At 38.2% G+C, this 72,089-nt stretch overlaps 2 protein-coding genes and 1 long non-coding RNA gene across 8 annotated transcripts in view; all 3 read right to left on the bottom strand.

The window, feature by feature from the left end:
* The window catches only part of LOC107787342 (uncharacterized), a 16,562-nt gene extending 4,104 nt beyond the window's left edge, over positions 1-12,458 (bottom strand). Inside the window, exons 1-3 of one of the 5 annotated variants that reach the window (XM_016608897.2) lie at positions 12,159-12,458; positions 581-623; positions 1-136 (exon numbers count right to left, since the gene is read on the bottom strand). The exon at positions 1-136 is cut by the window's left edge and continues 20 nt beyond it. In XM_016608897.2, coding sequence (XP_016464383.1) covers positions 1-100 — 100 coding nt within the window. In that variant the 5' untranslated portion in view covers positions 101-136; positions 581-623; positions 12,159-12,458. The other 4 variants (XM_075229830.1, XM_016608898.2, XM_075229829.1 and 1 more) reach the window with 4 other exon arrangements.
* A 6,697-nt stretch (positions 12,459-19,155) lies between these two features.
* LOC142168775 (uncharacterized) lies at positions 19,156-35,937 on the bottom strand. Of its 2 annotated transcripts, XR_012698827.1 has the most exons (4): positions 35,707-35,937; positions 20,211-20,280; positions 20,078-20,124; positions 19,156-19,393 (listed from the first exon to the last, which is right to left on the bottom strand). It is a non-coding gene; the product is annotated as an uncharacterized LOC142168775 (long non-coding RNA). The 2 variants fall into 2 exon arrangements; XR_012698826.1 differs by having other exon boundaries at positions 20,078-20,280.
* LOC142168774 (uncharacterized) lies at positions 31,627-35,695 on the bottom strand. Its single transcript, XM_075229828.1, has 2 exons — positions 32,282-35,695; positions 31,627-32,215 (listed from the first exon to the last, which is right to left on the bottom strand). The coding sequence occupies exons 1-2, from the start codon at positions 32,456-32,458 to the stop codon at positions 31,688-31,690; spliced, it is 705 nt and encodes a 234-aa protein (XP_075085929.1). The 5' UTR covers positions 32,459-35,695; the 3' UTR covers positions 31,627-31,687.
* Positions 35,938-72,089: the final 36,152 nt, after the last annotated feature.

The following is a 72,089-nucleotide window of genomic DNA, read 5'->3' as shown; positions in this document are numbered from 1 at the left end:
CATCAAGAATATCTTTAACAGACCATTTGAAGATCAAATCAATGAATTCATCTTTAGGCCATTCTCTCTTCCTCTTCTCCATAGAAGAACTCCCTCCCATCCTAATAAGAAATCACTCAAATCTTCTCAAACAAACCTGAAACACACATTTAAAGAGAAAAATAAAACCCCACATGAATATTACTGTCAAAACTGCTACATGCAAACCATACACACAAAACAAAATAGCCCGATATATAAAGTATCATGTATTCATGCAACATCGGGAAGGACCGCAACTCAAGGAAGTGGCGTAGATAACCTACCCTATGCAATAATTAGTACAATGACGTACATAGGAATTTTCTTAAACGGCCTCAATATTTGAGGAAGTGAACAAATGAATAAATTACTTTAACGGTAATCAGTGTCATTTTTTATATTTAACTATATCTAACAGGAAAAAAACTCCACATGAATGTTAGTGTCAAAAGGTCAGCCTGACGTACAAAATGTGATATAGACAATCTATACTAACCAGTCTACTGGTTGCTTTTATAGCTCCAATCAGTGACATATAGTTTGCACGTAGATAACATACCGTTATTCCAAGGCTCCCGTTCGCGGACCGTACACATAGATCACTGAAAATAAAAGAAGCAAATTTCTTCGTCATGAATTGAAGCGGAAAAAAACAGAAATAACAATATAGGAGAAGAGAAATCAATCTCAAGAATATGTACCAGTAAAAATGACTATCAAAGAAGAGATATATACTCCAAAGGAATGATAAAACTTTCTTTTCTTTAGCTTTCTTTGTATACTTGGTACTCCAACTTAACTCTCTTGCTTTCTTAACAGCAAAGGAAAAGCAAACCACAGCAATCCTCCCTTTCTAAAAGCAAAAGGAAAAAAGGAACTAGTCTAGTCTAGAGTAAAAGGACACTAGTTCTTGGAATACGAAAGGGTCGGTCTTTTCATTTTCCTGTAGGTCTACTCCCTTTCTAAAAATAAAAAATTGTATTCCCTTAATCTCGTATTATCATTCGGTGTTACTAAAAATAGTTGTCTAAAATTATTTGTCATTTTAAATGTTCAAAATAAAGTTAATTTTTTTTTTTAATTTTACCCTTAGTAATAATTGTTCTTGTAGATGGAGATAACATATAAATAGAATAAATATTTAATAAAAAAATATTTTATTTTAAGACATAAATAAGGATAAAATAGTCTAATTATTTTTCTATTTAATATTTCTTAAGGGGTGTGTAAAAGATAAACATGACAAATAATTTAAAACAGAGAGAGTACTAATTTACTCTTTGTTCTCATTTATGTGATGCAATTTGAATTTTAAAATTTAAATAAGTTTTTCTATCGTAATTTCTTATATGACTTTTAAATGTTTAAAGTTGTTAATTATTAGGAGTATAATTTAAAATAGTTTCTTATATAATTTTTAAATATATAATTATTTTTTAAAAAATTAAAAAGATTTATATTCAAATTTACGGATAAAATTAAAAAATTTAACTTTTGAAATTCGAGTACACATAAATTAGGAGATAGCGTTTTGAGTAACTTGCGTCCACTTTTCTTTAACCATTTTCCACGATAATATTCGTTTGATATTTTAGGTTTTTCTTATCATAACTATTTTAACATTTGGTTTCAAAAATAGTATATTTGAGTTATGGTATGAAATCATTTAGAATAAGATGAATAGTGAAAATAACTTGCTCGTTCTTTAGGGTTTACGTATAATTAATTCACACACCCCAAGTGTTCTTTTAGAGTGCGACCCTTTTTCGAACTCTGCGTAAATACAAAATAAGGTGCACCAGGCTGCCCTCTAAATACCATTCAAGTACTCCTATTATTTACGACCACAGTTTATACATGTCGACCGTGGCATGTAAGAAGGATGGCCTCACTTGAGAGCCCGTTTGGACATAAGAAAAATTTTGCTTTTTTTTTGAAGCTTTTTACTTTTTTACGAAATGAATGTTTGGCCATAATTTTTAAATTTTCACTTGAAGATGGATTTTTGAATTTTTCAACAATTTGAAGAACTCCAAAAAGCTATATTTCAAAATTTTCACTCATATCATTCACAAAACTTCAAAAACAACCCAAAATTATATTCATATCCAAACACAACTCTAGTTTTCAAATACCATTTTCTCTTGAAAAACAAATTCACTTTTTTTCGGATTTTTACAATTCTTATGTCCAAACGCCCAATAAGTCTCACAAGCTAACTTTACCTGTATCTGTCCATCATATCATATGAAAAATACTTATTGCGTCTCACTTTTTGCGTTATACTTTTATTTTTAGCCACATAAAAAATAGCTTATAGCCACATAATTTTTTATGACTTGTTTAGACCCAATTTCGAATTACTTTTTTTTTTAAAACTTTGTTTCTAATCAAACACAACTTCATAAATTAGGACTGAACAACAAATAAAATTTTTCTTGTGTTAATTTATGTGATATACGTTTTCCTTATTAGTCTTTAAAAAAAATGAATGACAATTTTTTATATTTAAAAATAATTTAACTATAACTTTTTATTTTACGTACTTTATCATTAGAAACAATTTATAACCACATAAATTAAAAATCATATAAAAAATTTTAGCCTTTAAATTTTTAAGACCATAAATTTTATAAATCTTTCTTTTTTCTTAAGTTTTATGCTGAATTAAACTACATTTTATTTAAATAAAAAGGGAGAAAGTGAGTGGAACAAGGCTGCCATATGTAAACTGTTATGGAATTTAACTCAAAAAAATGACAAGTTATGGGTACAGTGGATTCATATTTACTATGGGAAAGGCAGAGATATAAGACATATTGAGCCCAAACAAGCTTCAGGACTGGTGAAAAAGATATTGAAGGCAAAGCAATACATGTTAGATGCTGGTGTTAACATGACAGAGATATTTGAGAAGGAGTACATAACCATCAATAGCATACACAAGCAGTTAAGAAGTGAACAACAGAAGATGCCTTGGAGGAAACTGGTATGCAATAATGGTGAAATGCCAAAATGGACTTTTATTCTATATTTGGCTATCCTAGGCAAGCTGAATACAAGAGACACACTAGCAAGATGGGGTGACTAATGAGCTATTGTGTCCTCTGTGCAATATAGAAGAGGAAAGCATTGAGCACCTATTTTTCAAATGCACTTTTGCAGCATCAATGTGGAGGAAACTACTGCAATGGATGGGTATCAATAGGCAAGCTATGAAGTGGTGTCATGAAGTAGAATGGGCATACAACAATGCAAAAGACAGATCAGCAAATGTGCTGAGATATACAGAATGGCTCTAGCGGGTTGTGTCTACTATGTGTGGCAGGAGAGAAACCACAAAATTTTCAGAGCTCAGCAAAAGCAAGCAGGGATAATGATAAAGCAAATTATACAAATGATACATGGAAGGGGCTATATGATGCCAAGACTAAGAAGAATGCTTGAAGAGTTAAACTTCTATCCATGAGCAAAATATGAAGTACTGGCAGTTCATACAATTGATACAAAATGGACTGATAGTCACTAGGTAGTATAGGGAGTTTTTTGGTGATACTAAGGCCTAGGAAGATGTCCAGACTTGGTAATTTTTGTTTGAGCCGTAACTTTCGCGCTTTGGTAATAAAATATGATAATTACCAAAAAAAAATTAAAAAAAATAAAAATAAAGGAGAAAATAGTAACATGAAGAAAGAAGTTACATCGATTCTAGCAAACAAAAAAAAAGAATCATAGTATCGAGCCTATGATCACAGGCTATACATAACGTGGCAGGTAACAATCATAGTATCGTTTTGGGTTAATACATCAACCCCTTCAACTTTTTATGCACAAACCATAGTAGCTTTTGGGGTTAATTAAATCTGTTTTAACACCCTACCTATGTAAAATATTTGAAAATTATCCAACGGAGCAAAATTATGCGAGAGAATTTTAACAAAAATATAAAACAAGTAGGCACAACATTTTCAGGAAAGTATCTTTAGGATAGTAATTACGTTACACCGTGCAAAAGGCTATTTGGTTCGTTGTGTTAAAAATTATTCTTATTATAACGTATATTTCAAAAGAATTTTATTTTATTAGCAAAATAAACTGGTTATTACATCAAGAATTATTTTGTTATTTAATTATTTAGTCCATGTATTACTAATTATCGGATCCTTATTTTATATTTTATCTCGCATAAAATAATAGATAAATCTCGCATAATTTATACTGATATTTGTAATACAAAAATAAGAATTAAAATCAAACAATAATGTTCATATGCATCTGACTCATCTTGAACAAGTTTTGTAATTAGGCATATTAGTAGCTATAATTGTTTAACTACATCAAAACATGTGGCGTTTTCTGAGACCTACTGATGAAAATGTCATATTTGAAACTAAACAATTATCTGCCTAATGCCACGGATTAATGAATACTTCCTCGTTCTTTTTGTTTACATATATGCAAATATGTTGTTACCAGAATCTGCGTTTTAAAACGTAATGCTGTCGTCTAGCCAGTAGCCCCATGAATGTTTTTTTTTTTTTTTGTTGGGAAAATGACATTGTCTAGCCGCTCTCAAAATAATAGTTGAAAAAAATATATTTTTTGTATATATATATACATTTTGTGTGTTATATACAAAAAATAAATAAATTTTATACACTTTTCAGCTAATGAATATAAATAATTTCTAGCGCAAGCTAAAAGTAAAAAAAAACTCATGTTTTTATGCCAGGCTTTCCACGTTCACGGCCTTAGAAAATGCAGTCACATTCTTTCACTCTTGTGTTCTTTTGAAATTTGATCAACTGAAAGAGCCATAAGTATTCAGAAATAGCCTTTCTACTTTCACAAGATAGATGTAAAGTCTGCATATACATTATTCTTCCTAAATCCCACACTGTTAGAATATACCGGGTATATTGTTGTTGAAAGAACCATAAGTGTCCAAACAAATCTAGAAAATACTTCCGGAGCATGGAAACATGAAACAATAGGTGAACTTCCGATAAGCTGGGTGGCAATGCAAGTCTCAGAAAAAAAAGATCACTTTTCTATGCATATCGTCTCAGAAGGTCACTGAATTAGATTTCTCAAACTTTCGATGATCAAATACCTACTTTACCCTCTAAATTATCAACATTTATCTTCTTCTTTTTTTTTTTATAACTTTTTAATGTTATAATATTTTTCTCTTTTAGTCAGTATTATGAACTTACCTATATACGATAAATCATATTTAAAGTAAAAGAGTAAAAAATATTTTTCTAGGATATATAATATTAAAATAATAAAATAATTGAGCACAGTCTTATTTCTTTACTCTCTCTCACACAATCATTTCTCTTCGAGCTTGCTTCACTCATCAATGGTAGACGTAAGGTAAATTAAAATTTAACACATACAAGAATTCACGAAGACGACTTGAAAAATCTAAAAAGTCTAACAAAATTAGTAACATATAATTTAGAGATTTTTTACAAAATTAACTAATAATATACATATAAATTATACATGAATTATATGACACAAATTATTTTTAGTTTAAATGGTTGGACGAGCAGCTATTTAGGTTAATTCTTCTATAAATTATGATTTATGAACATAAACCATGTTAAGTAACTGAATGCACCAATGAAGATAGAAGCTCGAGAGAGAAGGAAATAAAAATTTGATGTTTCATTTATTTCAACTAACTGAAGAGAGGAATACAGTGTTTGACATATAAACAACTAACCGACTAACACACTTTAACTTTCAGTTGTCACCACATAATTGGACAACTAGCTAACTAACTAATTATCAACTAACTACCTACTTAATACCCTCCCTCAAGCTGATGGTTTGAAAATATCTTTCAACCCAAGCTTGGATATCAAGTGATCATGTTGTAGTTTTCCCAAACTCTTAGTGAGAAGATCATCAGCCTGATGCTCTTTTGTAGAGATATGATGAGTTTTGACAGCCTCCTATATGATATTTTCATGTACCAAGTGGCAGTCAATGTCGATATGTTTAGTCATCTCATGAAATATTGGGTTAGTTGCAATTTGGATAACAACTTTGCTATCACAGAAAAGATCTACTAGCATATTTACAATAACTCCTAGCTCTTTGAAAAGTCCTGTTAGCCAAGTTATCTCAGCAACTGTAGAGGTTATGCTTCTAAATTCAGCCTCAACAGAACTCCTTGCAATTGTATCTTGTTTCTTAGATTTTCATGAGATCAAGGCATTGTCAAATTTCATTAGATAGCATGTTACTGATTTTCTGGTCTGTAGGCATCCTCCCCAGTCAGAATCACAGTAGGCTTCAAGCTTACCTGACCCTTCTGATGACATCAGTAGACCAAGACCTAGAGAGGTTCACAACCCTTAAGGCAACTTCCCAATGAGACAGCTTAGGCTTGTGCATGAATTGACTAAGTACTTGTTTCACAAATGTTATATTTATCCTAGTCATTGTAAGATATATAGTAGTATCCCTACCAATCTTTGATATAAGCCTATATCATCAAACAACTTGTTTTCCGAGTCAGGCAAATTTATAGTAGTGTCATACTCAATTGAAGTGGGTTTCAAATTTGTTTCTAGAGGTGTTCCAGCAGGTTTAGCACATGCAAGCCCTATTTCAGAGATCAGCTCCAGGGCATATTTTCTTTGGCTCATGACAATTCCATTCTTGGACCTTGCAAATTATATCCCCAGAAAGAACTTAAGTTCTCCTAAGTCTTTCATTTTGAACCTAAGTTTCAGGCCATTCCTTGTCTGAGTGATCAGGTCTGGACTGCTAACACTAATAATCTAATCATCCACATAAACTAACACAACAACATGCTCATCGTGTATATTCTTTGTAAATAGAGAGTAATCAAAATGGATTTGAGTAAAGCCTAAATGCAACAAGGCATCAGTCAGTTTCCTATAACATTGCCTAGGTACTTGTTTTAGGCCATACAATGATTTATGGAGTTTGCAAACCTTGTGAGACCCTTCCTGGCTCCCAAACCCCTAAGGAACATCCATGTACACCTCTTCTAGAAGCTCCCCATGCAGAAATGCATTGTGCACATCTATTTGGAAGAGATGCCAATTCTTAGTTGCTGCAACTGCAATCACAGATCTGACAGTCACCAGTTTGGCCATAGGAGAGAAAGTTTCAGTGTAGTCAAGTCTTTTGACTATAACCTTAATCCACTAATCTGGCTTTGTATCTTTCAACATCTCCTGAGGATGTGTACTTAACTTAAACACTTATTTACATCCAATGGGCACCTTGCCAGCAGGTAGCTCCATCATAGTCCGTGTGTGATTGTCTTCTAAAGATGAAATTACTTTCATGGATACAATCCACTTGGGACACTTCAGCTTCAGCATACGACTGAGGCTCCACAACTACAGAATAGGAGTCCGACGCATTCTCATAGGACTTAGACACATTTGCATATCTGACATGTGCAGAGAGAGGGTTGGAGCAATTTGCTTTACCTTTTGGTTTTGTGACGTAGTCTTTCAACGAGATGGGAGGTTTACTAGGACTTCCAGATCTTCTATGAGATGAGGATTCTTTCATAGGATCAACAACAATTGTAGGCTAATCAGTCTAGATCATGAGTAGGCTCAGCCACTATATCTGACTCAAGCTCAGCAACCGCTGGAGTGTTTTGATCTAGGTTGTTATGATCTATGACAGGAATAGGTAAAATGGTTTCAGCAAATGAAAGAGCAAGGAGTATATCTGATTGTATTGGTCAAATGTGAATTGAGGAACCCCTTCAATTAATCCCTGACCACCCTGACTAGTAGAAGTGAGACTATTTAGCTGAGTGTTTCCTGCAAAATTGGCTACTGCCTCAAACCCTCCATTACTTGAACCAGTGCTAGTCTGAACCCTTGGGTATTGAGATGCATTGTCAGGTCTAGGCTTTCTTTGAGGTCTGCAGGATAATCATGAATTTTATAGCAAGTGCCTTTTGTGTGACCCTTGTAGTTACAGTAGTCACAAAACAGATTGTTCTTCTTAGACTTATAGTTGGTGGCAGACTGAGAATTCCTTTTCCACTGAACATAGTTACACCTCACTTACTTTAGATGTTTGAGTGAAATTACTCTCTTCTGCCACAATCATAGAATAAGCCTTGTTTATAGTTGGAGTGGGGGCTCATCACCTTAATTTGGTTACTAGATTGAGAGTAGGTCCCATTTAAGTCCATCAGAAATTGCAACAACATGTGAGTTCCAAAGTGCTCTGCATATCTCTTCGATTCTTCACATCCACAACCAGGACAAGGCATGAGTGCATCAAACTCTGCCCAGAGTTCCTTCAGTTTTGAGAAATAAATTGATATAGATGAAATGCCCTGAAATAGAGTAGAAAATTTGCCTATGTAAAAACAAAATTCTAGACCCATTGACTTTATCGAAACTCTCTCTGAGATCAGCCCACACTTTCTGAGCACTAGATGCATACACCATGCCACTTAGCAATTCACTACTAACAAAGTTCATGATCCATGACAGAACTATGGCATTACATTTTTTCCACAGTTCATATAAAGAATGAGGAAACTTCTCCTTAGTGTATCTACCATCAACAAGCCCTAACTTGCTCTTTCCAAGTAAACTAACTCGCATAGAGCTACTCCATAAAGTATAATTCTCATGTCCAGTCAACTTAATTGAAATAAGAGAGTTACCTGGAGTATCATATGATTGAAGAAATAATGGATAATGTTGATCAATGATTATAGGAGTTGTAGAAACTTCTAGAGACACTGTGTTCAAATTAGTTGTGTATGAACCTCTATTTGAGCTATTTTCTTTGATTGCCATTAATGAACAGATTAAACTCAGTTAATTGATCTACGAGAAACAGAGATTCTACTGTTCTAAGACAATTCAAATCCTAACTCGGATAAATTGAAAACACGCAGAGATTAGTGGATAATTCAGTTGTATCAATTGTGAAATTAACTCGGTTGAGTTGAGATTTGAGAGATCGGTATAGCTTGGATCAATTACGTAGGCTCTGATACCATGTTAAGTAACTAAATTCACCATTGAAGCAGAGAAGCTCGGGAGAGAAGGAAATGAAAATTGTCTATTTCATTCATTTCAACTAACTGAAGAGATGAATACAATGTCTAATATATAAACAATAATCAACTAACACGCTTTAACTTATATCTGTCACCATATAATTGGACAGCTAGCTAACTAACTACCTACTTAACAAATCAGAAAAGAGAAAATTCCATAACCAAATTCGTCCCTCCCCACCGGAACACTTGATGTCCTCACTTTATTAAGGAGTATAACATGTGTTAGTAAACAGGAACTAAATCAAATGGATAAAGAAAAATGATGTTGACCTAGAAGAAAACACAAATAGAGATAGGTCAACTGATTAATAGATATACTTGTCAAGCGACATAGACACAGGTACATAAGGAATCACATCATCACCTCCTTCTTGCTCTTTAGCTTTTTCTGAAATTGGAACAAGAACTTGAATAGGAAAACAAATAGACACACTCGCAAGTAAACCCATCTCGAAACCAACGAGTTGCCTAAGCCACTAATCATACCGCTAATAAAATTAAGTCGGTCAATACTGAGACAACTCATAAAAGTCGTTTCAGGGGCTGAGCGTACCTTCCGCCCAGGAACAAGAAATGAAGCTATTAAGTGAACAAGAATTCGTTGGTATAAGCACCCCAATAAGATATCAAAATTTAGACCACAACCGCTAAACGCTCTTTAAAGTCGAGCATCATATGTTCACGGGAAAGGAAGGAATATCGAAACAGGAGGATAAAAAAAAGGAATAATTTTGGAGATATTTGCTCACATTTTACTTCATAACACTAAGTTTTTCTGTGGTTTACAATTATTTTTACCTTCCTTATTTTAATTTCTTATAGTAATTCTATTAACCTATTTATTACTAATGTAAAATATTTATGATAATATTTCCATCTTACATTTTAAGCATTATTTTGTAGCTTATATAATATGTTCTTGTTCTATAATGTAAACTTTGATATAAAGGTGGATGATAAAGTATATCTTATGGGTTTATTCCACTAGTACTTTGGCTCAGACATTGTATATGTCTTAGAAAAATATTTAAATACTTTTGAATCCAATAAATCAAATTGGGTATGGTAAAATTCCAAACTCCAACTCCTGAAATTAAACCTGGAATCCGCATATGCTTTGGTACATATTTTATTATTCCAAGTATTTTGAGTAATGTTTCATTTTTGGAATTTTTACCTCCTATACTATATATGAAACTTTATTACCCTCCATAATCAAGTTTTAACTTAATAACATAGGCATATACAATTTACCAATTATATACAAATTAGTATCAATGAGTATCCTTTTATATTAAGAATTGAATATGGAATCAGTTATTTCTCTCTCTCCGTCTTTCGCTCCTCCTATGTTCTTTCCCCAATTTTTCTTTCTGCATTTCTATGCTTTTTATCCTTTCTCTCTCTATTAGCAATTTTCCTTCATGTTGCATAATTGGTGTTCGAATTGAAATTATCAATCAATAAATTTTGAATGTGTTTGAATCTCCACCATTGACCATCATTAAAAAGTTTCGAAACTTTGAGTTCGAATTTGGGTTTTCAAAAACTATTATTTGTTTGGATTGAGTATTGTTACAAACAATTAGAAATATTCTTTGAAGCTTATACCTCAAATTTGAAGTTGTTTGTTGTATGCAAATTATATTTAAATTATACTCTGCTGTAATTATATATATAATTTTTTGAATATTGTGTGAAAGTTAAAAAATAGTTGGAGAGTGTATGAATCGTTGTATAAAATTTGTATTTAAGTTATCAATACTATATTTTTACATAAAGTTATTGATATGTATCTGTCACACCTCCTTTTTCCGAAGAATATGGAGTTTTTCAATTAAAGTGACATTATTCGAAATGAGATTATTTATTTAATTAGAGTCGCCACTTGGAATAACTATTATGGTGTCTCAAGTTACCGGTTTATTTTAAAATCCCAAATCGAAGAAATTGACTCTATTTATGGTCCATGAACACAGAAGATCGGGTAATGAATTCTGTTAACCCGAGAGAAGGTGTGAGACACTCCCGAATTCCGTGATTTTAGCACGGTCGCTTTACAATTACACCTGGCTTAATTATATGAATCATTACACGTTTAAAACATTTTATGCATTACCGCTTCTATACTGATTTTAATTGAATATTTAACTGCTTTTTAGTATTTATGGAGTTATTTCTTGAACAAGTTACGATGTCGTACACTTGTCATTTTGGTACACATTCAAATTGTACCACGTGAAACGTACCCGCGATTTACAACATATTTATTATTATTATTATTATTATTATTATTATTATTATTATTATTATTATTATTATTATTATTATTATTATTATTATTTGAAGTTATGGTCAAGTTGCGTGAAACACGCACTTGAATTGGGGTTTACGTATCATGACTATGCCACAAGAACCGTACTCATAATCACGATGATTTATTAATCGCGCCTAAAACAACTAGCGCGTGTTCATTTCCTAAAACTAATTTAAGATTGTTGTAGAGGTCATGGTTTATGGACATGGGTTTATTGAAATAAATAAGCTTATTGCTTTCGAAATGATTGTTTACGTATATTACTAATTCATTTGATAAAATGCATGAATATTTAGATAAATTAACAGGAGATGTAAAAATACTATATATTTCATGTGCTTACCTAACTAAACAATGCCTACTCCTTTAAGCCAACAACGAAAGGGAAAGAACCAAGAAAACGAAGTCTCCAGTACTTCATTAAACTCATTCAAATCAAAGTGGGCAAAATAGAAAATGCCAAAAACAGTGAAGATGGACAACTAAACATGGCATACTAATACAACAATTTTGAACTAATTTAAAACAAAATAAAATAAGGGAAACGTGATTTCAAATTAGAAAAAAAAAGAAACTTACGATTACTAACGGAATTAAATCAGTAAGAGAAATAAATGATTAACTCAACATCACAAACACGAGGAACTCACTTCACTGTTCAACCATTCATCAAATCAAAGTCATATATTAACATGCTTAAAAGTAACAATGGAGAAAATGCACCTCAAAGTTGAATCTGGACATTAAATGTTTTATAGCTCTGAAATTCAAAAGCGAACACGACTATGAATATTGAACATGAAGAAGGCAACTGTTGGAAGTTGTTTTACGGCTGAACAGGGTGACGTTTTGGGGCTGATTTGGAAGCTTTATGTGGTGGTATTAATGGAGTTTTGGTGGTGGATCTGTTAGCTTGAGAAAGAAGAAACGGACGAGTAAAGGGAAAAATTCCTGAAGCTAATGCCTTACCCTTTCTCTCGTCACTCTATCTATTTTATTTTTTTTATCTCTGTTTCTCTTCCCTCTTTTGTGAGGTACGTGTCTTTGTTATTATAGAAGAATAGAACTCCGACCAGATTAATGGGGTTGGAGAACAAGAAAAGAATATTAAAAATGTGTGGTCCCTCAAAAGAAAAATGCAACAATTAACATCAAAAGGAATCAAATTCCGTTATGGATGAAATGATTTTGAGGGAGAATATGGAGGAATATCAATTTAGGAAGTGGGACCCACAAAAAAAGAATAACAGATTTAAGGAAGAACAAAATATAGGAATCGGAACCGGGTTCATTTGGAGTCAAAACACTGAAATATGTTAAATAAAAAATTGGGCATCATTTTATATATAACGCGATTATTTATCATTATATTTGAACTTAAAATGAGTGGGAGGGTATAACACGCTATACTTATATAAAAAAGCGTGTCATCTCCTTTCCCCACCAAACAATCGGTCCTCCCCTCCATTTTTAAAGGAAAAAAAACTCAGTGGAGCCCATCCGTCCACAAAAAATATATCTTGTCCATATTGTAGCAAGCTAACACCGGATCTAAGGCATTATCATGTAGTGTTTACTCGTTTCGGCCCCTAAATCATCAAATCTTCACCTTTCAAAAAATTGTAAATCGAGGTATTCAGACTTTTTTTTTTATTTTTTATCAAAACTCATGTATAAAAAATACGTATTAGTTATTTTTTTACTGTTGTCTATGTTTTTTTATGATTGTTTTGTGATTCATTAATTTGTTATTTTTATCTAGATTAGATTTTTTGTGTGCTAAATAATTAGTGAAATATAGTAATTGTTATTTTATGAATAATTAATGTTATTAGATGTTATAAAAAATATTTATTAGTTGTTTTTAATGTGGTATATGTATTTTCGTGGTTTTTTTATGATTAAATTAATTTGTTATTTTTTATCCAGATTAGATTATTTATCGTGTAATTATTTTTTAACCGTATTTTATTATTGTACATATATTAATATGTGACTTTATTATTGTTTAGTGCCCTTTAGTGTTATGTTGTGCTCGTAATTTTAATGTAGTGCATGTAATTGTAATGTAGTGGCCTTTAGCGTAGTTAATTGTTATAACGACCCGACTTGTCATTTTAAGAATTTATGCCTCGTTAAGCGACTTAAGGTTTCGAACAGCTTCGTAATATGTATTATGTCCCGCGTGTGTTGTCGAGTTTGGTTTTCGGAAGATTCAGAATTTAATTTAAAGAACAATTCTAATTTTTGAAGCTTAAATGGAAAGAGTTGACCAGAGAGTTGACTTTTGAGTAAACGACTCCGGAATGAAATTTTGATGATTCCAATAGCTCCGTATGATAATTTTGGACTTAGTAGCGTGTCCGAATTTTTTTTTGAAAGTCCGTAGTGAAATTTTGCTTGAAATAGCGAAAGTTGAAATTTTGGGAAGTTTGACCGGGGAGTTGACTTTTTAATATCGGAGTCGGAATCCAGTTCTGAAATTTTTTATAGATCTGTTATGTCATTTATGACTTGTGTGCAAAATTTGAGGTCAATCAGAATTGATTTGATACATTTCGGCGCAAAATATAGAAGTTGAAAGATTTGAAAACTCATAATTCGATTTGATGCACAATTTGTAATTTTGGCATTGTTTGGCATGGTTTGAAGCCTCAACTAAATTTGTATTGTCTTTTGGGACATGTTGGCATATTTGGTTAAGGTCCCAAGGGCCTCGGGTGGATTTCAGAAGGTTAACGGAATGGATTTCGGACAAAATGAGCTGCTAGAATTTTTCTGATGCATAAGCTGTTTTTGGACAGCAACTGGTACAATCGTAGAGTCGACTTTGGAAGCTTATATCTCAAAATTTATAAAGAATCTGAAAATTTTTAAAACATGAAAGTTGTAGCCCTTTGATTCAAGTTCCAGAAAGTTAAACCATTCATAATTTGGACATTTGTACAGAAAGTTATGATCGACTGAATAAAGGTTGGTAAAGCAGTTTCGCCAGAAATTTCTGATGCGTGGAGCCGACTTTGAAATCTTATATCTAGAAATCTATAAGAAATCCGAAAAGTATCAAAACATGAAAGTTGTAGCACTTTGATTTTAGTTTCCAGAAAGTTAAATCATTCATCATTTTGACATTTGTACAGAAAGTTATGGTCAACTGAATGAAGGCTGGTAAAGCAGTTTCGCTAGAAATTTCTGGTTGGAAAGTTGAAGTAGGTCGCAATTTAAAGATGCGACCTACCTTGGCAGAAGCTATATTTTGGAGTTTCGGCCATTTTAACATATTTGGAGCTATGGAGCTCGGATTGAGGCAATATTTTGGTGATTTTCACCATATGAATTGGGGTAAGTGTTCTATATCCAAAAGTGATTATATTTCATAGATTTATGGTTATATTCATCATTTATTTCGTATTTAAATGGAAGAAATCAAGATTTTTGCAAAACTTTTCAAGAACGAAAATTTTAGATTTGGAGGTCGAGTTGTTATCGGAATTTGATAAAATTGGTATGGGTGAACCCGTAATTGAATGGTTTATCGGATTTTGTGAGTATCGTCGGATTCTGAGACGTGGGCCCCACAGGCAATTTTTGAGTGAAATTTCGGATTTTGTTGGAAAATTAGTATTTTCATATGGAATTAATTCCTATAATTAGAATTCACTGAATTGAATTAATTTGGTTAGATTTGAGTTATCCGGAGGTCATTTCAAGCAAGAAGACTATTTTGGAATATCAGCATAACTTCAAAAAGGTAAGTATCTTGCCTAACCTTGAGTGGGGGAATTACCCCTTAGGCATTGAGTCTTATGTGAAAATTGTGTAATTGAAACCATGTACGCGAGGTGACGAGTACATACTTGGCTTATATGTACAAATTACATTGATTGAAATTCGTAGACGCCCTTATGTATTAAATTGGAAGATTATTGGCACTTATTAAATCCTTTAATTGTCTTACCTAAATCCTTGTTTTGTTGGATTTATTTTTATATGATGATTTGGTATGATTGCCACCTTGATTTTTATATGAAATATTATTTTATTGAGTTGTTCATTCTCGGATATATTTGTTAAGATTTTGTGCACATTATAGCTCTGGTCGAGCCATGGGCTCCTTATTGTGGAAAAACTTATATTTGAAAGATTTATACTTGAAGTACTTACATTGGAAAGACGTATATTTAAGGGACTTGATTGATTAGTTGTATTTGTGTTCCTTATTCGTTTGAGCAATATTTATGGTGTTCTTGTTGCCTTGTTGTTTACATCATTTATTTATTCTTGTTGCCATCATTGCCATTTGTTTCTATTGTTATTATTATAATTATTATTATTATTATTATTATTATTATTATTATTATTATTATTATTATTATTATTATTATTATTATTATTATTATTATTATTATTATTATTATTATTATTATTATATACTGCTACACTGCACATGTTAATTGATTAGTGAGTGTCTTGACTGTACCTCGTCACTACTCCACCGAGGATAGTCTTGATACTTACTGGGTACCGACCGTGGTGTACTCATATTACACTTATGCACTTTTTGTGCAGAGCCAGGTATTGGAGATATCAGACTCAGGCATAGTTAGTGTGTTGATCACATGGATTCAAGGTAGAGCTGCTTGGTTGTCGCAGTCCCTTGGAGTCTTTCCATTTTATTGTACTGTTAATTATTATTCAAACAATATTGTATATTCAATCCTTGAGATCATTCCGTAAATTCAGTTAGAGTTCGTGACTCAGTATTACCAGTTTTGGGATATTTTTTTTTAAATTATTTCCGTTGTTGGTTTCGACACGTGTATTAAATTATATCTTTATATAAAAAAAAAGGGATTGAATTTTAATTGTAATCGGCTTACCTAGTCTTAGAGACTAAGTGTCATCACGACGCATGTGGTGGAATTTTGGGTCATTACAATTGTAGTGCCCTTTAGCTTAGTATCTTAGTAGTTATTGAAATTAATTATTTAATTATATGTTAACCCCAAAAATATCTGAAAAATATGATAGTTCAAACACAGTCTCTCTCGAATTTTAGTTAACAAATGTAAGAAAATAACATAACAAATAACAATATTTGTCGAACTAAGTATTTTTATATGAGTAGTTATTAATTATATCACGTATAGTTATGAAAATTAATTATATCCTTCGCTAGTTTGGTCGACCGCAGCTTGTACCTATTCCGCCCGCTTGTCTTAGGACACATTACCGGCGGGATGATCGCTCCAAGGCTGACCAGACATACTTGGACTCGCTAGAGGCCCAGATTGAGATTTGGGACTAGAAGTATAACCTGATTCCGTCACCCCCTCCACTTGAGTGTACGGATAACGAGCATGAGTATATGAGCTGGAATCGCAGTGTTACCCGAAATCTCGTCGGGAATCTCGTTCATCGCACTGATGGTCGGTACATTCCATACGCCGGGAGGCATGAGGCACTGGTATGTTATTTGTTATACTTACTTATAATATTAAATTATCCTTCCTTAATTAATATTTGACATGTTATGCAGGCTATTGGCTTAGATCAGTTCTACCAGTTGGGACTGCAGATGCAGCAGCATACCGGCGAGGGAGCGATAACTTTGCATGAGTATGGCCGACATGTTACAGATTTGGATGCCCAGACATTGAGGCGTGCCCGAGATGATGAGCGATTAGGATACGAGGTTTCTTATATGCCGCCAGAGGAGTACCATCATGGGCCACCGGTAGAGCCTGAAAGTGATAGACGTAGCAGGCGTGGCCAGAGAGGAAGGGTGATCCACGAGGTCGTGGTGGTCGCCGAGGACGGGGTCCCCAACAAGGGGGCGTTGAGGCACCCGTGGAGGATATTAAAGATGATGAGCCGGGTGACCACCCTGAGCCACACGATGTTCCTCATGATATGCCTTCATTCAGCATTCAGATCTCGCTAGGGACTTCGCAGTTGACCCAGTCAGCTCTATTGTTGATCGCGGGCATGCCCATTACGCAGGAGTGGGATCAGTATTTTCCTGATCCCCCAGAGCCATCGACGGTTGCTGAGGATCGTCCAACACGAGACGTGCATAGTGGGCGACGACTCAGTTAGGGATCATCATCGAGGGATGTTGAGGATCTAGCACATACTTCATCTACTCCAGTGCACCTTGATGTCCGACAGAGCATTGTGGCGCTACTCAGGCGCAAGTTTGTTTGTATTACTATTATTTTTATTTGTTTTTTATCATTGATTAGTCAGTAATATCTAAAGCGTTTTTATTTTGTTTTAAAGACATCGGCATCGCCCGTCACGGAGGCTACACTGCGCGATACTGAGATGCCGGAGACAGATGATCTAATTTAGGAGCTCGTTGAGACCATGGTATGACCATTAATCTTTTTTCGTAACACGTACGTTAGTAATTATTATTTCATATAGTAAAATATCTTATTATTTTGTAGGTTACTGCCGGCCCGACGACCGCTTCTACCGAGTCTGCCAGTCTTACCGACAATCATGCGGCAGCGCATCCTCCAATAAAGAGGAGACATGATGAGGATGATCCTGATAGCGTAGCCGGACGGGATGGGATACGCCTCAGGCCAACCAATGCTTTAAAGCATGCATGTTGTGGGACACATTGATATTTATTATTATTTGTATATATGCATTAAATATATAGTAGCAACATTATTTATGTTTTACATAATTTGCGAATGTGTTTTTATTTCTCGAGATATTTAGTAGTTTAATAGTACAAAAAAAAATGACAGATTAACATAGAATTTAAATTCGCTACGAATTAAAGATAATATATGATACGTACAACATAAAAATAAAATACTACACTCAACGCATCAATGTGTTTGTTTAGTCACTATCGCCCATTATTCTGTGCTTCAACCACTTAAATTTCTCCTCCAACCTATTTTTTTCTTCTTCTGCCTCTTTTAGTTTCTCCTGCAATGCCGCAAGTTGTTCTTGTAGCTTCACGATCTGGAATTCGTATTCACCGGTCAGATTCCAAATGTTTAGCAAACATGATTTGTCGTATTCCTGATTAATGGGTTCATCATACCATTCATCAAAACCACATTTCTTTTCGTCCTACCAATGAGAAAATAACGCAAGACTATTAATTAACATGTTATATAAAAAGTATTAACAATCATTTCTTCCAAGAATAATAACTTCCAACTCGTTTACACATCCAACATCTGCGCCCCAATTGCAATTTGACTAACATGGCTTCAAAATCGCACGTTTGCCACAGTAACACCTTGGTACGTAATTTCGTCCAAACATGTCGTAATGCTCGAAAATGGAAAATTATTGGAAAGTTTTTGTTTTCAATTCGTTACAACGCAAATAATAACTAAAATGCGTGAGGTTTTTATAGGCAGCTAAGAGTGATTTTAGGTTACATAACGCATATTGGTGCGACGCTATGTTTCGCGTGATAATGATTCTTTCGGGTACAAGTGGGTCTAGCTTTGTCAGTACGTCAACTTTTTCAGGTCAACAGCTTTTTCAGGCCGACATCTTTTCAGGTCAGCAGCTTTTTCAAGCCGACAACTGTCACGACCCAAAATTTTCTACCGACGGGACCGTGATGGTGCCTAACATTTCACTTGCCAGGCGAGACAATGTTAGAGAATCCTTAAACCAATTCCTTATTTCCATTCAGTAAATAACAATAATTAACTAAAATAAAATAAAATAAGTGCGGAATTTTATAAAACTGTATTAATTACTACCACCCGGATCTGGAGTCACAATTCACGAGCATTCTAGAATTTACTACGAGTAATAGTCTGAAAAAAATATAATTGTTTGAATGAAAGAAAACAGTAGGACATAAAAGATAGACGGGGACTTCAAGGTCTGTGAACGCCGATAGATCTACCTTGAGTCTCCGGACAGCGGACCAGTAGCAAATATCGATCAACCTGAGCCGGTATCAAAATCTGCACAGAAAGTGCAAAGTGCAGCATCAGTACAACCAACCCCATGTACTGGTAAGTGTCGAGCCTAACCTCGGTGAAGTAGTGACGAGGCTAGGACAAGACACCCACATATAACCTGAACAGTATAATCATGCTAGTGGCAACAACAGTAAATAAAGAAATAACGCAAAAATAATGGGAAGGGAACATACAGTGGGGGAATACAACATAAAGAGTGAGAATAATGAAAAGACAGAATTAAACAAAAAATCCGTAAACGAATTGAGCAATTAAAACAGCAAAGGAAAACTGCACGGCATCACCCTTCGTGCTTTTACTCTCAATCTCACCAAATAAATAAATAGAACGGCACGACATCAGCCTTCCTGCTTTTAAACCTCTCATAATATACACGGCATCACCCTTCGTGCTTTACACTCTTCCGCACAATATAAATAATGCATGCACGACATCATCCTTCGTGCTTTACACACCTTCTCACAAATCACAGAATCAATAACAACGGATAGATAAGGGTATCACAAAGAAACCAGTATTTTTCCCATAATCAATAGCACAATGTAATCTCAACCTCGAATCAATATTCGAAAGTTACCAAATATGAGTCACCCAACATTTCAAATAACCCGCTAAGCATGGATAGTAGGATTTAAGGTTAAAAAATAAACAAGAATAGAATTTTACTCGCATGCTATGACTCCACAACGACGCATAGATGCTCGTCCCCTCACCTATACATCACATTTAACAACCAATCACGTAGCAAATGAACACATAATACATATTCCATCAAGCCAAAGTTAGACACGACACTTACCTCGCTCCGAAGGCCACTTAATTCTCAATCACCGCTTTTCCTTTGGAATTCACCTCTAAATCACTCGTATCTATTAAAAAATGATTCAATAATATCAAATATTGCTAAAGGAATCAATTATATTTCATAAATTAAATTTCCCAAACTTTCCTCCAAAAAGTCAAAAAAAAATCGATCCCGGGCCCGCTTGGTCAAAACCCGAGGTTCGGACCAAAATCCTTTTACCCATTTACCCCCGAACCCAAATATGTAATTAGTTTTGGAATCCGACCTCAAGTCGAGGTCTAAATCCCCAAATTCCCGAAATCCCTAGTTTCTACCCTAACCCCTAATTCTATCATTAATACTCTAGATTTTAGGTTGAATTCTAGTAAAATGAAGTAAAAGATTGAAAGAAACAAGTTAGGGAACACTTACCTATGATTTCGGGAAGAAAATGTCTTTGAAAAATCGTCTTAGGCCTCCTATCCTTTTGAAAACGAGAAGAAAAATGGCTGGAGTCCGAATTAAATAAACTCACTGCCCAGCGACCTTCGCACCTGCGGTGCTTTGGTCGCACCTGCGCATCCGCATGTGCGGACAGTATGTGCGCTTCTGCGAAAAAGGACTGGGCCAACTGGGGCCGCACCTGCGGACAGGGTTCCGCTTCTGCGGTCCCGCTCCTGCGGAGAAAAGTCTGCATCCGCGAAAAAATGAAGTCCAGGCCTGGGTCGCAACTACGGGGCTATCGCTCGCACCTGCGACCAAAGGCTCGCAGGTGCGGGCACACCAGATTTGGTGCACCAGCAGCCTTGTTGAGGCTTGAACTCAACTCGCGCATTGCCCGAATGGCACCCGAGCCCTCGGGGCTCCAAACCAAACATGCATGCAAGTCTAAAATTATCATACGGACTTGCTCGCATGATCAAATATCTAAAACAACACCTAGAACTACGAATTTAGTACCAAATCAAATGAAATTCTCAACTGGACGTCCGAATCACGCCAAATCAACTCCGTTTCTCACCAAATTTCACAGACAGGTCTTAAATATCATAATGAACCTGTACCGGGCTCCGAAATTAAAATACGGACCCGATACTAACAGTGCCAAATATCAATCAATTCTTAAAAATAAATAATTTCCAAACTTTTAATTTTCATCAAAAAATCATAACTCAAGCTAGGGACTTCCAAATTCGATTCCGGGCATACGCCCAGGTCCCATAATTCGATACAGACCTACTGGGACCGTTAAAGTATGGATCGGGACCCGTTTACCAAAAATATTGATCGAAGTCAACTAAAATTAACTTTTATGGCAAAAATTCTTATTTTCATTAGTTTTCAACATAAACGCTTTTCGAAGACCTGCCCGGACTGCGCAAGCAAATCAAAGAGGGTAAAAATGAAATTTTTAAGGCTTAAGAGCACATATTCGAGTTCTAAAACATAAGATGACCTTTTGGGTCATCACAATAACTTTTCAGGTCAGCGGCTTTTTCAGGCCGACAACTTTTTTAGGTCGACATGACAAAACACATAGCGCATATTGGTGAGGCGCTATATTTCATGTGATAATTATTCTTTCGGGTACAAGTGGGTCCAATTTCTTCAGCACGACAGCTTTTCAGGTCAGCAGCCTTTTCAGGTCGACAACTTTTTTAGGTCGACATGACAAGACACATAGCGCATATTTGTGAGGTGTTATGTTTCGCGTTCATACAGGTCGACATGTAGCTTAGTTCTTCTTAAGTTGAACCAAAAGATCAATACTCAAATACCATTTGAAGAACCAGAATATCATCCAATTCAAAAATGCCACTAACATTTAATAAGTGATTTACGAAGAGGCAAAAAGGTAAAGGTAGTTCAAAAGATCCAAATGGAACACATCATAACACAATCGATCTCTACCTTGAAAACAATATGCTAGGTTGCTATACCGATTTGGTTGATGACAAGTGGTATGATGTTCTACATCCCTAGGAAAATAAGTCTATCAATATATACACTGATCTAAAAGTTACAGGGTGTCGCGCCCTATTTTCTCGCGAAAGCGGGTTTCGACATGTGACAACTCTTTTAAAATGAGTATTAAAAGAGAAGAGTCGCCACCTAACGATTTTTAAGATGCGTTAGGACACCTATTTGTGAATAACTCTGTTTGACTAGTCAACGTCACCAAAGATCGGGTAAGGGCTCAAATTACCTCGAAGAGAAGGTGTTAGGCACTCTTCGAGGTCCACAACTGTGGGTCCTGGCAGAATTTTATGCTATGTGAGATTATTGGGTTAAACTAAGTTGTAGGTTGCTGAGTTGTGAACTAATCCTAAGTGGTCAAAGCAATTAATTAAAACTAGTAATGGAAAAAATATAAGAATTGTAAATCGTAAAAAAGCCTACTTAATTACATAAAAGGGGACCTAAATTTTTAAGTTTGATCGATCAACTCCCGTGCAAAGTCTGCTAAGACTTTTATAGCCAAAAGTGCAATGGCTATTCAGAAAATTTGTGTATCATGTCCGCTACCCTCATTACTATCTTTAAGTTGTTAACTTAAGAGCGTAGTAATTAATTCTAAACCGCATCTTAATAAATAAAAAATAAAATAACTACCCGTCCCTTCCTATAGTCCAAGAGGCTTTGGACACTATTTTAAAGGGATGGTTCTAGACTTAAGAAAAATCTCAGGTTTCTATTTCTATCCTTATTAGCGTCACATAAAAGGAGCACATTGGGACTTAAACAAGTAACACATAAGACAATAAGGGCTCATGTTAGCCCCGAATTAGTCAAGTGAAATAGACTCTTAAGAAATGCGATTCCTTATTTAATATTCAAAGATGCATAACAGTCAACTTAAACATAGCATATGGGTATGTGCACGAGTAGTAAAATGAGATAAATCAAAGCTTATTCCGAGAAATAGTCCAGACCATTTAAATTGGAGGTACTGATCATTGAGATGAAACTAGAGTATCGTGCGTAGACATTAAAAGGAAAAAGAAACAGTTGCCAAAATCCCAAAGATGTATTCAAGCTGGATAAAAAAATTACTTCATTTCAAAAAAATAAGCAAATGATAATGATAATAATAATAGTGATAATAAAGTTTACCAACATAAATAGGTTTTGCTCGTCTTCTACAAGTAGAAAAGTTTAAGCCCTCGAGATTCTTATTTGAAAGCTAGTAAAGTCAAAATAATTTCTTTTACTAAAAATCGAGTACCAAAGTGACTCATCGTCGGCATCAAGCAAATAACATATGACAAATTGATCACAGTTAGTCATACCCTATAAACATGATATCTAAGAGTTGAGATTAAAAACTAAGCCAAAGCATATTGCTAGAACAATAAAGAGGAAGGCAGGAACTAAACAACTAAGACGAGATAACAGTTAGAGCATACAGTTTGCCCTTTCTCACATTACCTCCTTTTTATTGTTACAAAATCTTTATAAAGTTATTAAACAACCACAAATAGATATAGACTAATTAAAAGGAACTTCAGACACTAAAGGGCAGTCATGTATCCTTGAACCATCCAATTCCCGTGCGACTCCGATATTGGCCTAATACTCGAATTAGACCTCTTGTAATCTCAAAATAACCAGAATGCACAAAGGACATATATGTCACTTTTTTGGAGGCAAATTTACATGAAAATCTATCACATAACGGATTTAAGCCTCTTACTTTACGAAATAATTACCTTGTTAATCATACAAGCAGCGATGTCTAATTATCAAATTCTGCATATCAATTAAAATTAAGAATGCTACCCGATGCTCGAATATAATACATTAAGCAACTCTCTAGTTTTATCAAAATAATAGGTTTCAACCGCTTTAGCAATTCTCAGTCCTGCGATCATGCTTTCTAGTATGGATAGGGATCACAGAACTCGAGCAAAACACATAGACAAGAAGAGGAAGAACTGACCTACACGCTTCCTAGCAGAATGCTTTACACATTCGGGCAACTCAAACATGAATAAACTTGTGTATAGTCAAAACCGATCCTCAGTCATAAAGACCGGTCGAGACGACGGCGTTTCGATCAAAGGATATCTACATAATGAGCTTGGTCGAATTCCGAAGTAGGGACGTCGAGCTTCGAGCCAATAGACAGATCAACGACAAGACTCAGTATCATTATCGAGCCCATATCCAAATCGAACTACGAGATAATTCGTAGTTCATCGAAGATGCCTAGACCGACAAACACTCGCCCCGAATATCGATGCTCCAAGGAAGAATCGAGCTCGAACCAAGACCGGGGGCTCGATCTAATACCGAGCTCGAGCCAGTATCAAGCTCGGAGACAAGAGTCGTTACAACCGCACCAAGGGAGAGAATCTTGGCAAGAACTGAGGAAGAGAAAAATCATCATGGGTCCTCCACTATATGCATTATTTTATTATGTTGTTATAGATAAAGCAATGACCCTCTATTATAAAAGGGAGCATCCTTGTAAGCTAAAGGGACACGGCAGTAAACACATCCTTTTCTCAGATACATTGAGTTTTCTTTATGCTTGTTTCATCTCAACTTATTCAATTTACCAGTATTGTTATTTTTGTATCAAAGAAACTTGCGTATCCTTAGAACTATACCTAAATTTAACGTTATCCGATTTTTCGGGTAAATAGTTTGGCGCCCACCGTGGGGATAAGGGTAACAGTGATTGTTTGATATAAATCTACAGTACACTTCAGCTTACAACTTCAAGTCAGCAATGGCCCTACCTATCGACCTTGAAGCCGGCCTTCAAGATGAAACCAACAACTTGGCGCCCGGGGCCGGAAGGTTACCTGACGATGGCAACGACGCTCGAATCGAAAAACCCGAAATTCGAGCCGAAGTACCATTGGATGTCAATTCACAAATAGCTCTGGAGGTGAATCAGCGTTCCGAACCGGAAAGAAGCATTCAAGGCGGTGCTCGACTCGTAGCCCGAGACACCCACAGCATGGGGAAAATCGGGGTTAGCTTGCGTATGATTTTCGAAATGCTACAAGCCCAACAAGCAGCGATAGCTCAGTTGTAGAGCCAAACTCATATACAAAGCTGGCCGAACTCCAATCCACTTCTTCGAGAAGTCACCCCCAGAACGGAGCCCGCCATAGTGAAATCAAACGAGCAAGAATCGGAGACCGCTCCTGAAATTGCTAAATTGCTCGAGGAACTCACAAAACGAGTCGAAGCCAACGACAAGAAAGTGGAAACGTATAATGCTAGGGTCGATCAAATCCCGGGGGCTCCGCCAATGATAAAAGGGCTTGATTCGAAAAAATTCATACAAAAGCCATTTCCCTCGAGCGCGGCCCCAAAACCAATCCCCAAAAAATTCCGTATGCCAGAAATTCCCAAATATAACGGTACGACCGATCCTAACGAACATGTCACCTCCTGCACATGTGCCATCAAAGGCAACGATTTGGAAGACGATGAGATCGAATCCGTGTTGTTGAAAAAGTTTGGAGAGACCCTCGCAAAGGGAGCAATGATCTGGTATCACAACTTACCACCAAATTCTATCGATTCTTTTGCCATGTTAGAAGATTCGTTCATAAAAGCACATGTTGGTGCCATAAAAGTTGCAACAAGGAAATCAGACCTCTTCAAAGTAAAACAAAGGGGTAACTAAATGCTGAGAGAATTCGTATCCCGATTTCAAATGGAACGTATGGATTTGCCACCGATCACGGATGATTGGGCCGTACAAGCTTTCACCCAAGGGTTGAACGATCGAAGTTCGACAGCATCACATCGGCTGAAAAATAATTTGATCGAGTACCTAGCAATAACTTGGGTAGATGTACACAACCGTTATCAATCAAAAATTAGGGTCGAGGACGATCAATTGGGAGCTCCGTATGGACCCGTGCATCAGAACCACACAACCACTAAAATCCAGAGGGAAATCAACAGAGAACCAAGGTCGAACAGAGACCGATATCAACCGTACGTCACAGATCGGGCGAACAATAGTTCAGCACTTGATACAGTTCAGAACAGTCAAAAGACTGATAGAGGGCAAAATTCTCGGGGACTTATGAGCAAGAGCGGCTTTGATAAATATGCCGATCCTATAGAAGTTCCTCGATTATCGGAATATAACTTCAACATTTATGCATTTGCCGTCGTGTCGGCTATCGGACGTATCAAAGACGCCAGGTGGCCTCGACCCATGCAGACCGATCCTGCCCAAAGGAATCCCAATCAAATGTGCGAATATCATAGCACCCATGGCCACAGAACAGAAGATTGTAGGCAATTAAGAGAGGAAGTAGCCCACTTATTTAACAAAGGGCACCTTCGAGAATTTCTGAGTGATAGGGCAAGGAATCATTTCAAGAATAAGGACTTCGGCAAGCAAAACGAGCTAGAAGAACCGCAACACGTCATTCACATGATCGTCGGCAACGTCGATACCCCTCAGGGACCAGTGCTTAAACGCACTAAAACATCGATTGTGAGGGAAAAACGATCTCGAACTCAAGATTACACACCCATAGGGACTTTGTCTTTCAATGATGAAGATGCAGAGGGAGTCATCCAACCCCATAACGATGCACTGGTAATATCCGTACTCATGAATAAAACTAAGATTAAGCGTATGTTAATTGATCCAGGTAGCTCGGCCAATGTCATCAGATCGAGGGTCATAGAACAGCTCGGCCTGCAAAACAGGCCGTACCCGCCACTCTGGTTCTAAACGAATTCAATATGGCATGTGAAACCACCAAAGGCGAGATAATCCTACCAATAAACATGGCCGGAACCATCCAGGAAACAAAGTTTCACGTGATCGAAGGCAATATGAGATATAACGCCCTTTTCGGAAGGCCGTGGATCCACAACATGAGAGTTGTACCTTCGACCCTACACCAGGTCCTCAAATTCCCAACATCGAGAGGTGCCAAAATAGTGTATGGAGAACAACCGGCCGCAAAAGAAATGTTCACCGTCGAGGAAGCAAAATCAATATCTTCGTCTTCACTGATAAAAGGAACGGGTTCAGAAGGAGATACAATCGAAGAACAGAACGCCAAATAGCAATCACAGACATCGGCTTCGACCCAGCCAGGTAAGCAGAACATCGAAGAAGATGATGATCAATGGATCCCTCGATCCTTCGTGACCCCTGATGATTCTGATGCCACTAAATCAACAATTGAGGAACTAGAGCAAATCATACTAATCGAACACTGGCCCGAACGAAAGGTATACCTGGGAATGGGTTTGAGCCCCTGACTCAGGAAGAAACTCATTCAATTTTTTATCGATAACATCGACTGTTTTGCCTGGTCCCATTTAGATATAACAGGGATACCACCGGACATAACGACGCATCGGCTGAGCTTGGACCCTAGGTTCAGACCGATGAAGCAAAAAAGAAGACCCCAATCAGAGGTAAAGCACGCATTCATAAAGGATGAGGTAACCAAACTTCTCAAAATAGGGTCCATTCGAGAGGTGAAATACCCCGAATGGTTAGCCAATGGGGTTGTAATGCCTAAAAAAGGGAACAAACTTAGAATGTGTGTGGACTATAAGGACTTGAACAAAGCATGCCCTAAAGATTCCTTTCCACATCCCAACATCGATCGCATGATCGATGCCACGACCGGCCACGAGATCTTCACCTTTCTCGGTGCCTATTCCGGGTATAATCAAATTCAAATGAACCCGGAGGACCAGAAAAAGACTTCATTTGTGACCAGATATGGAACATATTGTTATAATGTAATGCCCTTCAGGCTAAAAAAATGCAGGAGCCACTTATCAATGCTTAGTAAATAAAATGTTCGAAGAACACATATGTGAATCGATGGAAGTCTATATTGATGACATGTTAGTTAAGTCCCTGCGTGCGGAGGACCATTTGGCCCATTTGCAGGAAACGTTTGAGATTCTGAGGAAATACAACATGAAGCTCAACCCCGAAATATGTGCTTTCGGGGTCGGTTCAGGCAAGTTCCTTGGCTTCATGATGTCAAATCGGGGAATCGAGATTAATCCCGACAAAATCAAGGCCATCGAGGACATCACCATCGTGGACAATGTGAAAGTCATACAAAGGTTAACAGGAAGAATTGCAGCCTTAGGCCGATTAATTTCAAGATCATCAGATCGAAGTCACAAATTTTTCTCTCTACTCAAAATGAAGAATGACTTCGCTTGGACACCGGAATGCCAACAAGCATTACAGGAATTGACACGATATCTATTGAGCCCACCACTGCTTCACACTCCTAAAACCAACGAAAAACTTTACTTGTACTTGGCAGTATCAGAAGTCGCCGTAAGCAGTGTCCTGGTTCGAGAAGAGCAAGGTACGCAATTTCCCGGTTATTACGTAAGTCGGACCTTAGGAGAAGCGGAAACTAGGTATCCTCACTTAGAAAAATTGGCACTTACGCTAATAAGTGCCTCTAGAAAGTTAAGACCGTATTTTAAATGTCACCCCATAAGCGTATTGACCACCTGCCCACTTCGTAATATTTTACATAGGCCCGAACTATCACGCCGATTGGCCAAATGGGCTATCGAACTCAGTGGGTACGATATCGAATATCAACCCCGTACGGCAATCAAGTCTCAAATTTTAGTAGACTTTGTGGCCGACTTCACGCCAACCTCGTACCCGAAGCCGAAAAAGAACTCCTGTTAAAATGAGGTATATCGTCGGGGGTATGGATCCTTTTTATGGACGGGGCTTCGAACAAAAAGGGGTCCGGGCTAGGCATAGTTTTGAAACCCCCCACGGGCAACATTATTAGGCAAGCTATTAAAACTATCAGGTTAACTAACAACGAGGCCGAGTATGAAGCCATGATTGCTGGTCTCGAGCTAGCTAGAAACTTGGGAGCAGAGGTCATTGAGGCTAATTGTGACTCTTTGCTGATGTTGAGTCAAGTAAACAAAACCTTCGAATTCCGGGAAAGTAGAATGCAAAGGTATTTGGACAAACTGCTTATCACTTTGCACCATTTCAAACAATGGACTCTACGGCATGTTCCGCGAGAACGGAATAATGAGGCCGATGCGCTTGCAAATTTGGGATCGTCGGTCGAGGTAGATGATTTGAACTCGGGGACTGTCGTTCAACTTTCAAGATCGGTAATAGAAGATGGGCACGCCGAGATAAATTCTACTAGATTAACCTGGGATTGGAGAAACAAGTATATTGAATACTTAAAAAACCGAAAGCTCCCACCAGACCATAAAGATTCCAGGACCCTACGGACTAAAGCTGCTCGATTTACGTTGGCCATAGACGGAACACTATATCAAAGGACATTCGATGGACCGATGGCAGTATGCTTGGGTCCGGGAGATACCAAGTACATCCTACGGGAAGTACACGAGGGAACTTGTGGGAATCACTCTGGTGCCGACGCATTAGTTCGAAAAGTGATCAGAGCGGGGTATTATTGGATTGATATGGGCAAAGATATGAAAGAATTTGTTCGTAAATATGATAAATGTCAAAGGTTTGCACTGATGATCCATCAACCCGGAGAGTAACTTCACTCGGTCCTATCCCCATGGCCGTTCATAAAATGGGGAATGGACATCGTCGACCCTCTGCCATCGACCCCAGGTAAAGCCAAATTCATTTTATTTATGACTGACTATTTTTCTAAATGGGTTGAAGCACATGCGTTCGAGAAAATAAGGGAGAAAGAAGTTATAGACTTCATTTGGGATCATATCATATGCCGATTTGGGATACCCGCCGAAATAGTATGCGATAATGGGAAGCAATTCGTTGGCAGCAAAGTCACAAAATTCTTCGAAGATCACAAAATAAGAAGGATACTATCAACACCATACCCCCCAGTGGGAACGGACAGGCCGAATCAACAAACAAGACTATTCTTCAAAACCTGAAGAAGAGGTTGAACGACGCTAAGGGAAAATGGAGAGAAATTCTGCCCGAAGTCCTTTGGGCATACCGGACAACATCAAAATCTAGTACGGGGGCGACCCCATTCTCCTTAGTATATGGTTCCGAAGCATTGATACCAATCGAAGTCGGTGAACCTAGTCCCAGATTTCGATTCATGACGGAAGAATCAAATAACGAGGCTATGAACACCAGCCTTGAATTATCGGACGAAGGATGAGAAACTGCCTTCATCCGATTGGCCGCCCAAAAGCAATGAATCGAAAGGTATTATAATCGAAGAACTAAGCTTCGCCATTTCAAGCCCGGGGACTTAGTGTTAAGAAAAGTCACCGTCAATACCCGGAACCCAAACGAAGGAAAATTAGGACCGAACTGGGAAGGACCATATCAGGTGCTCGAGAACGTCGGAAAGGGATCATACATGCTCGGCATCATAGACGGCAAACAGTTATCAAGCAGTTGGAATGTATCACATCTAAAACGGTACTACTGCTAAGGTACAACCTTTCAATATTCATTTAACTGACCCCTGCAGAAGTCCGAACAAGAACTGAGGTGGATCTTTCGCCTAAAGGCACGTGTTGCACTCTTTTCCCCTTAGACCGGTTTTATCCCAAATGGGTTTTTCGGCAAGGTTTTTTTAATGAGGCAATCATCGATCGTGATGCACTTTTAACAGTATCCGAGGCCTCTTTCCAATCGACCTCGAATACCGAGGGGGCATCAGGCCCTCAAATACATCAAGTTCAGATGCAAGAAAGTCATTTTACAACAATAGTGTTCCAACAGGAAAAATTGTAAGAGCCAAAATAGTCAAAACGAACCATGCTCATGTAGATTGGCCCGAACATAGGCGCAAAACATGACCACATGTACTGTGACTTGAGATTTATTGTGCAACCAGAATTAAGATTCACTCGACTATTAAGACTACAGGCTACTTTTATTACGAGTTCGAGCAAGCACTCACTCGACCATTACGCCTAAGGGCTATATTATTTCGAGTTCGAAAGTTCGAAACATTCACTCAACTATTAAGCCTACGGGCTACTTTTACTACGAGTTCGAGCAAGCACTCACTCGACCATTAAAGCCTACGGGCTACTTTTACTACGAGTTCGAGCAAGCACTCACTCGACTATTAAGCCTACGGGCTACTTTTATTACGAACTCGAGCAAGCACTCACTCGACCATTACGCCTACGGGCTACATTATTTCGAGTTCGAAAGTTTGAAACATTTACTCGACTATTAAGCCTACGGGCTACTTTTATTACGAGTTCGAGCAAGCACTCACTCGACCATTACGCCTACGGATTATGTTTCTTCAAAGTTTGAATCATCAACTCAACTAGCAAACCTAAGGGCTACATCACTTCAAATCTGATCGATCAGAGAGACTACGAGATCAACATTTGATTAAAGGTCTTCACAAAACAAAAACAAGTCGACCTTGTTATATATATATATACAAAGTTGCCTGTATGATTGCCTACATGATTAATTTACAAACATGAAGAATTAGAAACTAAGCTTCCTGGTCACCCACTGGAGCATTCACTCTACTGTCGAGCTATTCCCCATCCTCGGATCCGCTTTTGCTACCATCGTCATCATCATCATTAGAAGCCAAGGCTTCAGCTTCCGCTTCGAGCTCTTTTGCCTTTTTTATCTCTTCAGTAAGGTCGAAACCTCGAGCGTGTATCTCCTCGAGGGTCTCCCTCCGAGAGCTACACTTAGCAAGTTCGGCAACCCAATGAGCTCGAGCATCGACAGTATTCGCCGCCTTTCGGGACTCCATCTGAGCAACCTCTGCATCAACCCGATATACAGCAATGGACTTATCCGCCAAAACTTTCGATGACTCAACCTCTGCCTTAGCCTCAGCAAGCCGTGTTTCAAGCTCATCGATCTTCTTAGCTTGAACCGAACCCTTTAGCTTGATGCTTAGAAATTGAACGTCGGCCGATAATAATTTTGTTGAGATGGTTTCTTTTTCCGCAGCCAAGCGATCGATAGTCTCCTTCCACCGATTGCATTCAGCTCGGATTTGATCAACTTCTTCTCGAAGTAACCCGATCTTTTCGATCTTTTGCTGCAACTGAGACAACGAAGGGTTAACTTCCACAGTTGAGTCAGACCCATACTTTAACAGAACGAGGCTCACCTGCTTGTCAAGTTCGACCTTTTCTTCACGAACCTTAATCAAATCCGCTTGGAGATCTTTTATAGCCTCGTCCTTTTGGCTGCAAAGAAGCCGCAGGGCGTCTCTCTCACTTGAGACCTTCCGGAGCTCGGCCTCACACTGGCTAAGATCGACTCGAAACCTACTAATGGCCTGCATAGTAAGAAACACAAGTCAAGAATAAAAAAAATAAAAAAATAAAAAAACAAAGAAACCAAGTGTGGAAGAATCATTACCCGAGTAATGAAACGTTGAGCCTCCTCTAATAAAAGAGAAGCGTCACCGATATCGGAAGCATCATCGACTCCAGTAAAGCAATCCCAAAAAGGGTCCCCTACACCAGAGCCTGCCCTGATATCGGGAGTCATCAATTCTCGAGCTTCCTTTAACGCCTCTTCAGAAGAAGTTGGGAGAGAAGGCGAATGACCTATTTTCATAGCCCCGAGCAAAATCACTCGGAGCACTCCGGTAAAGACTAGCGACTTTAGAACCAACCCCGACAGGCACAACCGCCATCGATTCGGTAGCTCTAGCAACCTTGATGGCCTCCGCAGATCGGATTACCAAAGCCGAGGAGTTATCTTCTTCTTCTTCTTCTTCTCTCAGTCGTTGGACCGAGTCAATCGAAAGGGAAATTGATTTTCTCCTCACCCTCCGAGTTTTGGGCTTGGGGTCCTCAGACCGAGAGGAAGCTCTTCGCTTCTTACCCTTCCCCGGTTGTGGAACCAGGGATTTATTTCCTTCTTCGCCGCTCGAAGGCCTCAAAGTGGCATCCCTGGTTATGCCTGCATAAGAGGAAATCAGTAACAAATAGAACACAAAAAATACTTCGAAGGAAACAAGAAACAAACCTCACCATGGTTCTTGGCCTCCCATCTACCTTTAGCCAAATCACGCCAAGCGCGTTCGGCATAAGAGGAAGTCAAGGCTAACTTCCGAACCCAATCCTCGAGGTCAAGCACCGCTTGTGGCATCCAAAGGGTAGCTGAACATCAGGGAAAGACATTAGAAAAAATTGGAAAAGGACATGAAAAGCAAACAAGAATCACTTACGGTCAAAATTCCATTCTTCGGGGAACGACATCTTCTCTTCCGGAATAAGATCACTGGTCCTCACTCGAATATAACGACCCATCCAACCCCAATCCTTGTCTTCATCGATGCTCGACATTAAAGCCTTCGATGCCCGACGATGAAGTCTGATTAGTCCTCGAAAAATCTGAGGCCGGTACAATCGTATGAGGTGGTTCAGAGAAAAGTCCAACCCCCCGGCTTTGATAGAGAAGAAGCACAGTAAGATCTCTATACACCATAAAGAGGGATGAATTTGACCGAGGGTGACCTGATACCTTTTACAGAAGTCAATAATCACTGGGTCGACGGGTCTCAATGTGAAGGGATAAGTGTAAACACTTAAAAACCCTCCACATGAGTGGTGACGTTCTCTTCGGGAGATGGGATCTGCAATACAACCTCGGGACCCCAGTTGCAGTCTTCTCTGACGGCCTCGAGATAACCCTCCGTTATAGAGCACATGTACATCGACACGTGCTCACATCGACCCTGAACGAATGAAGGATTCTCAACCTTAAAGTCGATCTTCAGAGTGCACGAGCTATGAACATAGTCGTGAACGAACAGCTCCGCCGACGCCTTATCATTGGACGGCTGCGAGGAAGAAGCTTTCTCCTTCTGAGGTACGGTTTTTTTGAAGTTTTTGCCATTGATAGGAGAGGAAAGAATGCAAAGGAAAGTGAAAAATTGACAACACCAAAGCTCTGGTGTGGGCGGCTCTGAAGCAACGAAATGGATAGAATAAATAAGAGAATTTGGAAGAAGAGAAGGCGCAAAAGTGGTAAAGGTTGTATGGAAAGGCTATTTATAGACTGAGGCTTGACGGTTCAGTATCAGCGGTGGCCGACCACCGTCTGACATGTATTAAATGCCTCGGTAAAATCAAGCCGATGAGAAAGCTATCACATACGTCATGGTCGGGATCGAGAAAAATGATAGCATTAATTTGATCGAGCCGTAGGGAAATCATATCGTTTCCCGCCACATCCTTTTCCGAGAAACGAGGGTACTATCTGTGTACGGTCAAAACCGATCCTCAGTCATAAAGACCGATCGAGACGACGACGTTTCGATCGAAGGATATCTACATGATGAGCTCGGTCGAATTCCGAAGTAGGGACGTCGAGCTTCGAGCCAATAGACCGATCAACGACAAGACTCAGTATCATTATCGAGCCCATATCCAAATCGAACTACGAGACAATTCGTAGTTCATCGAAGATGCCTAGACCGACCAACACTCTCCCCGAATATCGATGCCCCAAGGTAGAATCGAGCTCGAACCAAGACCGGGGGCTCGATCTAATACCGAGCTCGAGCCAGTATCAAGCTCGGAGACAAGAGCCGTTACAACCGCACCAAGGGAGAGAATCTTGGCGAAAACCGAGGAAGAGACAAATCATCATGGGTCCTCCACTATATGCATTATTTTATTATGTTGTTATAGATAAAGCAATGACCCTCTATTATAAAAGGGAGCATCCTTGTAAGCTAAAGGGACACGGCAGTAAATACATCCTTTTCTCAGATACATTGAGTTTTCTTTGTGCTTGTTTCATCTCAACTTATTCAATTTACCAGTATTGTTATTTTTGTATCAAAGAAACTCGCATATCCTTAGAACCATACCTAAATTTAACGTTATCCGATTTTTTGGGTAAACAAAACTAAAGCGGCTACTTTATAGAGAACTACCATATAGAGAAAAAGAATTAAAAAGATTGCATTGGCAGGAAGCTAACCAGTTCGTGAAGTGCCGAATTAATAAGAAAACCAGGAATCCAAATAAATTGCCCCCGCGAACAGAGTTTCAACAGCAAAATAAACCCAATAATTGTAGCGATGCACTTCGAACAACAATAACAACAAGAAAGAATCCGACTGTCGAGAGGAATGAAAAGCAACAAACTTTGCCTCGACTTACAGCCGGCAAAGCAAGAATAGAAAAGCAACTCGTGTGACAAATCTTAATAAGAATGTTATAATGGTTGTAAATAAGTAAATCTCAGAAGTAATTCTTCCGTCCCCACCTATTGTATAGAGCTATTGGTATTTATATTTTATAGTAGTAAATTAGACTTAAGTCGTGTCACTATAATGGAAAAGAATCATCCAAATAAAGAAAGATTTAGAATATAAAAACAAGAATTCGAGGATTGGGGCGAGATTTGAGTATTGAAATAGGGAAGAAGAGCTGCTGGTGATTATTATAACAGAAAAGGACTAAAATACTTACCCATAATCAGTGAAATTTGAACCGAAAATCATGAGAGAAATATATGTAATTGAACTTCCAAAATTATAATCCAATCAGTAACAAATGAAACGCTTACCTCAAACTTGTCTACATTCAACTGATAAGTCTGAACCTGTGAATGGGAAGAAGAGTAGGTGAATCTTCTGCGCGTCGACGATTTTGACTAAAAATGGAGCTAATATATTGGCTCATAATTAAGGTAAAAAATCAATTGCTTTACGGATTCGATAAGGAAGAAAAGTAAGAAAAATAAAGTAAGAAAGGACATAGAAAAGGAATGAGAATATAATAAATCAAATGAAGAAGAAACGAGGGTAGAGAGCCTGTTTCCGATAGACCCTCGGCTCCCTCCCTCCAAGAACTCTCCACCTTGCTCTTGGGGTGACTCGAACTCACACCCTCTTGGTTGGAAGCGGAGGGTACTTAGAAAGAACATAGAAAAGGAATGAGAATATAATAAATCAAATGAGGAAGAAACGAGATGAATTTGCTGGTACGAAGGGGAATTGGAAAAGGTTGACTTAAGTTGGTCATGGGTTCTAGGAGTAAGAATTTTGAGTGAAGGGTTTTGGGTATTAATGGGTTATTAGTAAAGTGATTAATGGGTTAGGGCTTAATTTTTTGGATTAGGTGTGAGGTTGATAATTGAGCTACTATTAAATTAAAATGTCATAGTAATAATAATTAGTAAATAAAAAATGAGATACAAGAGGTTGAAAAACAACTATTATATTATATAAATAGTTGAACAAGCTAAATGTAAATTGTAAATATTTATATCTTTGAAAGTTGCTAATACGTAGTAAAAATTTATAATAATAAAGTTGTAGTACTTATAATAATACATAAAAATGCTACATATATTATTAAGACTCTTACATAGAATAGTAGTTCATTAGAATAATATGGAGTAAGGATGAATAAAATTGGGTGTCAACACAGGGCACACATAATGAAACCCTAATTTTTCGCTCTTCGGACATTATGACAAAATACAAAATAATTTAACGAAATAAATATTTCGGAAGACTTGAATAATGCTGAATGGATTTATGGATTTTTATCAAATTTAGAACTTCCTTAAATAAGAAAAAAATCAGTCCGGGGGTATTCTTTCTGTTTGGAGATGTTTCAACACTTAGTGGTATTAACATTATACAATGCTCAGTCTGGTGCCAACTGATCGACAGTTTGGTTTTCCTTCACCTTAACAGTCATCCTTGCAGATGTGGATTCTTAATCATTTCAAGTGTTCAAACACTTTCCTGACAGAGTAGCAATTGTTCTTGTCTTGTTAGTTGGAGTCTCAAAGAAATCTCAAATATCTGTTTCCCGTATTAACAATGCTACTGGAGTTCTTCAGACGCAAAATGAAAATGTCCAAATTGATTTGATTTAAAACTAGTGGATTTATACAAACCTATTCCTTTGAATTGCAACAAATGCATGTATAATAGGCGTTATATCCATATGAATTATTGGTGGGTCAGTTAAATACAAGTAAATTATTGATGGGGTCACATTTTATATATAGCGCGATATACTTTAACGGTACCGCACTATATATACAATGGTACCGAGTTTTTTTTAGACCTATTTATGTCTCATGAGTCCAATGGTTAGCTTTTCCAAAATATAGGGGCCTCATAAGGTGATTTACAACTACGACTATCTGATTGGTTCTCTCTCCACCTTCTTTTCTTTCATCATTGATTTCTTTCCTTTTGCCTTTCCCGTTCTTTGCTTCCTTCTTTCTTTCTTTTTTAAATAAAAATAAAAGTATTATTCCTTCTTGATTAATATAGAAAGATAAAAATGCTAACTACTCAAAATTCATTTATGAAAATTCTTAACTTAAAAAAAGAGAGTAGGCTCGTTAAAATATATTTTTTGGAACTTTTTCTTTCTTTTGAAAATGGGAACACAACAACAACAACCCAGTAAAATCTCAATAATGGTATTTGGGGATGTTAGTGTATACGCAGAACTTACCCCTACCCCGAAGGAGTAGAGAGCTTGTTTCCGAAAGACCCTCGGCTCAAGAAAACAAAAAGACAAAAGGAGACAATATTAGTATCATCACAGAAATCATAGGAAAAATAGAAACAACATGAAACCTAGGAGAAAGATGCCAAGCAAAAGCGATAACTATTAAATAGGTCCTGTACTGAAAAGTGAATTAGTAAGACACCATATTGCCACTAGCTATCTTAAACACAAACCCTAACAGACTAGTCTCATAATGATACGAAGTAAGAAAAAATTCAATTACCTCCTAACCTACAACCCTAATACTTTTGAAAATGGGAACACATAAAATGTAAAATTGCGGCCATTTTTGTTGTTTTCTTTTTATCTAGTGAGGTCTACTAAAAAGTAAAAATAAAATCTAAAATATCAATTAATCTAAAAGCTATTTAAATACTAAAGGAGGTAAAAAAATCATGTATGATCAAAAATTAGGTGCTCACAGTATTCAAATTGTATTAAAAGATGAAGAATTGATTGGAATTTTCGAGAGGAAGAAGAACACACCATACAAAATATATACAAATCAGATATAAAATACATACAAAAGACATATTGTATAAAATTTGAATAAAATTATATTTAAGTTGTATGATATTATATATGTATTTAATTGGGTAAAAATAATGTATGAAAGTTGTAGATAAGTTATAAATAAGTGTATACTATATAATTAGTGGTATACAATTAATTTTTAGTATGTATGTTCTTGTAGATATATCAATTTGTTTTAAATTTGTACGAAATCAATTTTTTAATTTGTATGTTGTTGTACCATATATTGTTAGAGATGCTAAATTTGAATTCAAAGCTTTCAACTTTTTAATGATTGTTAATGATGAAAAATAAAATACCCTCAAACTTTATTGATCGACAAACAATTCAAACAATAATACTGCAGCAGGAAAGAAAATTGCTATAGTCATGTTTACCTATGCAAATAACTAATCTGAACGGACCAATTGGAGTCCAAGCTATTTTGGGCTTAGAAGAGCTATATACACAAGGGCAAGGTCTTTATATTTTAATTCGAGAACCTTCATTCGTTCCTCCCTAACACCAAGAAATGCTCATTTCGTTCCTCAAGCCATGTAAATATTATGCGGTTGTGCCATCTTCCACCGGCTGCATATTTGCAATTTCATTCACAAATTTTATTGAGAGAGAGACGGTGAGAGAGAGTGATGAAGAAACAAGGAAAAATTGATGAGAGAGACGGTATTGAATACGGAAAGAGGTGAGGAGAGAAAAAAAAAATGGTGTAATTGAATCTCCTAATTTAAGGTACTAATAATATATTATATATAATTTATAAGTAACCCTTATTTAGGGAGGATAATATACAAAATTAGGACAATTGTGATAAAAATTTCAAATATTGTATAAAAGGAAAAAATCCCTTATTTTTTGCATTGATTTGTAACTTTCATAGCTTTTAAATAAATATCTGCAGAGTTAATGAAAAGAGTCTTGAAACTGACATTCCACCTTATATTAATTGGTAAAGTGCCTCGATCTACATCTCCTCCTTTTAAAAGAGTCAATCTTTGATTGAGAACCAATCATATTTATACGGTCAAAGAAAATATTATTTGTATCAAATGAATAACTTTTATTAATTAGTACAGTTTTATATTTGTTATGAATAGATTTGTACTTGGAGTGAATGTCTATCTTTTAGAGAGTTTGTTACTTTGTGGCTAAGTCATTTTTCCCCTATAAATAGAGAGACTTTACTCCATTGTAAATCATCCTAAAATTAATAAGAATTCTCTCACTTTTCTTTGCAATATTATTATTCTTCTTTTATTATTTTATTTTACGTTATCAGCACGAGACTCTACCGTCTCAAGAAGTTCTTTAAGAAAACTAAGGTATAGTTTTTCTACTATTTTAACAATGTCTAATATTATGAAATGAAAGTTCGTTGCTCTTGAAATTTCGGGCAAGAACTATATATCGTGGGTGTTGGATGCTGAAATCCATTTAGATGCAATGGGTCTTGGAGACGCCATTAAAGATAAAAATAACGCATCTACCTAATACTGTGCTAAGACCTTGGTTTTCTTGCGCCATCACCTTGATGAAGGGTTGAAAATAGAACATCTCACAGTCAAATATCCACTTATTTTTTGGAATAGCTTAAAGGAAAGATATGACAACTTAAAGTTGGTCACACTTCCACAAGCACGATATGATTGGGCTCATCTGAGGCTCCAATGCTTTAAGTCTGTTTCTGAATATAATTCGGCGATGTTCAAAATTACTTCTAAATTAAAACTCTGTGGAGATAGTATCACTCATTATGATATGCTTGAAAAAATATTCACAACGTTTCATGCCTCCAATATGGTCTTGCAACAACAGTACCAAAAGAAAACTTTCAAAAAGTATTCTGAGTTAATTTCTATTCTCCTTGTGGGTGAACGAAACAATGACTTGCTCATGTAATGACCCGACCTGTCGTTTTACTTTCTAGAACCATGTTCCCCTAAATGAGAATCCACGTATGTGCTTTTATTATTTTGTGACTTGCGGGGATGGTTAGTTCGGGGTTTGGAAGGGTTCGGTTTGAAATCGGAACACTTGGTTCTTTAATATTGATTTAAAAGACTAAATTTGACTTGAGTCAACATTTTGAGTAAACGACCTCAGAATCGGGATTTGACGGTTCCAGTAGGTTCATATGATGATTTTGAACTTGGGAGTAGGTTCGAATCGAGTTTTGGATGACCCGGGAGCATTTCAGCGCTTAATAGTGAAATTGGCTCATTGAAGGATTTATAGTTCTTTAAATTTGGTTTGGAGTAAGTTTTGGTATTATCGAGGTCTGTTTTTGATTCCTAGACTGGGAATAGTTCCTTATGGTGGGTTAAGACTTACACACAAAATTTGGTGTCATTCCGAGTAGTCTAAGTATGATTCGGCGCGTTCGAAGCGATTTGGAAACTTTAAGTTCATAACTTGATTTAATTTGATTTTGGGGTTCGATTCTTAATTTTGTTGTTGTTTTACGCGTTTCGAGAGTTTGAGCAAGTCCATATTATGTTTATAGACTTGTTGGTGCATTTGGACGGTGTCCCAAGGGGCTCGGGTGTGTTTCGGACCACCCGAAGCTAAGTTGGAGAAACCAGATTTTCCAGTTCTGGTTTCCTTCTTCACGAACTCGGAGGGGAACTCGAATTCGCGATGAAGTATTTGGGCAGTGGGGCGATTTGTTCTTTGCATTAGCAATCAGGGGGTCGCGTTCGCGGAACTTTGAGATCCCAGGCCTACACGTTCTCGAAGGCCATAACGCGTTCGCGTAGAAGAAAGGGGTCTGGGAGGGTCTTTACCCATTACCCTTCGCGTTCGCGAAGGAGCCAACGCGTTCGCGTAGGGTAGGCCAAGCAAGCCTCCGCGTTCGCGAGGCCCCTGCCGCATTCGCAAGGCCCCTTCCGCGTTCGCGATGGGTATTCTTCTGGGGCTGGGGAGCTTTGCCTTCGCGAATGCGAGATCCTTTCTGCGTTCACGAAGAAGGGACAACTGGGCAGTGCTGTTTTAAATCGGGACTTAGGCCATTTTGATTTCATTTATTACACTCTTGGGCGATTTTGGAGATTTTAAGAGTGGGATTTCAACCTAGATTTTTAAGGTAAGTAATTCCTACCCAATGTGAGTTTAATACATGAATTATGGGTAGATTTTAACGTGTAATTTGTGAAAATTATGATTTTAGATGAAAAACCCACGTTTTGATAAAAGATGAGATTTAACCACGAAAATGGTTATGGAATTGAGTGAAATTAGGGGTGTTAATGAATATTTAAAAATCGATAAAACCGATAGAACCGTACCGTGCCGAATCAATTTTTAGGTTTCTTTTAATAAAACCGTAGGATTTTATATAAATCTATAATTGTACCGATAATTAGGGTAAGTTTTTTATTTTATAAAAATAAACCGAAAAAATACTGAACCGTACCGAATAAATTTACGTGTGAAAATATATTTATATATTAAGTTTAAAAATAATAATGTATTAAAGTGTTTTTGGGGGCCTTGGAATTGTGAAAACAGTTACAGGCCAAACCTATAATTTTACTCCTAATGAAACTAAATTATTTCAAGCATATTCCCTTGCAACAAGGTATTCTAGCAATTAGTAGCAAACTAGTCTTTCGTATGATTTAGATTTATCATTTTGAATATTTAATCTTCTATAAACTTTATTCTTGAGTTCCAGTTTGGTTAATATATTTTCACTCGTGTGATTTATACTTTTTTTGTCTTTGTTTAGTTTCTTTTACGCCATTGTAGAATAGTTAATGGATCTATGCTCTTGCCATCTTTCATATTATTTTAATTCATCATCCTTTAAACAGTAAAAATATCTAGAGAGATTGCAAAGTCCTATAAAAGTACGTATATTATTACATTCTACTTCTACTAGTGACTTTTAAATGATGCTTAAAAAAATATCAAAAATTAACCGAATTGTACCGATACCGAAGAAAAACCTATATAATTGAACGGTTTCAAAAAGTTTAATTTTGATTATACATGATAGAATAACCGAAAAAATGGTATGGTATAAATTTTAGAAAATAACCGTCTGAACCGAACCATTGACACCCCTAAGTGAAATTATATATTTGAGTTCGTGAGGTTACGGGCAACAGTTATCTTCAAAAATTTTCAGAATTCGGGCACGTGGACCCGAGGGTGAATTTTAAAAATCTTTAAATTGGGGTTGGGTAATCACTCGATTAGTTAGAATATGAACTTTTGAGCATGTATTGATTAATTTGTATAACATTTGACTAGTTTCGGATTGTTCGGCACCGAGTTGAGGCTTAGAAGTGAAATTGAGGCCGGAAAGTGAGCTTTGAGACGAGGTAAGTCTCATGTCTAACCTTGTAAGAGGGAATTTACCCCATAAGTGATTTAAATTAATATTTGCTTCTAGTTGTGGTTGGGGGGGAGGGGAGAGGGGCTACATATGCATGAGGTGACGAGAGTCCGTGCGTAGCTACTATTCATGCGAACGTCCGGGTAACTTAGGACCCAAATCATGGATTACTTGAAATATTTGCTCCCTTCTTGTTAATTTAAGTGCCCAAAATTATATTAGGACTTGTTAGAGGAATTGTAAAAGACCGAATTTCACTTACTTAAATTTTTAGTGGATTACTTGACCGTTAATGGAAATTTTATTATATTGTGTACTAGCCCTGTTATAACGTCAAGTCAATCAATTGCTTATAAAGTATTCTCTATTCTTATGGAGCGGACCAAATGCCTCGACAGTAGATAAATGTATTTATGGATCGTGTCGCACGTCCCTCGGTAATGTACACATTATTCTGAATCGGGCCATACGACCTCAGTATAAATCGTGCTAATAATACTCGGAGTCTAATCATACTTGACTTTATTTTGTGGCTTACGGGGTCACCCTTATAAATGACGGAAAATTAATTGGAATTTTGTTTCACTTTGTGAAAGAAATATTTGCTCCTTCTCGTCAAGGAATTATTACTATCATTTACATAACTCATGTTTGTCTAGAATTTCTGTATTCATATTTTTAGCCCATAGTAAGTATCGAAGTCGACCCCTCATCACTACTTCTTTGAGGTTAGGCTTTATACTTACTGGGTACATGTTGTTTATGTACTCATACTACACTTCTGCACTAATCGTGCAGGATCTGAGGCAGGTGTATCATGCGGTATTACCGGCACACAACCCAAATATCCCGAGGCCTAGTGGTGAGCTGCATTCCTGAGTCATTCCGCAACACCTAGAGTCTCTCTTTTATATTTATTTCTATCCATTTTCATTTCAGACAGTGGCTAGAGTTTTGTATAATCTATTAGTGCTCATACACTTATAACACCAGATCTTGGCACATACTTTGGTAGACTTTATGGGTTTTGGAGTATCTATGTATTTATGTGTACATTTAGATGCTTTCATTTTATTCGTTTGACTCTCTATTTCGCAAATGTCTAAATACATGAAACTTAAATACTTGTAACCCTGTTAAAAGAAGTAATCACGTAGTAAATTCATCGTAGGCTTCCCTAGCGGCGACGTTAGGCTCCATCACGGCCTATAGGAGAAATTGGGTCGTGACAGCTCATGAGAAATCATGATAATCTACCCACTGGGTCTACACCATTGCCTTAAGTGGATGAGGTGTATTCTCATTATGCTAAGCGTGGAAAAGGCTGTGGACCTATTCGTGGTCGTGGCCGTAGACAAGGAAAAACTTTTCCTGGTGTTAATCATCCCCTAAAGAAAAATAATCATCAAAAATGAAAAGGGAAATATGAGAAGCCAAAGACAAATAGTTCAGAAACTGAATGTTATCATTGCGGTACAAAAGGGCATTGGAAAAATATTTGTTGTACACCAAGACATTTGGGTAAGCTTTATCAAGCATCTCTAAAGAATAAAGGCCTTGGAGCTAATTTTGTCTATGACAATGAATTTGACATCACCCACTTGGATGTGGCAGATTTCTTGGAGCACCCTAATGGAAAAATAGACCACTTGATCGTTGATGGATTCGTGGTAAAAGATGATTGAGTAGTTTGATTTTTATTTTTGCATATTCGTATTAGCTAGTGAATAAACATCATGTAATCACAGTTCTTTACATGAGTAGTGGTCATTAATATCAATTCGTATTATTTATTTTATGGAATAGTCTTAGTTCATTTTGATTAAATATAGTTAGTATCCGTTTTAAACAATGTTTCAGTTTGCTTAGTTTCCAAACATTAATATATTCTTTATTAAAGTAACGTCATGATGTGAAAAGAAAATTTAACATTTGCAAATAGCCAAGTTAACAGATCATGCGAAAGCTACTTAAATATTTTCCAAGGAAATTCAAATCTTCAATTTCTTTTGTAGTTTTTTTTTCTTCCGCAACTGACATGCTAAGTTGCTAATTGTATGAAAAATTTCAGCATCACACAAAAGGCACATGTCCATGTGAACCATTACAGTTTCTTTCATAAACAAAACTTGGTTATGTCACAAACACCAATATGGATTTTCGCTCAATCAACAACAACAACAACCCAGTATAATTCCACTAATGAGATTTGGGGAGGGTAGTGTGTACGCAGATCTTACCCTTACCCTGAGGTAGAGATGCTGTTTCCGATAGATCCTCGGCTCCCTCCCTCCAAGAACTTCCCACCTTGTTCTTGGGGTGACTCGAACTCACAACCTCTTGGTTGAAAGTGGAGGGTGCTCACCACTAGAGCAGCCCACTCTTGTCCGCTCAATCAATTAATCATAATTCATTCCTAAATTAGTGTCACGCCCTAACCTCAGGGAGCGCGACTGACGCTCAACCGAATAACCCGGTCAAGCAAGCCTACATTCCATCAACCTCTCATCATTACTCATGTATGATTTACCATAACATAATTAGATCTTGACTTTCAAATTGGATGCATTTGGCTCAATGACCTAAAATTCTCTTCATGATGGATACATAGCTTTATAAATAATTATGAACACAATACATGACAAAACTCAAAACTTTAAGTACATGACCCACAATGTACATGGATCTTCTATGATATTCGATACCTAAATATATAAACGAACTAGAACCAAACACCCACTGGAACTGTAGCAGGCTCACCATAAGCCGAGTAGCGAAGAAGATCCCTATCAAAGATCCATATCATCCTGTAAAAGTATACACGTATCCATTAAAAAATGCAGCGCCCCCCAAAAAAGGGATGTGAATACATGTAGAATAGTACTTGTATGCAAAGCAGATAAAACAACATGTGAAAATACGGTAACTCAAATAAGAGGCAAGTAAAGTACATCAAGAAACTACGAAACATCCCATAGAATCACATTTCAAGTTTTAGTATACTTACATCATTCTGAACTTCTTTTGGGATCAATTGAGCCATATGATTTTTGCATGGGATAAAAAATATAATGCAAATGTAACGACATGTGCAAACAAGGGCAATGAAAGTGGCACCTATTGTCTGCGTTAACAATGCGTCTTACTAGACTGTCCATATCCCTCTCTTATTTTATACCTATATATTTCATATACCGTCCTTAGTGTTCACATATCATATTATACACCTATGCATCTCATAAACCGTTCATAGTATTCATATATCATATTATACACCTATACATCTCATAGACCATCCATAGTGTTTATTCATACCGTACACCTATAAATTTCATACACAATACACTTATGTGTTTCATAGACCGTCCATAGGATTCTATACACAATACACCTATGTATTTCATAGACCGTCCATAGGATTCCATACAATACACCTATGTGTTTCATAGCTCGTCCATAGGATCATATATACAATACACATATACGTTTCACAGCCCGTCCATAGGATTACATATACAATACACCTATGTGTTTCATAACCCGTCCATATGATCGCATATACAATACACCTATGTGTTTCATAGCATATTCATAGGATCACATATACAATACACGTATGTGTTCCATAGCCCGTCCATAGGATCACATATACAATACACCTATGTGTTTCATAACCCGTCCATAGGATCACATATACAATACACCTATGTGTTTCATAGACCGTCCATAGGATCACATATACAATACACCTATGCGTTTCATAAACCATACATAAGATTCATTCATATTATATACATATGCGTTTCATAGACCGTCCATAGGATTCATTCATATTAAATACCTATGTATTTCATAAACCGTCCATATAATTCATTCATATTATACACCTATGCATTTCATAGACCATCCATAGTGTTTATTCATATTATATACCTATGCATTTCATAGACCGTCCATAGGGTTCATTTATACATTACTCATATGCATTTCATAGACCGTCCATAGGGTTCATAACACATCATTATGCACATAACTATATATAAACTCAAAGCAACATGATTAACATTACATTTAAAGTCGTAATTTCCCGTATCATTAGTGTCACGACCCAAACCGATGGGCCGCGACGGGCACCCGGTACCTTACTCAATTGAGTACCAATATAACGTATCTTTTCATGTCATACTATCATAGATAACTGAGCCGGAAGGCTGCCGCGAGATAAGTAGAATACAATATGTAATACCAACTTATACATAAGACGTACATGCCTATAAGACCAAAATAACCACTCGTACACTGAACATAAGCCGACAAGGCCATACAATCTTTTACGTACATGACATCTGTCTACAAGACTCTAAGAATACATAATTTTTATAAAGGTTGGGACAGAGTTCCGCCATACCAAACAATACACGCTTAAATCATACTAACCAAACAAGTAACTCCGAAGCAAATAGAGCGCACCAACATCTTCCGTTGAGCTGATAGCCTACTTGGAGGGATCACGACCTATCTATCGGGACCTGCGGGCATGAAACGCAGCATCCCCAGGCAAATAGGACGTCAGTACAAATAATGTACCGAGTATGTAAGGAATGAAAATCAGTAAATAATAGACATGAGAGAAACATGGAGTAAAAGACTCGACATGTAAGTCTTAATAACTCTGTAAATAATGAAATACTCATAATGTCATGCATATGCGTATGTATGTCATGTCGTACATAGGTACATATCTTCATAACATCATCAAGCCTCTGAGGGCATCCCATCATATCATCTCGGCCACTGTGGGCAAATCATCAACGAATACCAGCTGATCAGGTAGTGTCGCAACCTTGATCAGGTAGTGGTACGTATATAACTCGTATCTTTTTCCATATCCCATATACATATAATATACATATATACGCGTATATAACGCCATCTGATCATGGGTCAATGTACATGCATAAATGAATGCAATGCATGAGAAGTACGTCAATAAAATCTCTCGAAACGTCATAAGACCATTATATCTCTGATTAATATCATGAAATAAACTTTATCAACTTATGTATTTTCTGAGACCCATGAACAGACGATGGAATAATTAGACATGGGAATTCAAGAACATATACATCTCTAATATTTCTATTAATAGAGTCATTTATAGAATTTGTGCATTTGCTCGTTTCGTTCCTATCATATAGATCATGCCAAAAAAAAATAAGGGATAACCTTAACATACCTGAACTGATTTTTTTGACAATCCCTCCAATACACATTGATTGCGATAAAATATGTAATGGCGGATCGAAGTAGGGAAAATTACGTATGATATTTCTGAGAAATATTGTACCGTGCTCTCTCCGAATTGCATCTCACACTGCTGTTGCATTATGAAATTCATATGAATTCATTTGAGAATTCCTCCGTTTTGATCTTTGCAAGCCGTATTAAATAAGAGACCCTTAGTTGGAAGTCTCTTAAGATTGTATGCGTTTATTTTTGTCAAATCACTTCCTTTATAAGCCATTTTTTAAAAGTTGTTGGAATATTATCCATGGCTTTAGCTTGTTGGTCATATCTTATAAATGGCATTCAAGTAAGAAACCCAATTAGGCAACTTATGTCCAATTCTCTAAATTATACAAAGGAGAACGTGTAATCAAGGCAACCTTATGTCTTTTTGACTCATCATGGACATTTTGCCACTTTGGCTTGGTTTAATGCTATGTGGCAACCCCAAAAGAATATCCTTATCCACATAATCCTTCTTAATACCACAATTATCCCTATCATTAATCAATTATCCCCATAATTTAGAAATTATCTCAAATTACTTATAATACCACTTACTTTTAACACATTTTATACACCTTACTATCATGGCCATGTAGTACCTTGTGTGTAACTAGTCCATAAATACCGAGTATTTTAGCTCGAGTCGTATTTTATCCAAAATGTCAAACTTCGACGAAATTTATTTTCTTTGATTTGCTTACCCTCTCACCTTCACGAATTTACTCGTCATTTGTTTGAAATAGCATAATGCTTATAATTTCAAAATAATCCTATTCCCGAACTTACGTTGATTAACTTACGACGAAACTTTAACGTACGAAAATGCGGAATGTAACATCATTCCCCCCTTTTGAACATTCATTCTCAAATGTTGACTGATGCACTTATCATTATCATAACCTATAGCTCTTGCAAATACTTGCCATCTAGGCAACTGTTCTGTGAAGAAATCCAAAGGTCAGGGCAATACCCCCTTTAGGCCTCTTTCTCAAACCACGGTCTGTGGTCGGAATCCTTCCAATCTCATAACTCTTTCTACCTTCTGTCATGCAGCCTGTGCGACTTTTTCCTTGTATGTGCACCTATGCGACTCTTCTCTCCTTTTTCCTTCAGTTTTTAGCCAATCTCTAGGCCTTAATTTGTAAGCATATACAGAGCTTGATAAGATGTCTCTCTGGGCATCTATAGGTAATCTTAGGTTCTTTGATCGATACTTTGTTGAACTTACGAATATTGCTATATCTCATTTCATAGACCCAGTTATCTATCCGTATGACTTTACTGCATTTAGATAGGGCATATTATACCATAACTCGAGGTTACTTTCGTTGCTTGTCCCATATGTATAAATCTAAGTCCTTTAATGCTTCTTCATTACTATTTATCTTAAGAATGACGGCCTAATCTCATCTCATACTTTATAACTTTTATCCATCCATATTGATCTATAATCTACCATTGATAACTTGACCTTCTATGTAATACTGCCGCTAGGGCTCACATCCCATCGGGGACATCTGGAGTAATTAGACTGATCCACCTAGGGGCGATACTATACTTCCATAACCGTATTTTATAGCATCTCAGTGTGATTTACCTTATGTGGGTATTTTAATTCCATACAATTCATGAAATCCTCTTCAAATCATTACCCAATCGAAGCCCCGAACATCAGCCTTTATCTATCACAATTACACCCTCATTCTACTACCAGGGCAGCATTCCACCTCTGCTACTAGTCTTAGACTCCTTTGAGTTCATTCAGGCTATACTTAGCTTTATATAACTTAGAGAAACCAGTAGCTTTCTTGTTTTCATGGGCTTAATCTTGAGGACTTATCCATTCTCATCACCGTCTCACTCGCCCTTTCTTATCCTTGCTCTTGTCTTCCTAAAGCCTTGTTGTTTTACCATACTTTAGCTTACGACCTACACATATCTATTTTTTACTCGCAACCTTCCTTCAACTTGCTTGAACCATTTATTTCCTTGTGTTACTCTGGAATATCAAGCGAGACATTACATCATCTCAAACTTTTCTTTACTCTCTTGACTAGGCCTCTCGATACCTAGAACCAATAGGCTGGAAGATATTCCACTGACGACGACGCTACCATTTTTGCATAATGAATCCCAGCGCTTCTAGCCTTCTATCCGAAGTATGGACTATTCACGATCTTCTGCATTTGAGTATCTTGTACGCTGTTCACTTTACCTAACTTATCTTAAAATCTCGCATCACATCTTCTATATCTTTCATGACCTCCCTTCCACATAGGTATAATTCACATCCGCGACTTGAAGCTCTATTATAATACTTGCACCTCAGGTGCATACACACTCCGGTGGGAGCTTCATATTGACTTATTATGAGGCTGGTACTCTTCTAACTAACTTTATCATAAACCATTATAGAATATGGCTACTGTACTATCTCTCTTATACCTCTGACATTAAGAGTGATCCTGCAATGTTCTCAATCACGATTTCTATAATTTTCTGGGTCCAATAATCTGACTCCCGATTTACTTCGTTGTTGTTGTAACTCTTTAGTTTCCTCTTCCTTCTGATCAGCTTTTATGTAGGCTTAAGCTATCTTCTAATATGTGGCTCACAGTATTAGTTATTACTTTATCCTTTCTGATAATTCAATCCTTTGTCTATGCCCTAGGCTCAATTCTTTCTTTTAACTTATACCGGAGTCTACTACGGTTGTATGAATGTAAACATATATGGTGCATGGATATCACTCTGAAGTCTTAAGTGCATAATCCCTTTTGTTCCCTCTGAGCTTCCTTTAAACGTAAGCTATTACTTTTCCTGGTCTTTCTGCCCCTTTGTTGCGTGTATACTTAGCTTATCTTAGTTCCCACGCATGCCAGAATTTTTGTGCATCTCATATTTTCTCGAATATTACTTTTGATTTTTCTTCCCGTTCCTTAGCCATGGTAGGTGCCACTTTCTCATGGAATGCATACAATGTTGTAGTGAGACTGTTTTTACATGACCATTTCTTCTTTAGGTCACCGTGCTTAGGTTGAAGCCTTCTTCATTATTTTCTCAGCTAGTCTTTCGTTGTAGTACTTAGGGAGGACCTTCTGACTCTTGTAAAGACGTGAGCTTATTACATCGCATACTCGACAGAATTTTGATGTCCTTCCTCATCTATAATTATTTGTAGTTACTTACCTTCACATGTATGTGCTCGTACGGTTGCTTATGAACAGAAGTTTTGACTGTCTTTCTAGTGGCATTTTCTTTTAATTTCGTAACACTCATACGGTACCTTTAACTACCCAACTACTATCTGAATATTTCTCAAGTATTACAATGTCATAACTGCGAGGCTGAATTCCCCATATTGGGGTTCATTACTTTTATCTTGCATGATCTGTTGATTTATCTGTAACCTCTTGTCTAGCCATAACTAGACTCTTCCTGAATCAACTACTAACTGCTCGTTGGTCCATTCTCATATCTATCTTCCACGTAATCCCTCTTGGGTTATTCCCTTTGTCTTAACTTACGCCTCGCACTGGCTCTTTATTTATCAATAACATCTCGGACAGAAACCCTTACTTCCTCTCCTTGACGTCGTGTTTGCATAATGTTCTGGAATTGTAGCATATCTGTAGGATTTGGGTAAGTGTAAGCTCACTCCTTTTTTATTTTCATCGCATTCTTCCTTTATCATTCCATAATTACTAGAACTATTTAATTCAGACTTAATGCCACATCACTCCATATTCCCCCTTGTAGGGGAGTACTAAGAGTTGGAGCTACGACGATCTACCTATAGATGTTTTACCTCTTCATCTTTGGTGTCTTTTCAAATCATCAATGACCCTTACTCGCCTTGCGGTAATCCTTCTGTACCAAGGATAGAAAATTCCTTACTCGCGAGGGTGACACTTAGTATAACTGGAACATACAGTCCCTTAAGCTTAACCATTGCTTGCTCTAGAGAAGCGTCTTCCTGAATAAACTTTAAAGGTTATTCTTCTGTTGTACATTCTATTATTGCCGGAACGCAATCTCTGAAATTCTCATGATGCCGTCTATTATCAAATCTTGTTCACAAGCCCATACTGATTTCTATTACTCTGGGGTCTAACTTTTCCTTTTGGTAATCACGTTAAAGTCATGAACTTATTTCTCGAAATGAGGGTATGACTTTATGGCCTATACTCTTTTGCTGTCTCAAGACTTGTCACCTCTCATCTTTTCCTTCCCTTGACCATAGACTCTGTAATACTGTCATTTTATTTTCTACCGTTGCCATCCATGCATCACATCTTACTCATAATGCTTCATTGACCCTCTTCTTATTTTCCGCTAATATCTATGTCTATCACTTTATTCTGAAAACTCGAACAAGACATTCTTTTGCTTTTAGCTCCCCTTGCTCTATCCATGGGCTCTTTGGGTTGCCTAACATTTTTTCTTTACTAGGGATCGGAGCCACACTAAGATAATATTTATTCCTTCCAGGATTCCAGTGCCTATCTTTGTAGTACTCATATCTAGCTGTACTATTTTAGAGTGCAACATCTGGGTGTCTTACAAGGAGATATATTACCACATTTGCAATATCCTTCAGAAATGTCAACTGACATAAATAATCCATTCACCATTTTGGGTTACTCTAACCCCATCCGGATCCTGATATCCCGTCCTTCTCTTAAACTACACATGCCAGCCCCATATGGCATAACTGAAATAGGTGTGATCAATTGTATATATCTCCGTTACTGTTGAAAGTAACTCAGAATGCTTACATTTCCATGCTTGAATTGTAATTACTATTAACCTTCATTAACTGGGTACCTTGTACCCTTCTTCACCTTGCTTTTTTTGCTTGCTGAAACTTGTATTTATCTTCTGAATCTCTTATTGGTCTTTCACCATAAATGTGGATAGATATTCTTGCCTTAAAACTCCTTATCAAGAGGCTTACACGTCTTAGTACACACATGATCTACTGAAGACCTTATATCTACTCATCAGAAGCATGACGCAAAATCAAGTTCCTCTGACTCAACTCTTCCACGGCTATATGCAATCTCTTACAAACTGTCTTTCTGGATATAGGTATCGTCATACTATAAGTGAGATAGAGTTTAGGAAACTTGAATTCTTGTAAGTAAGCTCTACCACACGATCCAGAGTAGGAAGAAAGAGTGACAATCCTAAATGCCTCGTAGCCTCCTGCTTATAAGTGTGGTGCACGACACAACCATAACCAAGACTCTACTAGACATGACTTGTAGTCCCTAGGACAGAACTGCTCTGATACCACTTTTGTCATGACCCAAACCGATGGGCCGCGACGGGTACCCGGTACCTTACTCAACCGAGTACCAATATAACATATCTTTTCATGTCATACTATCATAGATAACTGAGCCGGAAGGCTGCCGTGAGATAAGTAGAATACAACATGTGATACCAACTTATACATAAGACGTACGTGCCTATAAGGCCAAAATAACCACTCGTACACTGAACATAGGCCGATAAGGCCATACAATCTTTTACGTATATGACATCTGTCTGCAAGACTCTAAGAATACTTAATTTTCATAAAGGTCGGGACAGAGTCCCACCATACCAAACAATACACGTCTAAATCATACTAACCAAACAAGCAACTCCGAAGCAAATAGAGCGCACCAACATCTTCCGTTGAGCTGATAGCCTACTTGGAGGGATCACGACCTATCTATCGGGACCTGCGGGCATGAAACGCAGCGTCCCCAGGCAAATGGGACATCAGTACAAATAATGTACCGAGTATGTAAGGAATGAAAATTAGTAAATAATAGACATGAGAGAAACATGGAGTAAAAGACTCGACATGTAAGTCTTAATAACTCTGTGAATCATTTAAATTATAATGGCATGCATATGCATATAAAATATCATACCATGCATGGGTATATGCGTTCATAACATCATCAAGCCTCTGAGGGCATCCCATCATATTATCTCGGCCACTGTGGGCAAATCATCAACGTATACCAGCTGATCAGGTGGTGGTGCGTATATAATGCCGTAACCGTGGTGCGTATATAACGGCGTAACCTTTTCCCATATCCCATATACATATATATACATATATACGCGTATATAACGCTATCTGGTCATGGGTCAATGTACATGTATAAATGAATGCAATGCATGAGAAGTACGTCAATAAAATCTCTCGGAATGTCATAAGACCATTATACCTCTGATTAATATCATGAAACAAACTTTATCAACTTACGTATTTTCTGAGACCCATGAACAGACGATAGAATAATAAGACATATGAAAATTCAAGAACATAGACATCTCTAATACTTCTATGAATAGAGTCATTTATGGAATTTGTGCATTTGCTCATTTCGTTCGTATCGTATAGATCATTTTAAAAAGAAAGAAGGGATAGCCTTAACATACTTGAACCGATTTTCTTAACAATCCCTCCAATACACGTTGATTGCGATAAAATATATAATGGTGGATTGAAGTAGAAAAAAATTCGTATGATATTCATGAGAAAGATTGTACCGTGCTCTCTCTGAATTGCGTCTCACACTGCTGTAGCGTTATGAAATTCATTTGAGAATTCCTCCCTTTTGGTCTTTGCAAGACGTATTAAATATGAGACCCTTAGTTGGAAGTCTCTTAAGATTGTATGCGTTTCTTTTTGTCAAATCACTTCCTTTATAAGCCATTTATTAAAAGTTGTTGGAAGATTATCCATGGCTTTAGCTTGTTGGTCATATCTTCTAAATGGCATTTAAGTAAGAAACCCAATTAGGCAACCTATTTCCAATTCTCTAAATTATACAATGGAGAACGTGTAATCAAGGCAACCTTATGTCTTTTTGACTCATCATGGACATTTTGCCTCTTTGGCTTGGTTTAATGCCACGTGGCAACCCCAAAAGAATATCCTTATGCACATAATCCTTCTTAATACCACAATTATCCCTACCATTAATCAATTATTCCCATAATTTAGGAATTATCTCAAATTACTTAAAATACCACTTACTTTTAACACACTTTATACATCTTACTATCATGGCCATGTGGTACCTTGTATGGTATAAGTCCATAAATACCGGATATTTTAGCTCGAGTCGTATTTTATCCAAAATGTCAAACTTCACGGAAATTTATTTTCTTCGATTTGCTTACCCTCTCACCTTCACGAATTTACTCGTCACTTGTTTGAAATAGCATAATGCTTATAATCTCATTCCCGAACTTACATTGATTAACTTACGACGAAACTTTAACGTACGAAAATACGGAATGTAACAATTAGAATACTTCATATTCATGCTCATCATGGAGAAACACAGCTCATTACATTAGCACATGCATGGTGAATAAATAAGTCAATTTCAATGGCCCATGAGCCCAATTACTTTTCTTAAGATTCATCATTATTTAGCATAGGACATCTCCCTTTCATCTCGTTATTCACTCACTTGTCATCTTGATTCTTGGGGACTTAACATCGAAGTCATTTGCATTTATTATTTTAGAAGCATACATACAATGATTGAAATCATTAAAACATACAACGCCTCATAATTCTCATTTTGGCAAACGGCCGCATTTTATGTTCATACTATTACTTACTTGTACTTGACATGAGTGATCATTGGACATTAAGAATATTTAAAATATTTAGGAACACCATAGCCTCTTCTCATGAGGGCGTAGGAGCTTATAGAATATTGGAAATATAAGTACGAATACGTTCATCTCATAGCCTTTCACACCATATATCACTTCATTAATACTTTTAACTACTTACAACATCATTATTTCATTGACTCTCTTGGTCATACATATGATTCTTCTTTCATGGCACAATGGCCGTATTTCATATTCCACACTTTCATATATTTCCTTTCATGGATCATTATCATTTATATCAACATATAGAATATTTCAAAAATCACAACTTTAGGTTCATTAGTAATGAAGGCTTCAAATACAATAGATTTTTTTTCAAGAAGTGGAGTTAAATGATTGGCAATCGAAGCGCAAGTTAAAATCATAAACGAGTAACATGCCATTTATTCTTGAAATACTTTTTTCCAAAAGGGCAATACACAATTTCAACACATGATTATGTAAGAGCTCAAACCACATTGGAAATACTTACAAAGCATAACATTAGTTAAAACAACCACATATGGGCATGACTTGAGCACATAAGCTTTTAGGCAAATTTATTTTCGAAGTCAATTTGGAGCAGTTGAATCGAGGCTCATTTCCTAACTTTTGTCACATCATTTCATTTCATTGACACCATTGGCCACAAATATAACTTTCATTATTGGCACGGTAGCCACACTTTACATCTCCAACCCACTTCTTTCACTTTCCATCATCTTTATGGGTTATCAATAATTAGTCATTTCTAATCAAGACCTTAGGTACACATATGAACAATTAAAAGTCTTACGCACTTCGAGTTTTTCTCACAAAATTTAGCATCATAACTTTCATTTGAAACCCAACTCAAAGCCATAACATTTTAATACACAACCCATACTTTGAACACATTCCCGAAAGATAACATAACATGATAAGAGCATTGGGAACACATATTGAACACATCTCTTTCGGCACAAAGCTTATTTGGAATAGTCAATTTATAATGAACAACTCGGGACTTACAAGAACATTAAAGGATTCAATTCTAGGAGAGAAGTTTAGCCAACATACCTCGCTTTGAGCTTTATTAAATTTCTACAATATTTCAGAAATTCCAACAACTTCAATCTATTTAGAAACATAACAAAATTAAACAATAATTAGGAAGAAGTTCATGGCCCAGCTCATTTGAGCATTTTATCAAACACTATGTGTGCAAATTAGTTACAAGGTCCTTCTACAAGATTTTCTTCACCCCACAACCAACTCAATACCAAGAGTACACCCATACTAGTTCAGTGATCTTTCCACAACCCTTGATAGTACATGCATACATAAATAACACTCCCACACCCAAGATTCATACTTTCCATTAACCATCTTCCACCCCAAATTCAAAATTAAAAACTAGAGTATGGAGCCTTACCTCTTAGATAAAAACCTTGTGAGTTGTCCTTGTGAAATCCTTGAGCAAGAATTGATGAAAATAATGGTTAGGTCTTCTCTTTATCTCTCTAAGATACTCTCACCTCTCTTTAAAAATATCATATGAAACTCTTAAAAATGACCCCAAAGCCTTTTTATAAAAATAGGATCGGGAAAAAATTTTAAAACTTAAACTTGCCTAAACCGGGTCTGCAGTCGCAAACCATACTGCATAATCGATATGCAGCCCGCAAAATGGGCTGCGAAAATGATGCCCAAAAACTGGACTTATCTGAACCAGTATGCGGCAGTTCTGCGGTCCACAGACCTATTCTGCGACCGCATACTGAACCGCAGAATTATCTTCAAGATTTTCTCATGCCAAGTCTACGACTGAAATGCGGTCCTCGAAGTGAATATGCGATCGCATAATGGACCGTAGAAATGACCTTTAAATTCAACAATCTTTCTACTCAACTATGTGATGGATATGCGGCCCACAAACATGTTCCGCGGTTGCAAACTTAACCGCAGAATCGCCTTCTCTTGCTAAAATTTCCATCAACTTCTCAGTGCATTCTTCAACCCAAAAAAGTCCGTACCGCGGCGAGCTTGCGAGCCACGAAGCATTTCTATAATCCTCAAACACAAAAGCCTACCTCGACACCACAAAATCTTAAATTCCTTGGCGAAATGTTACGGGCCATACAATTAGCGTATGCCAGTTTGATTAAATCTGACACATTTGATCAGTCAAAATGCTACCAATCGAATAAGTGATTGAGTGTCAAACTTAAATTTTAGTATTTATTTTCTAATTAAATTGTCCAATCAAAGAAAGTGTCTTACAAAAAGTTCGAAGTACTGATTATCGACACATTAATTGAACAAGTCATTGAATATATTTTTAAATGATCCAATTTCCTCTGTGTTTTCTTATTGTGAAAGACTATTAAGTTATTCAATGAAAAGCATAATTATTTTATTTTTATTTACTACGTAATTGTTTGTATAATAATCATAGTTTGCTCGAAATTGCATTAAAATGTTTGATTTTATTTTATTTCTTTCCCCCTTTTTCTTTGAAAATACTAATATTTATTCGTATATTTTTTTTTGTATGTCAAACCATGGGAAGCAAATATGAATATCTCACAAAGCAAACTTGGATCAAAATTCAATTGTAAAAATATTTGTTTAGTTGATTCATGTACGACACATACAATATTCAAAGAAAAGAAATATTTCTCTCATTTAAGTATGTATAAGGCAGATGTTACTATAATTTCTAGTAGTAGTAATCTAATTGAAGGCTTTGGAAGAGCTACTATAACTCTGCCTAGGGGAACAATACTTATCATAGATAATACAATGTTCTCCTCTAAATCCAAGAGAAAATTGTTGAATTTTAAAGATATCCGCCGAAATGGATATCATATTGAGACTAGATGAGAATAATCTTGATATCTCATCGTTGCCAAAAATATCTCTAGCCAGAAAAGGGTTATTGAGAAGTTCCCATCTTTATCTTGTGGACTGTGTTAGATAAGAATTAGTACAATTGATGCACATTCTATCATAAACAAAAAGGTTACTGATTCCAATACTTTTGTACTTTGGTATGATCGATTGGGACATCCTAGATCAATTATGATGAGACAGATTATAAAAAACTCAAATGGGCATCCATTAAAGAATTTAAAGGTTAGGTTTGAGTCCCCTGCATTTTTTGAACGTATACAAGGGGACATTTGTGGATCTATTCACCCAACTAATGGGTCATTTAGATATTTTAAGGTCTTAATATATGCATCTTCTAGATGGTCTCATGTGTGCCTATTGTCATCGCAACCTGGCATTTGCAAAATTAATAGCACAAATAATTCGATTACGGGCACAATTTCCTGATAATCCAATTAAGTCTATTAGACTTGATAATGTTGTTGAGTTTTCATCCCAAATATTTAATGATTATTGCTTATCAATTGGGATAAAAGTGAAATATCATGTAGCTCATGTTTACACTCAAAATGGCATTGCAGAGTCTTTGATTAAACATATGGAATTGATAGCAAGACTGTTACTCATGAAAATGAGGTTACCTACTTCTGTTTGGGGTCAAGCCATTTTGCATGCAGAAATTCTAGTTCGTCTCAGACCGACAAATTATCATAAATATTCCCCGTTGCAATTAGTTTTGGATAATGAACCTAATATATCCCATTTAAGAATTTTTAGTTGTGCAGTATATGTACCTGTAGCACCGCCATATCGCACCAAAATGGGTCTCCAAAGAAGGTTAGAAATATATGTTGGGTTTAAATCGCCCTCCAATATTCGCTACCTCGAAACATTAATGGGGGGATTTGTTCACTGCTCGATTTGCTAGCTATCGATTCGATGAGACACTTTTCTCAAAATTAGGGGGAGAAATTGGTGAAACAAAATGGAAAATTTTGAGGAAAAATTCATCATTGTCTCATCTTGATCCACGTACCTCTATTTGTGAAAAAGAGGTACAAAAGATCATTCACATGCATAAATAGCAAATCAAATGCCAGACGCAATTACAAATCTGAAAAGAATAACAAAATCATATATCCCTGTAGAGAATGTTTGTCATGACCTAAAAATGACCGTCGTGATGGCGCATATCGTGGAACTAGGCAATCACAACTCGACAATTTTAACATAGTAAAATACTCTTTTAGAAATAACTGGACTGAAAGGTAGTGACGAACTCAACAGGTACAGATAAAATGGGAATAACTTTGCATAACGTAGGCATGCTCTCAAATCACATAGGCAACTCAAACAGTAAAGTAAAGCAGATTCGAATAGTGTAATGAATATAACTATGTTATCTCTACATGACAATGCACATACTGTAAGTGATGCACCATACTGACAGCCTCAGGTGCTCACACTCTCAGTATCTCAACCATTCAGTATTGTATATGGCCCATATCCAGGGAAGATCCATCCCTCAAAAATATCAACCGCGCTCACTGGGGGTATGTTACAGACTCCGGAGGGGCTCCTACAGCCCAAGCGCTATCATAAAATCAGTATAACCGCTGCGGCGTGCAGCCCGATCCCATAAATGTCACTCATAATTAGGTTCTCAGCCTCACTCAGTCATCAATCTCTCCAGTCTCACTCACGGGCTCACAATACGGAATGGTATTCCGGGATATACCCCTGCACATTTACATTTGGGACTGCGAGACGGTATCTCGGGAGATCCCCTGTTGTTATCACTATGTTCTGAGCTGTTGTCTTTCATTGATTCTATTCCTGTTAGATTTTCGTATTTATTTTACTATGATATTTTATTCTGTCTTATTTCATTATATCTATACCAGTAGAGCCCCGAACTGATCTCGTCACTAATCGACCGAGGTTAGGCTTGGCACTTACTGGGTACCGTTGTGTTGTACTCGTGCCCTTTCCTGCACATGTTTTTCGTGTATAGATCCAGGTTCATCTTACCAGCCTCATCACTAGTTGTAGTCACTACTTCTTATTAGAGACGTCAAGGTACATCTGCTCGCGCTCGCAGATCCTCGGAGTTCCCCTTAATCCCTATATGTTCATTTTGCCTTCTTTCTATAGAAATGATGTATAGAACGGTTAGGACTTCTTAGTAGCTTGTGACTTACGGTATTCCGGGTTTTGGAAATTGTTTTGTACATTTTGAGAGGTGATAATTGTATATGCCGAGTGGCATTCATTTGCTAATTAGATATTTGATACTGTTAGTAGTTAATGTTCGTGTTTTTGTTTCATTTCCGCAAAGTGTTAGGCTTACCTAGTCGTAGAGACTAGGTGCCATCACGACGGTTCACGGAGGGAGAAATTGGGTTGTGACAAGTTGGTATCAGAGCTCTAGGTTCATAGGAGTCGTTAGTCACAAGCCAGTTTATTAGAGTCTCACAGATCGGTACGGAGACATCTGTACTTATCTTCGGGAGGCTACGGAACTGTTAGGAACAAACATACTTCTTTGATTTCCTTGTCGTGCGAGTTATTGACATCAAATTCTAAAAATTCTCTATTTTATTCTTTCTCACAGATGGTGAGGACCCGTACCGGAGGATCTGACGACCAGGTGCCTGCGCCCCCTACTAGAGCCACTAGAGGCCGGGGTCGGGGTAGAGTACAGCCACGCGGTGCATCCAGAGCACCCGCGCGAGCTGCGACAGAAGAGCCCCACCAGTTCGAGCTGGAGGGCAGGCACCGGAGGTTCTTATTGCTGCACCAGCCCTCCAAGAGACTCTTGCCCAGTTCATGAGCATGTTCAGCACCTTAGCTCAGGATGGATTTTGAAAACTAGCCCGAAATAATGATATGATGTATCAGTAAATAACAACTGAGACTGAGATATGATATGAAATGCATGAACATGACTGAGTACATAATATCAATGAAATCAGTGAGATGACAGCAAGAAACGACCACTAGGGGTCCCAACAGTACTGGCATAAAGCCTAAACATGATATCTAGCATGATTGATAGCTCAATTACTTTATCACAAGATGAAAACACGGATATCAACAAAATAGAGTCACTATACAGTGCCATGAAATCAACCAGGACACAATTCTCATGGTGCACGATTGCACGCCCATCACTTAGCATGTGCGTCACCTCAATACCAATCGTAATACACATAGTTCGGGGTTTCGAACCCTCAGAACCAAGATTGAAAGCAATACTTACCTAAACTGCGCAAAATCCTACTCTGAAATGCTTTTGCCCCTCAAATCAATCTCCAAATGCCCTGAATCTAGCCACAAGCAATACATGGTAATTAATATTGGCTAAAGGAATCAATTCTACAAGAAAACTACTAAATTATAGCCCAAAATCTGAAATCGGCTCAACCCGACCCCCGGGCCCACGCCTCGAAATCCGACAAAAGTCACAAAACCCGAAATCCCATTCACTTAAGAGTCTAACCATACCAAATTTATCAAAATCCGACACCATTTGTTCATCCAAATCCCCAAAATCCACTCTCCAATTTTCAAGTCCTAAACTCCCAAATTTCACTTCAAAATCTCACTAATTAGGTGGGGAAATCAGTGGAGAAACAAGATTTCTGATCAAAAGCAATTACAAGAAGCTTACCTCAATAATCCCCTCGGAAACCTTCTCTAAAATCGCCTAAGTATGAGTCTCAAATGGTGAAATAAGACTAAAATCGTAAACCCTTGCTTTTAAACCTTCTGTCAAGAAGTTTCTCATCTGCGGACCTATTGTCGCACCTGCAACACTGCACCTGCGGAAAATCCATCGCAGGAGAGGATTCCACTTGAAATCCCAGATTCCGCTCCTGCGACTACAAGACCGCATCTGCGCCCATTGCAGGTGCGGAAACCCATCGCACCTGCACCCAGCTACCCGTTTTTTCGACCATCGCAGGTGCGGGAAAATCTTCGCACCTACGACCTCTTTTAAACCTCACTTTTCGCACCTACGACCCTTGCTTTTAAACCTTTTGCCTAGACTTTTCGCATCTGCGGGCCTATTGTTGCACATGCGGAAAATCTATCGCAGGTGCAGATTCCACTTGAAATCCGAGATTTCGCTCCTGCGGCTACAAGACCGCATTTGCGCCTATCAAAGGTGTGGAAACCCATCGCACCTGCAGCTAAAACTCACACCTGCGCCCAGCTGCCCGCTTTTGCAACCATCGTAGGTGCGGGAAAATCTTCGCACATGCAAACTCTGTTCGACTCATATTTGGCCGCTTCTGCGGTTCCTTCCTCGCTTCTGCGGGCTCGAAGCTGCGGTGCCCACTCCGTAGGTTCGGTCAAACCAGTAGCAGCAGCACTTCAACTGCTTCATCAACTCAAAATCAAGTCTGTTAACCACACAAAATAAACTTGAGACCCCCTGGGACCTCAACCAAACATACAAACTAGTCATATAACCCAATGCGAACTTAGTCGAATCTTCAAATCACCAAAAACAACATCGAAACACAGATTACAACCGGATTCAAGCCTAAAGAACTTCCAAACTTCCAAATTCTGCAAACGACGCCGAAACCTATCAAACCACATCCGATTGACCTTAAATTTTGCACACAAGTCCTAAATGACGTCACGAACCTACTCCAATTCCCGGAAACCAAATCCGACCCCGACATCAAAATTTCCACTGCCTGCCAAATTTGCAAAATTTCAACTTTCACCAATTCAAGCCTAATTCTACTACGGGCCTCCAAATCACATTTCGGACACGCTCCTAAGTTCAAAATCACCCAATAGAGCTAACGAAATCGACGGAACTCCATTTTGGAGTCGTCTTCACACAGTTTCGACTACGGTCAAAACCCTAAGACTTAAGCTTCCGTTTTAGGGACTAAGTGTCCCAAAATACTCAAAAATCAAAAATAAAACTTCCCGGCAAGTCACATAAGAAGAAACAGACACGGGGGAAGAAGAAAATAGGGGATCAGGGCTATTACTCTCAAAATGACCGGCTGAGTCATTACATCCTCCCCCTCTTAAAACAATCATTTGTCCTCGAACGAGCATAGAGACATACCTGAAGTGGTGAAAAGATGAGGATAACGGATGCGCATATCATACTCAGTCTCCCAAGTCGCCTCCTCGATCGGCTGTCCCCTCCACTGAACCTTCACAGAAGCAATATTCTTCCACCTCAGCTTTCAAACCTGCCTATCCAAGATCGCCATCGGCTCCTCAACATAAGATAGATCCCTGTCCAACTGGACTGAGCTGAAATCCAACACATGAGACGGATTATCGTGATACCTCCGGAGCATAGAAACATGGAATATTGGTGAACTCCCGCTAGACTGGGAGGTAAAGCAAGCTCATAAGCAACCTCCTAAACTCGCAAAAACACCTCAAAGGGACCAATGAACCTTGGGCTCAGCTTGCCCTTCTTCCCGAACCTCATAATGACCTTCATAGGCGAAACTCGGAGCAAAAACCGCTCTCCAAACACGAATGCAACATTGCGAACATTTTGATCCACATAACTCTTCTGTCTGGACTGAGTTGTGCGTAGTCTATCCTGAATCACCTTAACCTTCTCCAGAGCATCCTGAACCAAGTCTGTACCCAATAATCTAGCCTCGCCCGGCTCGAACCAACCCACTGGAGACCTACATCGCCTTCCATATATAGCCTCATATGGTGCTATCTGGATGCTCAACTAATAATTATTATTGTAAGCAAACTCCGCTAGAGGCAAGAACTGATCCCATGAACCCCCAAACTCTATCATACACACACAGAGCATGTCCTCTAATATCTGAATAGTACGCTCAGATTGTCCGTCTGTCTAAGGGTGAAATGTTGTGCTCCACTCCACTTGAGTACCCAACTCATGATATAAAGCCTGCCAGAATCGTGATGTAAACTGTGTACCCCGGTCAGAGATGATAGATACTGGTACGCCATGAAGCCTGACGATCTCGCGGATATGCACTCGAGCCAGCTGATCGGAAGAATAGGTAGTCATCACATGAATGAAATTAACTGAATTGGTCAGCCTGTACACAATCACCCAAACTGCATCAACAAAATTCATAGTGATATGCTCCCATTTCCACTCCAGAATCTTTAACTTCTGAAGCAACCCACCTGGCCGATGATGCTCATACTTCACCTACTGGTAATTTTGACACCAAGCCGCAAACTCTACTATGTCCTTCTTCATTCTCCTCCACCAGTAATGCTGTCTCAAGTCCTGATACATCTTCGCGGCACCCGAATGAATAGAATACCGCGAACTGTGAGCCTCCTAGAGAATCAGCTCACGCAAACTATCTACATTAGGCACATTTGCATCACCGTGCTAGACCGTGTCCTTAAGTATAAGCATATGGGGGTCATCACACTGACGCTCCCTGATACGATCATAAAGAGAAGACCAAGAGACCACACAAGCCTAAACTCGACTCGGCTCAGAAACATCCAATCTAACAAACTGACTGGCTAAGGCCTGAACATCTAATGCCAATGGCCTCTCTACTGCTGGAAGATATGCTAAGCTCCCCAAACTCTCCGCACGACGACTCAAGGCATCAGCCACCACATTGGCCTTCCTAGGATAGTACAAAATGGTGATATCATAGTCCTTAAGAAGCTCCTACTACCTCCGCTGACGCAAGTTAAGATCCTTCTGTTTGAACAGATGCTGCAAACTTTGATGATCAGTATAAATCTCACAATGGACCTCGTACAAATAGTGCCGCCAAATCTTCAAGGCGTGAACAATAGCTGCTAACTCAAGGTCATGGACAAGATAGTTTTTCTCATTGAGCTTCAACTGGCGTGAGGCATAAGCAATTACTCTACCCTCCTATATCAGAACACACCCAATACTGGTCTGCGAGGCATCACAATACACTGTATAAGAACCATAAGTTGATGGTAGAACTAGAAATAGAGTCGTGGTCAAAGTAGTTTTGAGCTTCTAAAAGCTCTCTGGCACACCTCTGACCACTTGAAAGGAGCACCCTTTTGGGTCAATTTAGTCAATGGTGATGCAATAGATGAGAAGCCCTCCACAAAATGACGGAAATAATAGCCAAACAGAGAAAACTCCGAATCTCCGTGGCTGAGGACGGTCTGGGACAACTCCGAAATGCCTCTATCTTCTTTGGGTCTACTTGAATACCCTCACTGGACATCATGTGTCCCAAGAACGCCTCTAAACTGAGCCAAAACTCACACTTGGAGAACTTTTCATAAAGCATCTCCTCCCTCAACTGCTGTAACACAATCCCGCTGTAACATAATCCTTAGATGCTGGGTATGCTCCTCCTGGTTACGAGAGTACAACAGGATGTCATCAATGAATATAATAACGAACGAGTCAAGATAAGGCTGAAACATACTGTTCATCAGATGCATGAACAATGTTGGGGCATTGGCCAGCCCAAAAGATATTACAAGGAACTCATAATGGCCATATCGGGTCCGGAAAACTGTCTTAAGAATATCCGAATTCTGAATCTTCAGCTAGTGGTACTGTAACGATCCGGCCGGTCGTTTCAAGAGTTATAGCCTCATCCCCCCCTCCCCATGTATGCTTCTTTATGTGTTATTTAGCTACATTGTGTTGTATCGGGTTGGTTGGTTCGGGTCCGGAGTAGTTACAGAGTGGAATGAGACACTTAGTCTTTAAAGTAGAAGCTTAAGTTAGAAACGTCTATCAAATGTTGACCTATATGTAAACGATCTCGGAATTAAATTCTGATGGCTCCATTAGCTTTGTTAGGTGATTTTGTACTTAGGAGTGCGTCCGGAATATGATTTGGAGGTCCGTGGTAGAATTAGGCTAGAATTGGAGAATTTGAAAATTTGGCGATTTTTGGTCGGTAGTGGAAAATTTGATACCAGGGTCGGAATGGAATTCCAGAAGTTGGAGTAGGTTCTTAGTGTAATTTTTGACGTTTGTGCAAAATTCGAGGTCATTCGGACGTGGTTTGGTCGGTTTCAGCATCGGTTGTCAAAATTGAAAGTTTTAGAAGTTCCTAGGCTTGAATCCGAGGGTAATTTGGTGTTTTGATATTGTTTTGAGTGATTCGAAGGCTAGACTAAATTTGTATGTTGATATATGACTTGTTGGTATTTTTGGTTGAGGTCCCGAGGGCCTCGGATTAATTTCGGGTGATTAACGGAACAAGTTAGGATGTTGGAGGATTGCTGAGGTTGGAACTCAGCTATCATAATCGCACCTGCGGATGTCTCATTGTAGGTGCGAGCCCCGCAGAAGCGAGCGGGATGTCGTAGATGCAAGGTTGGAGGAGCTGGGAAGAAGGCGTAGGTTCGATGAAGTTCCCACACCTGCGAGGCCATAGAAGTGCACAAGAGGTCGCATGTATGGACAATGTCGAGATAGGCTGGGTCCGCAGGTGCGAGGTATTTTCTGCACCTGCATGGTCGCAGATGCAGAAATGGAGCACAGGTGCGGAGTCTGGACGTTTATGTGACTTGCGCAGGTGCGTTTGTTTGGACCGCAGGTGCGGTGGCTCATAAGTGAGAAATGGTCCGCAGGTGCAAAAAGCCTGGGCAGAAACCATAAATAGAACACCTCGCGAATTTGGTTTATTTCCACCATTTTCAAGTCGGATTTTGGAGCTTTTGGAGTGCTATTTGAAGGGTGATTCAAGGGTATCAGTGAGGTAAGTTGCTTCCCTAATTCTCGTATATATGGTGATTTTCCGTTGTTTAATCATGTAATTAGTGAAAATGAAGGGTTAGAGCTTGGGATTTTGGAGAGTTTAATTTAAGGATTTGAGGGACCAAATGATGTCGGATTTTGATAAATTTCGTATGTATGGACTCGTGAGGGGATGAGCTTCCTAGTTTTGTAAATTTTGTCAGATTTTGAAACTTGGGCCCGGGGGCCGGGTTGAGCCAATTTCGGGTTTTGGGCTAATTTGATAGTTTTTCTTGTGAAATTCATTCCATTAGCATATATTGATGGTATTGTACTGATTGTGAATAAATTCAGAGCATTTGGAGGCCGAGTCGAGAGGCAAGAGCATCGCGGAGTAGAGATTTGATTGGTTTGAGGTAAGTAACGATTGTAGATCTAGTCGTGAGGGTATGAAACCCCGAATTTCGTATCATTCTACTATTTTAAGATGACACACATGCTAGGTGACGGGCGTGTGGGCATGCACTGTCGGGGATTATGACTTGGTCCGTACCGTAGCAACTGTAAAGTTGCATATTTTGCTAAAACTATATGATACTTATATGTTTTAGAAAGAGTTTCTGTAAATTGGGAAGAATGCCTTGTTTTGGGCCTTGTGCCAGTGCTGTGTGGACCCTTAAGGCCTTTTGTTGTTATCCTATCGTTGTTTTCGTTTTTAAATCTATACTCAGTCATGGTTATACTTGTTTACTGCATAACTCGGTTTTTTCTTACTCTATTTTGATGCATATAAATGTTGTTTTGGGCTGAATACCCTGATTTTACTGAAATGCCCGAGTGACTTGAGAGGTTTATGACTGAGTGAGGTCGAGAGCCTGATTTGTGAGGATATTTATGGGATCGGGCTTCATGCCGCAGCATGTTTGATATAGGTGGAGGGCCTGAGTGATTTATACCATGATTTGGATTGATATAACGCTTGGGCTAAAGGAGCCCCTCTGGAGTCTGTACACACCCCAGTGAGCGCAGGTACCAACTGTGTACGAGTACCGAGTACCTAGTGCTGAGTGACTGGGAGGCATGAGTGATTGTGAGGTATGCCTGAGTGGCATGAGTGATTGTGAGGTATGCCCGAGAGGCATGCGTGATTGTGAGGTTTGCCCGGGGGGCTATATATGAGTGACTGTGAGGTTTTCCCAAGGGGCTGTATATGAGTAATGTTTTGCCCGAGGGGCTGTTTATGAATTCGTCATTTTTTCTCGTCTTTGCATTGAGCCTCTGTTTGAAAAACTGTTGAAAAATATCTTTAAATGATTTTACTGGAACTGGGTTTAAACGAGATATTTTGATTCAAACCCTGATTTTAAAAGCATGTGGTATTTTACTGAGATTTCATGATATGAACTTTATATGCTTTATTGCTCATCACTACTGCTCAGTCTTTATTTATTATTATTACTTACTGAGTTGGCGTACTCACGTTACTCCATGCACCTTGTGTGCAAATCCAAGTGTAGATGGATACAGTAGCGGTTGTTGATTATTCTGGTTACAGATTTTTTTCTCGGGGATAGCAAGGTAGCTGCTTTGCGATCGCAGCCCCTGCTCTTCTCACTCTTATCTTCCTTTAGTTGTATTTAACTATTTTCCAGACTATGTTAGTCTTGATATTGTCAGACAAATTGTAGTAGATGCTCATGACTAGTGACACCCCGATGTCGGGCTTTTCTTTTCCGCACTTTTGTTTTGATTTGAACTCCTTTACGAAGGTTTTTATGTTAAATAGACTTGAGATTTTCCCTTGAAATAAAAAATATCGGTTTGTTTTGGAAATGAGTCGGCTTGCCTAGTTCCACGATAGGCGCCATCACGACAGGGTTAGTTTGGGTCGTAACAGATTGGTATCTGAACCTAGGTTACATAGGTCTCACGAGTCATGAGCGAGTTTAGTAGAGTCTTGCGGATCGGTACAGAGACGTCTGTACTTATTTTCGAGAGGCAGCAGAACCTTTAGGAAACTCCACATTCTTGAATTCTTGTCGTGCAAATCTGTTGATTCTAGTAACTAAACATCTGTTGTTTCATTCTCTCACAGATGGTGAGGACTCATGCTACCGGTCAGGAGGGCCAGCCACCAGTACCACCAGCCAGGGCCGCGAGAGGCCGAGGCCATGGTAGATGTTGTGGTAGGGGTAGAGGTGCAGCCCGTACAGCAGCTAGGGCAGTACCTGCAGATCCACCAGTTGTCCCAGATCAGGACCAGGTTCCAATTGTTGCTGCATCAGCTCAGGCACCACTTGTGCCTATTGTGATTCCAGGCCTTTAGGAGGCCCTAACTCAGATTCTGACAGCGTGTACCGGCCTTGCTCAGGCGATCTCTATCTCGACAGTCGCAACCACTTCTCAGGCCGGGGGAGGCACATGCACTCAGACTCCCGTCGCTCGCACACCCGAGCAGGTTGTTTAGGGACTCCAGAAACTGGTGGCACCACCAGTCCAGCCGGTTACAGCTGCTCAGGACTATGTGGTTCCTGCTATGCCTGAGGATGACCAGCGTAGGTTGGAGAGGTTTGGGAGACTACAGCCACCACTTTTCAGTGGCACAGAGAGAGAGGATGCTGAGGACTTCTTGGACAGGTGTCAGAGGATACTCTGTACTACTGGTATTCTAGAGACTTGTGGGGTCTCGTTCACTACTTTTCAGTTTTCTGGGGCTTCACTCAGATGGTAGGAGACTTACGAGAGGCGTAGGCCTGTTGGCGCAGCACCCCTTACTTGGCAGCAATTCTCCATGGTCTTTTTGAAGAAGTTCGTGCCTCGGTCCCGTAGAGAGAAGCTGCTCAGATAGTTTGAGCGGCTTCGCCAGGGTGATATGTCTGTGATGCAGTATGAGATGCAATTCTCGGAGTTGGTCTGCCATGCTATCTGGTTAGTTCCCACGGACAGGGAGAGGATCATGAGGTTTATTAATGGTCTCACTTTTCAGCTACAGTTGCTTATGACCAGAGAGAGGATTTCTGGTGCTACCTTTGATGAGGTTGTCGACATTGCTCGGAAGATTGATATGGTCTGTGGTCAGGAGAGGGTTGAGAAAGAGGCCAAGAGGCCTCGTGGTCAGGTTGGATTCAGCGGTGCTCCTTTTGGGGGTCAGTTTCAGTATGGTAGAGGTCGTTATTTCAGACAGGCTTAGTCAACTCGGCCATTTCACTGTGGTGCATCATCTAGACATGGTTCTCACAGTTCTCATTAGGGCCACTCATCACTTAGTGTCCTTCTAGCTCAGATTTCGTCCCATGCTCCACCAGTTCAGGGCTCCTCTATGCCAGGTTCTTCTACCAGTTATCCCGGTGCTCGGGGCTCCCTTCAGTTCTTGCCACCAGCACCAGGGAGTTGTTGTGGGGAGTTTGGGCATATGTGGAGTCAGTGTCCTCATCGTCATGGAGGTCTATCTCAGTAGAGGAGTCAGCCTTCGACTTCAGCACCAGTTACTTCACCACCCGCCCAGTCAGCTCGAGGTGGAGGTCAGTCAGCTAGGGGTCTCCCTAGAGGGGAGGCAAATCAGGGGGTGGCCAGGCCCATTTCTATGCCCTCCCTGCCATACTAGATGCTATTGCTTCAAATGCTGTGATTACAAGTATTGTCTCAATTTGTAGCAGAGATGCCTCACTATTATTTGACCCTGGTTCCACGTATTCATATGTTTCCTCGTATTTCACCCATTTTCTGGATATGCCCCGTGAGTCTGTAATTTCATCTCTTTATGTATCTACTCCCGTGGGCGATACTATTATTGTGGACCACGTATATCGGTCATGTGTGGTGACTATTGGGGGTCTGGGTCTCCCAAGTAGACCTTTTGCTGCTCAGTATGGTTGACTTTGATGTGATATTGGGTATGGATTGATTATTTCCATATCATGATGTTCTAGATTGTTACGTTAAGATGGTAACATTGGCTATGCCGGGATTTTCGAGGGTTGAGTGGAGCGGTTCTGTAGATTATGTACCAAGTAGGGTGATTTCATATTTGAAGGCTCAGCGTATGGTTGATAAGGGCTGCCTATCTTATTTAACTTTTGTGAGGGATGTTAGTGTAGAGACTCATGCCATTGATTCTGTTCCGGTGGTACGTGATTTTCCGGATGCGTTTCCTGCAGACGTGTCGGGCATGCCTCCTGATATGGATATTGACTTCGGTATTGATTTGGTGCCGGGCACTCAACCCATTTCTATTCCACCGTATCGTATGGCACCAGTGGAGTTGAAGGAATTGAAAGAACAACTTCAGGAACTCCTTGATAAGGGGTTTATTCGGCCTAGTGTGTCACCTTGGGGTGCACTGGTTCTATTTGTGAAGAAGAAGGATGGTTCCATGAGGATGTACATTGATTACAGGCAGTTGAACAAGGTCACAGTCAAGAACAAGTATCCTTTGCCTCGTATTGGTGATTTATTTGACCAGCTTCAGGGAGCGAGGGCGTTCTCCAAGATTGATTTGAGGTCCGGTTATCACCAGCTGAATATTCGGGATTCGGATATGCTTAAGACTGCTTTCAGGACCCGATATGGCCATTATGAGTTCTTAGTGATGTCTTTTGGGATGACCAATACCCCAGCAGCGTTCATGCATTTGATAAATAGTGTATTCCAGACCTATTTGGACTCATTCGTTGTTGTATTCATTGATGACATCCTAGTGTACTCTCGTAGCCAGGAAGAGCACGCTCTGTATTTGAGGATTGTATTACAGAGATTGAGGGAGGATAATCTTTATGTAAAGTTCTCCAAGTGTAAGTTTTGGCTCAGTTCAGTAGCATTCTTGGGACACGTGGTGTCCAGTCAGGGTATTCAGGTGGATCCGAAGAAGATAGAGGCGGTGCATAGTTGGCCTAGACTGTCCTCAGCCACGTAAATTAGGAGCTTTCTTAGTTTGGCGGGTTATTACCGTCGCTTTGTGGAAGGATTTTCATCTATTGCATCGCCCTTCACCCAATTGACCCAA

The sequence above is a fragment of the Nicotiana tabacum genome, chromosome 14 (genome assembly GCF_000715075.1).
Source record: "Nicotiana tabacum cultivar K326 chromosome 14, ASM71507v2, whole genome shotgun sequence".
NCBI lineage: Eukaryota > Viridiplantae > Streptophyta > Magnoliopsida > Solanales > Solanaceae > Nicotiana > Nicotiana tabacum.
The sequence above is the reverse complement of the archived record's forward strand: the minus strand, read 5'-3'. Positions and strand labels throughout refer to the sequence as shown.

Coding starts and splice junctions, on each gene's coding strand:
- LOC142168774 (XM_075229828.1), bottom strand. CDS start 32,458: ATGCAGGCCATTAGTAGGTTTCGAGTCGATCTTAGCCAGTGTGAGGCC. Junction 32,216..32,281: donor AGGTCGAACTTGACAAGCAG/GTGAGCCTCGTT, acceptor TCGTTGTCTCAG/TTGCAGCAAAAGATCGAAAA.